Here is a 70,153-nt window from a genome sequence, read left to right on the forward strand (position 1 = left end):
TGCATTAGCACTATCAACGTTCTGGTTTTGCACAACCACAGCCATCAGCTCATGAGGTGCTTTCCTAGAACTTGCAGCAAGGTCTTCTGCAACTGCAAATGACAAAACTGCAATCAGTGTCAAACAAGATAGCACATAAACATAGATGCAGGAGAAGAAAAACATCAATACCTGTAGATTTTGGGTTACTTGGCGCGTCAGGCATGTTACAAGGAAACATAGCCGCCACTGAAGAATGCCTTTTCACGTGCGCCAGGAAGAAATCCAAAGTCTGCTCCAGATCTTTCTGCCTGTTTTCTACGGCCTTCTTCTTGATATCCTCCAGGACACTGTCCCTGATAGTGTCAACCACCTTCACAAATTCAGCCTCGCGTATCTGGTACTGGTAATCCATTGCAGCTTTGAAAGAAGCAAGGATCTTGATGTTCATAACAACAGATCAAAAAAATGGAGTTAGCAATAGCAACTGACCAAGACAGAGGACAACAAACGATTTTTAAAAACTGTGCAAGCAGCTTTCCATCCATGTACCTCATCAGACAAGCCACTTGTCGCAGCGGGAGTGCTTGGGGCATGCGGTGCAGCACCAGCTGATCCACCAGCCGCACTGCTCTCACCACCGATCTTTGTAGCACTGCCAGACCAACCAATGATATTTGCCGACGGAGAACGGGGAACATCTCCTAACTAAATCCGACAGAGAGACACATGGAGTTAATTGGCAATGCATGCAGACAGTCTCGAGAAATATAAACAAGTACACATTTTTACCTCTAGGCCGCACTCTATGCCATGAGCAGCTGCATGCTTCCGGATTTGCTCCTTTAGCTTTACATCAGAGTAATCAGCAAGCCTCGGGATGGATAACAGTAGCCTGCCTTGGCGACCATGCTCGTGGTAATCCAGCCAGATTATCTAGCATTTTTTGCCACGTGAAAAAAAAACAGAACGCATAATATAGTAGGCACGACTGCATTTGAGCTAGATTAGTGGGATCGAACTAACCTGTGGGATGATGAGGCACCCACTTAGGTTAACCAAAGTAGGATCAAAGCTGAGATCATGCCTTAGCTTCCGTGCTGCTTCCCTCAGCCGCTCAACAACGTAATCGCAGAAATCAAACTCCGCTATACTCTCTGGATCGGCCACAACAGGGAGTAGCTCATTTGCAATCTTTGCTGTGGCACCAGAAGGCACAAGGAAAGTCGAGCTGGCTAACAGTGTCACAGCCACCTTCATGGCTGTTCGCTCCTCACCCTCTATGGCACCCCTACTAGCACCCTGAACTATTTTCTTGACTTTGTAAACAGGGATGTTGTTCGACCTTGGCATTCCAGTGCCAAGTAGCCCATGCACATGGCCAAGCAAGCCCTCACGATCTGCAAGGCAACGCCCACCGGCGATGTCTATCTTCCTACCACCCCGTGCCATGCCCCCCACCAGCCGGCCTGCTAGATCTGATTCATCCAAAGCAAAGGAGGGGACGAGGTAGTCATCATGGCAAACTGAACAAAAGGAAACTTACTAGTAGGAATGGAGTTGGACAGAGAGCAAAGAGATGCAAAGAGATTACCTTCTTCTTCAGCAGCCTTCAATGGCGGTGCGTGTGTGGCGGTGCTCCCAAGGGAGAGAGGTGGCGGGGTGGGGTGGAATGGATACTCAGTTGGTCCAGGACGGGGTATATATACAAATGCTCCATCCATTCGGCATGCGTCCTAACAGAGCAGCGTTAGGTGAACCCGGTTAGCACAGGACTACCAGCGTGCCCTTCTACATGGCAGCACTTAGGCACATCAGTCACACAACGCATGCATTGGGCCACACAAGTCAGGCCAGTCTTTAATCATTTTTTTGCAACATCAGCAAATCATTGTCATTCTAATCCATAAGCTTACACTGACGAACTAAGATAATTCAACTCACATGCACTCTCTACATAGCATACTAATTTTCAAACACACGCCACACCATAACTCCCATGGAAGAGGTAAACTAAATCTTCAGGCTTGCTTGGTGGGCTGTCGACGTCATCATCAGCAGCAGCTCGATCAACATTGCCTGTACCCGATTCATTATCACCATCCGCGAGCTCATTAGCACCAGCAGGAGCATTGTAGTCCAATGGATCAAACTCCCCTGTCTCCTCAACCGCGTTATGTATCTGAGGAAGCACGACAGCCTAACAAAACAAGCAAATCAAGTAAGCACAACAAATCATCGAGGAAATTCAAAGGTGTAATAATGCAGGAAATTAAAAGTAGTTCGTTACATTTTCAGCCACTTCCACCATCTCAATCACAGCACGATCAACTGGCCCTTGCCCAAACACGCTGGCCTGTAGACACGCAAATCATCACTAGCGAGAAGAGAAAACAAAATGAAGTTGAGTTTCTAATTTTTCAATCCATAATCTAACCTCGTCTGCTGCGGTGCAAAGAGAGGCCGATGCATGAGACACGATGTCGTTGCCCACACCATGGACGGCGCCACCCTGCTGCACGTTGGAAAATCATAAAAAACTAGGTCAAGCAAATAGCCCAACTTTCCAACATAAGCAAGTATTAGTGGGAATAGTACTAACAATCAGCGAGCTGGGCGCCAGAGTTGTGCCATCCGAGGTAGTTACCGCGGAGTGGATGGGTGCACTATTGGTGGGCGCCATCAAATCCTTGCAAGCATGAATTCCGTGGAATCCCGCCACCTCTATATATAGCGTATCCAAATTTTCATGTTCCCTCCAACTCCATCCATTCAAATTTTGAATCCCAAGCGCTCCAAAGCTACGGGCTGGTGAAATTTTGAATCTTAGCAAGCCAGGTCGACTGAGCGACTCCATAGGCTCATACAGGAGGGGGAAATCACGGGTGAAGCTTGGTAAAGTTGACAATAACAGTACATACGCATTTACTCGCCCATGTGTTCTCCATCTTTGCCTGTGAAACACATCTTGTCATGCCCAGTACACCCCCATCCCACGCCAAACACACCATCATCGCGATTATAAAGTTTTTGGGCAGCGAACCTACACTGTGACATGTCCATGTCCTAGAACACATGGGCGACCTCGCTAGCACAGTGCTTTGCCGCAGCAGGAGACAACCGCGCCGCTCGCTGCACGTCTTTGTCCAGTGTTCCTTTTCGTTGTGTCAACCATCAGCACAACAGGGTTTTTTACACACACCTAACCACGTTTTCTTGACAAACAGGTTGACCAACAAATATCAACCATGAAAAACTAGTTGTTCTGACATCCGGGCACTGATCGCACACACGATACAGCTTGACAAAGGTTTTCTAAAACAGTTTTTTTGCAAGACCATACAATTAGCATGAAGATGAAACAAACTCCCCAGCGCATGTAGATGAAACAAACACCCCAGCCGTATTTGCAGTCAAACCAAATCTACTTTATCATAAATGCAATCCTTTTTACCCGGGAGTGGACAACACACATAACTCCGCCACTGTGCCCAAGGGTTGGCCTTACGGTGGGTAGGTGCAAGCACATCTGCGCCTGCTCGTCAGTCTGTTCCAAAGACCTCACCGGCCATGCCTCATGAAAATTCACGAGACGTGCCCAGTGCTGCGAGTTGTCTAATCAAAATGCTGGGCATGCATCAGCACACGATCACATCAGTTCTCCCACGCCTCTGACTAGTCGAGCACGCGCGGGGTGCCATCGACACATCGCATGTGTCGCATAGCAATGAAAAAAAAGGTTTCATTCCCAACAATGGGAAACGATCCTACCCAGAGATCTCTGCCTCCCCCAAGGCCCATTTTTCCGATCAGACCGCGGCCCAATTGCCCGGCAACTGGGCATTTGGAATGCTTCGCAAATTACCGAGTTTCCCACCCGAAATCAGTCCACAAATATGGCAGTAACATGAGTGAAAATTACCAAAGTCATATAAAAAGATTTAAGCATAACCCAGTCGCACGCTTGAACTCATTGTAAGCCTGGATATCAACAATACATTTCTACCCAAGCTACAAATACAAACACAAAACAAATTTGCTGACGACATAAACTACAGGAAATTAGGCACAAAGGGTTCTGCCCGCTTTCCGCAAGAGTTTCGACGATGTCCGAGCACTCCACATTTCCCACACTTAGGCATCTTCCTTGGAGCTTTCGGAATATCTCCCCTTTCCGGACATGTCGTGCTCTTGTGCCCCTTCACCCGGCATATCGCACAAAACCTTGACCTCTTCATTTTATCTTCATACGGAGCCTTGTCTCTGCTAGTGGTTGGCCTCCCCGGCTGGCCCATCTCTTTTGCAGGAGCAATCCAAGAACAGTTTGACAATGCATCCCCGTCAACAATATTAATACATGCATCAGCATTTTTGTCACCATGGGTACCATCTTTGGCTCTCTGCTCCAAAGCCTCACGCTCTTCGAGTCCCATACCATCCTTGTCATGGCTTAGGGGGAGAAGAGTTGTGTAAACCTCCTTCATCATGGCCATGAAAACATCATAGCACTTCACATTACTATTGCCCAGCCTAACACATTCAAGCGCCTTCATGTACATGGCGCTGTGCCTGTAAGTATCAAAACCATGCGGCCCTCTGTCCTTCTGGTATCGAACAAGGTGCTCCGGCAATATATTGCGGGCATCCCTAGTCCAGCGTTTTAGTATGTGCTTATCTGGGATCTTGCTCAATTTGAGCTCAATCATAACCTGCCACCACAGCAAATGAGACCTCAGACTAGCACAACTTTGTTTGCATGGCAGATGACGTTGTGTAGCATCATACGAAGATGTTTTTACTTACCTTCAACGAATGACAGCAAACCATTCCAGAGTGCTCGAAAATCCCACATTCACAATTAAAGAAACTCTGATCATCATCGACTTCAACCTTGAACTGTACTTTGCTCCATTTCTCTCTTGCCAGAGCATCAACGTGAGTAAGAATGTATATCTTTTTCGGGACAACAACATCCAGTTCATAGGCCCCTGCCTTGTACAAAGCATCTCCAAATTGCTCAAACATTGCCCTTGTGTATATCTTGCTAGCATGCCTCTCAATTGGAAGATTTACTCGCAACAAAACCCCACTCTGAAACATATCAAAACACAAAAAATGAACAGATCAGGCATCGGTGTACACTTCGTCTAATACATCTACCAATCAAGAACATGTCTATGGAGACTGATTTACTAACTAGTAAAGCGACCGGCCGACTCTTTTCTCAGAACATACCAGTGCGGTTCATTTCTCCTGGAAGCTCTCTTCAGACTCTCTGTCAAACTGGAGCTTCTCGTACTGTTTGAGGAACAGATGCATTGGACAGCCCGGGGGGACATAACTTTTAAGCATGTGATTGGCACTTTCACTCCGTTGAGTACTAGTCATCTTTGCGCAAAAAACACCTCTGAAATACGGCTTTGCCCACTTATGCCGCACCTCATAAATTTGAGTAAGGTACGGGTGCTTTCTCAGTGAATATTTATCAAGCATTGCGGACCATCCATCCTCGAACTCTTGCTCCGTGACCATGTGATGAACCAGCTTATGAAATTCACTTTTGAAATCAGTTTTCTTGCTCCACAAAACCCCCATTGATTCCTTTGCTTTCTTCAGCACATGCCATTTACACCACCTATGCGTTGTATTGGGCATCTCTGTTTCTATAGCCAATTCCATTGACCGCGCCTGGTCTGCAACCAGTAAAGTAAATTAGATCCATTAGGAGCTTACATCATGGAAAGTATTGGTTCAAGAAAAATGAGAGATTCACATCTACCCCTAATCTAGCCGTACCTGTTAATATTGTTTGCGGGTGTTTACCCCCGACCATCCTGATGAATTCACGGAAAACCCACTTGAATGTGTCCTCCTTCTCATCCCTCAGCATGACACCTCCGAAAATTATGCTCTGGAAGTGATTGTTCACTCCTACAAACAGACCGAATGGCATGTCATATAGGTTGGTCCTGTATGTGGTATCAAATGTTACAACATCTCCGAAACACCTATACTGGTCCACACTACGCCCGTTAACCCACATAAGTGTCTTAATCCTGCTCTCGTCATCAACCTGGACAGTATAGTTGAATTCTGGATCGTTTGCCTTCATCTCCGCAAGTATGTCCATTGTTTTCCGGGCATCTGAATCAGACTGCTCCTTGTTCAACTTGCAACACAGCGTCTTCAGTGACCGTTTTGTAAATGGCACATTATCAACTGTTCCAAGAAAACTACCAACTATACTAAAAACCTTTCCAAGACTGACATTGTTCTCTCTAAGCTGCCTAACAAGATCCTTAGTATACCGGTCAATGAGCCTGTGCGACGGCCAATGCATCTTCTCACCACAAGTGCTTGACAAAGAGTGGTTGTGTGCCGCCCGGTGCTCTGAAATATACCATCCATTGTCGTCCGACCGAAGCAGCCTGATCCGGGCAGCACAACCGCACCGTGTTGATCTTGTATTCTCCCTCTCCGGTTTACCCTGCCGATGCACATAACATGATTTGTCAGCCTATAACATATTCTTGCAGACTTTTTCTCCCCAAACAGTGATGCACAAAAAGAAAAACAAACGCACCGCACATCCACAGACTATCTCCTGCATGCACTTCACCCGCTCCACATTTAGCCTGCTTTTTGAATACCTTATACCAAATCCAAGCTCCCACGAATATAAATTGTAGAATTGATAGGCTTCATCCAATGAATCAAAAGAGGTCCCGACAGCTGGGTTGACAACATTGCCATCTCTTTTCAATATGAAAGCCCTCATGGACAATTCAAGGGCACTTTTCCGGTTCGGGTTGAGCTCGCGCTCAGCGGGGGCCTTTCTGATCCTTACCCTGTTATTTTTGAGAGACAAATTAAATAATTCGCATAGAAAAGAAAATCAATTCCTCTTCCTCAATGCACCAGATTACACGAAACTGTCAATTATTGCCCCCCCCCCTGATTTCCAATTTTATACAAAGGCAAACCCGACAAAGCAGGACTGCAGATAAAAAACAAGATATGCAAACAAAATCTTTTCCTAGTATCGCACTCCGACACCTCTCGACTTTTTAGTTAAACTAGCTACAAACAGGACAGGATATGCAATTTCAAAGAACAAGAAGACTGTGCAACAGCCCGCACGCAGATAATCCCAGTAATTTCAGAAACGTAATGTAATCAGTCAGACACACAGTGCGGATTTAGTACAGACCTGTACTAAATAACTACATAACATATAGCTAGATGCTAATGAAATCGTTTTTGCATATATGACCAGCACACAAAAGAAATCAGTTCTACGCGCGATTACCTACGTGTCCATCCGCTCGTAGCCTCCGAACAAACTTGCAAGAGCGGGTCCTCGCCAAGAAATCCGGCATCTCCGCCACCGCTACGGAGGCCCCCTGCACGGCGAATGTCAGCCTCGGCGATGCTGATAGAAGCCTGGGACTCTATAGGCCGGGCAGCACCAGTATTGCCCGCATGCCCGCGGCTAATCCTGAGCGGAAAAAATCAAATCAAGGAATTTCAGGGAAAAACGGCAACCAGATCTAATCCTAACTTCATCTTTTGCGTGAGACAAAAACTAGTAGCTCTGCTAAGTGGCATCTGAATTACCTCTGTTCGGAATCGCCCTCCGTTTCCATGGACAGGTCCATGGAGCAGGCTCCAAGGTCTCGATCCAGAGGAGGAAGACGAACTGGAGAAAGGAGCAGCAGGAGGCGTATGGGCCTGTGCCCTGACGGCCAGTGCTTTGAGAAAGGGATAGCTGGCCACGCGATGTGGGCCAACATGCCCTGCGCCTCGACTCGAGACTAGTCACGTGATCTTTGCAACTGTACCAAACCCAGCTGCACCGTGTACCAGCCCACGCACTCCGCGAGTCCAGCTCCACAGCAACGAAACATTTGTTCCACACCGATACGCCTATGAACCTAATACCTATTACTAGGGAACGGACAGGGGGGAGACAGCGAAGTGATGTTTGCCAATCCCCAGGAACGGTTGGACGGCCATGATTAAGTCCACACGAGCCGCCGTCCACCGAAAAGTCGCTTCGCCGGAGGGAGTACATTCTTCTAGTCTTGTGTGGTTCTCTCCACGTCCGAGTACAATCCGAGTTTCTGGTGCAAGCATGAAGATCTCATTTTTTATATATTCCACCCTGCACAGATAATTGGTTAGTACATGCAGAATCATCCCAACTCCTTGGCTAGAAATTTGGTCTGCAGAGTGTTTGTTTGCATCTTGCTTCTGCTACCTGGCACTGTGCTGCTTAGTGTTTTGAGCTATTAACAGAAGCAACTTTTCTCATATTCTTACTGTCCTTGCAGTACTTATTTCAGCTCCATGTAATATTTTGATTCAGGTACTGTCGCTGTGAGATTGGCTATTCTAACCTTGTTGTGGTTGGTTTACATTGTTAGAAGGTCAGTCATGTGTTATTGGGCATTGCTGAAAACAGGATCGGGAAAAACACATGCCTACCTTTTACCTGCCATCGTTCATGTTAATGCTCAGCCTATTTTTAGTGTGAATATGCTGCTTATATTTCTTGATTTACTATCCGGGAAACTTTCTGAATAATAATAATCTGAAAAGCTGATACGTTCTTTGCTATTCAAGCTCCTGGTGATGGTCCGATTGTTCCTTGTGTTCGCCTCTACACGCGAACTTGCTCTTCCTTTTCCTACAACTCGATTTGTCGCATTATATGGTAAATCCTGAATGTACGTGCAAATCGATACTCTGATCTTTTCTCCATCTGATGTGTGCCTTTTTGACTTGCATCTTGTCATTTTTGCTATAAATTTAGTTATTATGATGAGGTTCTCTAATCATTTATCCACCATATAGTTATTTTCAATTACCCACCAATACAAGTATAGGCTTCACTAAAACTCGGTAAGTCTTAAAAAATGATGTCAAGAAGATTATTTCGTGTTTCAGATTTGGCCAGACCGACAAACACTTTATTGGAGTGCTACATGGCCAAAGGAAGTTGAGCTGCTAGCAAGGACTTCCCTTTTTGACCCATACAAGGTGGACACAGTACCCACAATTCGTTGTGCTAGCGGATTTTTACATACTACTACTATACTACTATGTGTGTTGCATTTCTATAAATTTTAATTTGGCATGTGCAGGTTATAATTGGTTCTAAAAAACTGAAAGCTGGTCATGCTATTTTTCAGCATGTAGAGATATTATCTGAGAGTAAGAAGTATAACAAGTAATATGTACTCAAAATGCAAAAACAGCGCCTTAATACTTGATTATTGTGATATAATTAAAGTTGGCCAATCTACTGGAGGATATAATGGATGGAAGCTGAATTTTTATATTTATGGATATCAGATCACGTGTCGAATGGATGGGTGGCCTGCTATGTCTATCCATGGTGACGAGAGCCAAACTGAAAGAGATTGGGTTCTTTCTCAATTTAAGTCGGCGAAAAGCCCTATTATGAAAGCTACTGATGTTGCTGCTCGAGGCTTAGGTATACAGAATTCCCCTCAGATACAAGAAGTTATGAATTATGCAACACAGGGAGATTAATATGTGTTCTGTATATCTTGCAAACAGATGTTAAGGGTGTCAAGTATGTCGTTAACTATAACTTTCCGGGGTTTCTGGAGGATTATGTCCTTCGCATTGGTCGAACTGGCAGAGCTGGAGCAACAGGAACAGCTTACACCCTTTTCACTGCTGCTGACGCCAGATTTGCCAAGGATCTTATTAGCATTCTGTCACACCCCCACCTACTGACAAGGCGGTGTATGACAGGGCAGGCCCATCGGCCGATGACGTGTCTGTAAGCGTGCGTGTGTGAGTCCCGGTAGAGCCCGGCTGTAAGGGTAATGCTTAAGTACTCCTGTAACCTCCCAGCAGGCACTATCGAATTAATGAATGAACTGAGCTGCTCAAGCTCCTTCGTTCTCGGTCAATCCCCTTCCCATTACCTTACTTCGTCCTGTGATTCTCGAGTTGCTGCTCGGGACATCACAACATTCTAGTTGAAGCTGGACAAAAGGTCCGTCCTGAATTAGCTAATATGGCCGTGGAGCACCATCCCCTTCTTTGGGTAGGTTTTCTGTTGGATTACTCCTTTTCAAGATATACACATTTGCCGATTCTTTGTTGTGCATCCATTAATTTGCTTACCCCAAGACATTGTTGAAAGCCATCTTGTTGAGTTGGGTCTGATTATTATTACATTTTGCAGGTTATCGTGATGGATACAGAGGGTGGTCGGTCGTGGAGCTGACTTTAAAATATTCAGTTGTTGAGCGATATTTGACCTTTCTTTATAGATGATTATGTATTTCCGTCTCACTGAATCTTTTGGCTAGTGTCCGGTAAAGGTGGATTTATATACTTCTTGATAACATGCTGTGTTGTTGACTGAAACTTTTTCGCCCATTCTGTCTAGCAACTAGAAATGTTTCACAATCTTGCAATTTCATTAGAAAATAGTTCAGTTGTCCGTTTTGCTGAGGACAATCTTGCAATTTCATTAGAAAATACTGAATACCAATGCAATCCTTCGTTTTGTGCAGTTTTTCTTCTGTTTGTTTTTTTTCTTTTGGGTTACCAGAACCACAAATGACAAAGACCTGTTGTAATTGTCGGTTGGAACCTAGAGTGCCGTCCCTTCCAATTGGGACAGTGTTTTTTCTTTTCATCTTGTGATTGCCATGTCAATGGCGATCAACATGTGACGATAAATGTCGATTGTATTTTATGGTCACAGCTTTCCTAAAATATGATTGTGGTCATAAGCATTATTTGAACTAGACGGCCATGATAGGCATACGTGTACTGATTTGCTAATTGGACGGCATAGGATACTTTTGATACCATAACTGAGTTAAGAGTTCTTCACACAATGCAAGAAACATCTCCTGGAGTTTGAGTTGATTTACTATACTTTTGATACTACATCTGACATTTGGAGTTCTAGTTGCGGCTGCCCAGAGCAGGGGAATCAACCTGGAGGATGCAGCTGTTAAGATGAATGTTTGACTTGCGAATGCTTTCATTCCTTATTTATTTGGTGGGCACAAGTCACATGCGAATAGCGGTTTTAGCAAGTTCAATGGAGAGGTTTGAAGTCGAGCAGAGCTGTGAATCTCACTCAGCTGGGTTGGTGAAGCCTGGAACGCCTATCTTTTTCAGTCTGTAGTCATGTGTTTGTCAAGCAACTTGATTCACTACGTTTTCTGTTTATAAATTGCTAACAGCTGATTCTTTACTGTGCATCCATCTACCAACATGTCTCAACTTCGCTTCATTCAAGACTATAACTACAAGCAAGAGCAAATGTACAGGAAGAATGAAATGTAATACAGAGGTGAAAACCACCAAAGTCAAAACCAAACAATGTGGTTGATCTTTTTCCATTCAAGTGACACGCCAGCCTAAAAACACTTGCTAAACATTAGGGGAGCAAAAGCATCAACTCGTTTATGCCCTGTATGTCCAGTTCATCCAGCACAGTGGCGGTCGCACATCAAAATGGACACATTCATCCAGTTCATCCAGCGCAGGCGGAGTAGCACTCAACTAAAGAGCAAAAGTGGACCTAGCACAAAACTGCAAGTTCGTTGACTCATTACAGTTCATAAGATAAATCCAGAGAAGGCGGAGAAGCACTCAACTAAAGAGCAAAAGTGGACCTGGCACAAAACTGCAAGTTCGTTGACTCATTACAGCAACCGGCAACAAGACAGATGACTCTCCGCACCTAATCCTCCAGGGCGGGGAACTCATTGAAATGCCTGGGCATCTCAAACCCACCTGGAACGAATTGGTTGAAGTCGGCAATCTTCGCCGCAAGCTGTGCCTTCAAGCCACCTGGAACGAATTGGTTGAAGTCGGCAATCTTCGCCACAAGCTGTGCCTTCAAGCCACCTGGAACGAATTGGTTGAAGTCGGCAATCTTCGCCGCAAGCTGTGCCTTCAAGCCATCAACCTCGTTGCGGAGCTTGTTGACGTGGCTGCGGTTCTTCTTCCTTTTAGCCTTGCTTGCAGAAAGCAGAGGCAGCACCTCCCTTCTCTTATTACCAAGTAGATTTGACTTGTTAAAGCACTGCTGCTTCACCAGATCCCACATGTCGTTCCCAGTTGTATCAATCTCCCTATTCCACTTCCAGACGGTCTTTTCCTATAAACAAAGCAATAGTATTTTAATTAACAGGAAGGAATTTTATCAGACCTACAAATATAACAGGCAGATTAAGAGTAGCAGCAGTGCTTTGATGCACGAGGAGCATGATATATCTAAAATGAGTGAATAAACACACTAAAACGTGTCTATATACTCCCTCCGTTTCTTTTGTCTGCATATAAATTTTATATGCAGACTAAAAAGAAACAGGGGGAGTACATCCGATTCAGAAGGAAGTAAAAAAATCTTATATGTTTGAACAGAGGGAGTATTTCAGAACCACAGGCTAGGAAAACTATTGCCACGTAGACTAACCTCATACTCAGCATACAATATGGTGTTAATCATGATCCGACACCCATCATCTACTGAAGGAAAAATGCTAGAAAACAGAGAAAGTGGACTTCAAAATGAACTACTAGAAGCAAGATGAGAGTGACAATCAAGTACTGATGCCAATACAGTAAGATAACAAAATGACCGTTATGACTTATGACACCAAGTATGAAGGCCTGTAAATGTCCTTTGTGTCAACATAGCAACGCTTTGTTCAGGAGGAGCCACGTACCGCAAGTGGCGCTTTCTCTGGGATGTCTAGACCAGTGGGCTCCACCGTCTCAGAAGCCAGGAAGGTGTCCTCGTACATAATTTCCCTAACACGCTTCAAAATACCAAGGCATGCAGAACATTAGAACACAAGAAGAATATTAGAACATTTGACAAGGCATGTAGGTCATCAATATTCACAGATTGAAATAAAAGCACTTCTTGGCATCACTAAACAGGAAACCGCCAAAACCTAGCACTTGGCAAGTTGGCATCACTACTTGGTCACATAGCACTGATGTGGTCCATATATCTTCTATATCTAAATAGCTAGCCCCCACTAACATATTTCTCTCAACATGCAAGCATGCCACATCATCAAGCAACATGCATGGCAAAAGGCCCACCACAACATGTATTCATGCATAAGAAAATGTCCATCTCAACATGCAAACATAAATGAGATATTTAATAAATATTTTACAATACATTAATCAAATACAATAAAGCATCTGAATTTACAATTTTTTAGTTTTCATAGTATTACTATTCACATTCCATACAAATCAAATATCATCGAAATATAATGCAAATATTCCCGCAACAACGTGCGGGGTATCATCTAGTACAAATATAACAAGTGGTAGTAAAAAAATTTTGGCAATGTCTTCCTCTTCTTGTTCTATATGCAAGGTAGAGTAGATCCACCCCCTCAGAAATAAACAAAGGAGGATCAAGGAGATCCCCTGATGAGATCCCCTGATTTCGTCCAGGCAGCAAAATCCCTAGCATAACAAACAAGTAGGGAGTGTGTTCTACCATCAGGGGAACCCCTGATGGAGAGCTCCATCCACGATTTCGTCAAGCAGCAAAACCCTAACATAACATACAACCAGGGAGTGTGTTCTACCGCCAGGAGACCCCTGATGGGAGGAGTTCCGTCCACGATTTCATCCAGGCAGCGAAACCCTAGCATAAGATGTTGGGGATCTCGTGGGGATGGACTTACCGCCGGCGCCGGCGCGGGCAGGGGGGCGGGGACGACGACGGGGACAGGGGCGCGCCTGCGCGGCTGCGGCTGGTTCGCCATCCTTGCTTTGCCTGGCGGTGCCTTTGGATATCTAGGGAGAGGCTGGAGCGGGGCGGCGACGGCGGGTGCTGCTCCTGCTGCTAGGGTTGGCACGAGTGGGAGGAAGAGGGGATTGGGGTTGGCCGGCTGGCCAATTAGTTGGGTTGGAGTGGGTTTGCTGGGCTCACCTGGGCTATGGAAACGTGGGCTAAAATAGAACTACAGTTTGCTAGAGAATGCATCATCCACAGCCTGACTTCTCCAACGCCATCAAAAACAAGTCAGGTATAAAACTTGTTAAAAAAATACAAAAATTTGTGAATGATCTCGGAGTGTAGTTACAAACATTAACTTTGGATATTGATCTGTAACATAACAATTCTAACAAAAAAATATAATCAATGGAAAAAATAGAGCGCTGTAGCGTCACTAATAGCATTGCTATAGCGTTCTGAGAAATGTCTCGCTAAATAAATCAGTGTACAATCTCTCGCTAATAGAACACTATAGCTCATCATAGCACGCTATTTTTTCATGGAATATAATACATACAAAATTAGAAGAAAAAAACAATTAAAGAAAAAAAAAACTATGGTATGTGGCATATACAAATATAACAAGTGGTAGAAAAAACAATTAAAGAACTTTCTAAACAATGCGAGAGGTCAACATGAAACTTTTTAATATTGTTTTTGGGATTTCAGTACATTTAAAAAATCTACAACATTAAGCTCATAATATTACGCAGTCCATCCGTAGTGTTATTAATATTTTATATACATATATAACTAACATGCAATGGTCTGCTGGATTAATAACATCCTCAATTGAAAAAGGAGGAAGGATCAAAATATTTGATAACATGCAATGGTCTGCTCAAAAATGACTAAACCAAAAAGGTTGACTCGAAAATCAGAATAAATCTAGATGAGCGAAGATCATCAACAACAACAACAATAAATACAGAATAGTGTAATATTGCATAAATCTTGTGATCTATTAGAAAGCTTCCATGTTATCTAAGAAAGAAATGTTGTGTGTAGCTAACCGCAACAAGAAAAAAAAAGAAGAAAAGAAGTAGGAGACTCAAGTGACTTTGTCCATTTAAATTTAGATAAACAAGAAAAATACCTTTTTCTATTTTAGTTCTAGGGATTGATTGAAGGCCTCATTGCAAGCAGCTATAGATGAGAATGTAGCTCCATTAACGGATGTCTCGACACATAACTTGACGTCTCATATGATGGTTCGAGTCCAGACATGAGAGACGACATTTGGGGCAGGTAGAGTCCGGTGGTAAATACAACTCATGCTCAGAGTGCATTCCTTAACTTGGAGTCCGGTGATAAATACAACTCATGCTCAGAGTGCATTCCTTAACTTGGAGCCCCACAGGCGTTGCAGAAAGAGCACATTTGTACGAGGGATCGATGTTGCTTATCTTGACCCCTATGATAAAAAAGAACTTTAGATATGAATTTGTGACATATAACAACTGTAAAAGGAATTGTACAAGAAAATTACAATGTTAGACAAAATAATAATTGGAGAAAAAACATAAGGTACATGGCAAACACAAACACAACAAGGGGTAACAAAAAGGGCAGCCCGCGCAGGGTCCGATCACTTTGGGTCTTTAGTACGCAGCCTTTCCTTGCATTTCTGCAAGAGGCTGTTTTTAGGACTTGAACCCGTGACCTCATGGTCACAAGGCAGCCGCTTTACAACAAGGGGTAACAATTAAATATAAATATAAAAATCAAAGAACTTTCTAGGTTTTTATTTCTCCCAAATGTACAACAAATAAACACGAAATTTTATAGTTCACATCTGGTTTGATAAACAAGAAAGCTAATCTCAATCGTACCTCTTTTTAATTAATTTAACATATGCTTTCAATTAAACAACCATGTAAATCCGATAGACGATTCTCAAAGTTACATATATCACATACGTCAAATTTATCTCTTTTCTTAAGGGATAGTACATGAATCGTCGTTTCGATTGGATCTAACATAGCTACTGGATGCACTCATGCACTCACTTGTACAAAATCAGGTGATAACAGAGGACCAATCAAAAGACGAAGAAAAGGCTCTTCGCCGTACCTTTGCATTTAAGCTGTTGAGAATAGAAGGCTTTACACCTATCTTTTCTACTTGTTTTTTGTTTTCCAAAAACAAAAGATCTAGGAAATGAAAGCAAGAAGTAGACTGGAAAATCAGAATAAATCTAGATGAGAGAAGCATCAACAACAACAAAATATAGAGTAGCACACTATTACCTAAATCATGTGTTGTAGTTAATTCCATTTGTCTTAAGTGATCTATTAGAGAGCTTCCATGTGACCACCCAAAAGGGTAAGAAAGAGATTGTGTAGCTAACCAAGGTCTGGTAAGAAAACCTCCTCTTCTTTAGATCCTGAAAAAAAAAGTAAGAAAGAGCAGTTGTGTTAGGAAGACTCAAGTGTCTTCGATCATTTACGTTGAGATAGACGAGTAACTACCTTTTTATATTTTAGTTTCTAGGGATTGATTGAAGGTCTTTTTCCAAGCAGCTGTAGATGAGAACAAAACGCCATTGACACGTGTCTCTCACACACACAACTTGCTGTTTCAGAACCAGACTTGAATCCAGAAATGGGAGACAACATTTGGGGAAGGTGGAGTCCCGATGGACATAACTCATGCTCAGAGTGCACTCCTCAACTTGGATCCCGGGCGGCATTGCAGAAAGAGCACGTTTCTACGAGGGATCGACATGCTTATATCTCGACCCTGTAAAGGGTAAAATGGAACCGTAGATATGAATTTGTGACATAACAACTAACAACTCTAACATAAATTGTACTCCCTCCGTTCCTAAATATTTGTCTTTCTAGAGGTTTCAAATGATGACTACATACGGAGCAAAATGAGTGGATCTACACTCTAAAATATGTCTATATACATCCGTATGTGGTGACCATTTGAAATCTCTAGAAAGACAAATATTTAGGAACGGAGGAAGTATAAGACAATTACAATTTTAGACAAAAGAATAATCAAAGAAAAAGCCAAAGGTATGTGGTACACACAAACATAACAAGGGGTAACAAACAAATATAAATGTAAAACACAATAAACTTTCTATTTTTTTTATTTCTGATAAACGTACAAAAAATAAATACGAAATATTGTAGGTCACGTGAACTACACCGGTTAGATCTTTTGAATTTCAGCCAGGGTATTGACTATGAGTAATTCTGATTCTAGTTTGATAAATAAAATAACGAATCTCGATGCTCCCTCTTTTAAATTAATTAAACATATGTTTTTATATTAAACAGCCAATGTCAATCCAATAGACGATTCTCGAAGTTACATACATAACTTTCGATAGGACATGACTTAGCTGTTTGGATTGGATCTAGCATAACTATTGGATCTAGCGATAGCACTTGCTTTTACAAAATCGGGTGATAATAGAGGATGTCGTACATGTATGGCTAGGGACAAGTGTTGCACCTCGATAGGTGCTGTTGACCTATCGACCATGTACAAGCTGGAACGGCTGCCGGTTCACGGTCCATGGAAGATGAGAGAATCGATTAACCCTCCTGCCCGCATTTAGATACAAAAGAAGTATCAATCTGGTCAGATTAATTACCAATGAATGAAAATACACGCAAGGGGATACCAAAAAGCATACAAATTTGGGATAATCAAATAGGCAGGCAAAAGAAACAGATGAAGCGTGTGGCATGATTGGTTAGTTTTAAGGATGCTTGTGGAAGAAAGGGTGCGTGGAGAGCAGAGGGAGCGGGACAATGCCGTCCGGGGCAGGACCATGGGTTAGTAAATGGAAGGTACAGACAAATAAGAATACATCTAGAGCCGACTATATAACATCCGTTCACCTTTGTCATGATAATGAGGAACCATCGATCCCTTGTATATATGGAGTGAAGGGCCAGTCGAGAGTGGACTAGACTCTCTGATCACGGGTTATATGTTGTGGCCTCCACTTGCTTTGGATTCAAGCTCTATGAAAAAGGGACACCCATCCATCCATGATTACATTTTTATCTGCACTTGCTTGCAACAAGGCCTTCAATCCCTAGATAATACTACTACACAATTATTTTCTTGTTGGTCTTGCTGTTGCTACTAATGTGAAATTTCTGGTGTTAGAATTATAAGACGCACAGTAAATCTCTTATATTCTTAAGGGGGAGTATACATGTCTTGTTATGATTTTGCAAGACAAACGCAAATATAACAAGTGGTGGAAAAAAAAATATAATAACTACTATTTCTTTTATTTCTCCCAAACGATACAACAGATCAACACAAAATTTTACATGCCAACATAATTCTATTAATACACGGCTTATATTTTAAAATTTGGTGAAACAGAATGGCAAATCATAATAAATCAAGATTCTATGCTGGTTAGCAGCAGCAGCAGCAATAACAAGAAAAGAATAGAGTGGTGGAGTGGGCATATATATACCTAGGGACTGAAAACATAAATCATGGGCGGATGTGTCTGGTTGAGATGGAGGCCACGTACGCCATATATATATAACTCTTGCTCCGACTGATAGTCATTCCATAGTCCAGTCCTCACATTGGATCTTCCCCGGTGTTGCGTTGCACGGCGGTAGGGCTCGCATGCATCCATGGAGATGCATGTAGATCCAGAGCAGAGCATGTATATATTACACCTCTGCTCTGCTCCCTTTCCCCTCATCTCTGCATAGGGTAACTAGTAGTAGTAGTAATACCCCACCATATGTGCGTACTGCTACCGCGAGCGAGGTGGTGTCCAATCCTGTCATCGTCACGCAGTCTTGTCCGTCCGTCCACAGTCTTCGCATGCAAGAAAGACATCGAGCAGGTACCGGATCCATAACCTAGAGCAGCAGAGATGCCTGCCTGAGACCGCTGCCTGCTAGCTAGCGGTGCACCGGGCAGGAGACTCTCGCCGGCCGGCAAGAATACCGGCTGTTGGTGGCCAGCGGATCTGAACGGCAGGACTGCATCTGTCGGCGGCGTTCGGCAGATCAGCGCTGCTAGCGGTCAGCGGCCGGTGGGACTGCTCTCGTCTCGTCAGGCAAACGCGGGGGCTGCCTGCATGGCGGGGCGGGGATGAGAGGATGGATCAACCCTCCTGCCTGCATGAAGACGAAGAAGAAGCATACGGTCAGATTAATTAACAACAAATAAAAGAGAAATCCAGGCAAGGGGATACAAGAAAACCTTGAAACGATCGATTGAAACATAAAATTTTGATAATCAACGAGGCGAGGCGAGGCGAGGCAAGGCCGGCCGGAGAAAGAGATGCGGCGCGTGGCCAGTTGCAAGGATGGATGGACGAAAGGGCCGGCGCGTTCGTGGAGAGCAGAGGGAGGGAGGGAGTGAGGCAAGGACGCACGGCGTCCGGGGGAGGACCGGACGTGGCCGGCGCCGGCGGCAGACCAAGGATCCGGCCGGCCGGCCGGACGGCGTGGAGGGCTAGGGTTCGCACCCACGGGTAGGGGACGAGAGGTGCCTCCAGATCTGATATGTTTCTCATCTCGTCTCATCTCAGGAAGGAAAAGGAGGAGGAGTCGGTCTCGGGGTTAAGTTTAGGGTTAGTCGCAGCCGGTCCGTCCATCTGCATGTCGACACCTGTCGACGCGTGTTTTTTGTTTACGTGACGTAAATATTTTTACTACTCCGTACCTGCTTGGCTTTTATATACGTACACAAAAAGAAAGAGAGAAAAAGGAGACCGAGGAGGTAAAAAGCGTCGCGTCAGACGTGACACCACCGGTCACTCTCACTCCTCCTACTATTCTTGTACTACTGACTGGCTCAGCTGCCTCTGCTAGAGCTAGCTGGTGGGTGCGCAGTAAAATGCCTGCCCGTGGAAGCAACAGAGCATGCAGGTACCAGTAATAAATTTCAGAGCAGAGCGGAGCGGCGGGCCAACCTGCTGCCGGCCGCCGGCCACCGGCGACGGGAAGGAGGCTCTCGCCGGACGCCCAGGTCAAACGCACGGCACAGTAGCCGTCGCCGGCGCGACGGGACTGCATGCGATGCGGTTGGCAACCAGCGGATCTGAGCAGCAGGTCGATCGCCCGGCGTCGTTGTCGGCCGCCGGCAGATCAGCGCGCCGGTCACCGGCCGGCGGGAGTGCCCTCGGCTGTAGGCCGATGAGAGCATCCATGCGCAGGGGGCAGCGCATCGTTCACCGGCCGCCGAGGCTACCCTCGGCAAAAGGAGGATGAGAGCAGCCAAACGCAGGGGCGGAGAGAGCGGCGGCCGCCGGCGGGTGTGATGTCCGCGGCCGGCGGTGGCGGTGCGCTGTGCGGTGGAGAAGGCCAGATGCAGCAGCGCCTTTGGAGTTTGTTTTTTTGGATAGAAACAAGACGAGGCAGGGAGGACGGACGGCTGGGAGATGGGTCGGAAAGGGACTGCACGCCAACCCTAAAATGCTTCCTTATATACTCGGCTCCTTCCTGCACGACTCCTCTCTCGATCGGGCTCCTGGACAAGAGAAGGGAACGAGATGGGACGCGCGCTCAGCCCAGTTTGAGTTCTCTCCATCCTCTCAGCCCAAGCATACTAACACTACTGACAACAAGAAGATTAACTAGTGCAACAAGTGTGTTTGGACCTGACCACACCTGAGCTGGCCCATGAAGAGGGGGGCAGGGCTAAATGGGCTGGCCATTTGGCAAAAAAAAACAATTATTTATTTATGTTTTGGATAGATGTTAGTGTCAAAACCATCTTCCTTCATGTAGTGATATGTACCACACAATCAATTGTATAGATCCTGCAAAAAAAACAGTCCACCCTTTTTTGTTACTCGAAACAATACTCAATGACTATGAAACAAAATATTCAAGTTCTTCAGCCAATGCGTTCATCCATGTGTTTGAATATATTCATCAACGTGAAATAATGTCTCTGAGAACTGCCCATGTATTCTCTTTAATAAAAAATTGTAAATAAAAATAATAAGACAAATATGAAACATAAATAAGTAATAAATGACAAATAAAAGTGGAAGAAAAAGAAACGGAGGATGAAAATGAGAAATGAAACAACAAGTGGAAGGAAAGACAAAATGGAACAACAAGGAATAAATAGACTAAACTTGTATGCCAAACCTTTCTAATACAAACCTAAACCGACATAGAAACCAAACAAGTAGTGACACTTTGACCCCTAATCATCAGCTACTTTGATCACCATTAGCCCAATCTAGCATGAACTCCTACTAACCAGTTGATTGACTCTACCACGGTTAAAGGGAAGATCATTTCCAACACGAAACGACCATGGATCCGGAGATACCGAGGTCTATCAGAAATTCAAACGGACCCAAATAGCTACGGCAGAATATGGGGAAAAGATTCCCGTGATTTTCAACGTGGGCTTGTTCGAGTTGGTGGGCGGTGGTGCGGCCTCGGGTAGAGGGGTGGATCGATGGGGACGTAGTTGTTGGACTAGCTGCGGCTGCCCGCTGGCGGGGGGAGGAGGATTGGAGGGGCTGCCCGCTGGCCTTTTGACAAGTCTGGGAGGTCAGATACGTAAACTTTCAATTGAAGTAAAACAAATACCTCTTAAATCTTTTTTGCGGGGATATATGCAAACTTTTGACAAGTCTGGGAGGTCAAATACGTAAACTTTCAACATGAACTTTTATGCGAAACGCAGAAGAGACACACCCGTAATAATGCACTCACATATACTTTACCCCATGAGCATCTTCGATCGACTGAGCCAGTAGTTCTCGAGACTGACAAAGTCATCATAGATGTCTCACTACCGACGGTTATGTCGCTTACCGCTGAAATAATAAAGCCGTCAAATCCTAGAATAAATCCAGCAAGGGGCGAGCACCATGCCACTTTTCAATTGAAATGAAAAATATACTTATTAAAAATAGAGCTACTAGAATAACCGAACCCCACGTAGTCATATCATTTTGAACAGAGGAAAATGAATATGTTCTCTTATTTCTCTTCCACCGGAATACCTCTTCTTCCGTCTCAAACAACTGATTGTTCTACTGGAAAATAATGTAGTTGTGAAAAAAAATCTAGAACAAAAGGCTCCTTCTTAGAAAGTTGACCTCGAGAACAAATTGCATTCATTAGAGTTGTTATTGTTGTTGTTCTTGCTAATGGTAGTGTGTTGTTGTTATTGTTGTTGTTAGAGTGAATTCTACTTCTTTTGTATTTATTTATCCTTGTGACAACAACAACTATACTTGAGAAAAAATTTCTTGAGCTATGTGATTTAAGAAGTATGGAGTGCATTTATTTGATTAGAGATACTGAAGACCCTTAAAAAGTGCTTGGGTTTTGTTTGTTAGATCTTTTTAACCCATTTAACATTGAAGATGTATTCTAAGTTTCTAACAAAGTCGTCCCACATGTGGTCCATTGTGATTGTTGAGTCATATGCTTCAAGGATGTCACATCTCAAGATATTCAAACATTATTAATAGAAATTCTTTTGGAAATCCTAAATGGTACTAGTTCTCCCTCAATTTAAATCCAATCAAGGTTACTCCAAAAAAATGTAAACTATAATGCAAGTTATTCTGTTTTTTTTTCTTTTTTAAGTTGTTTTAGTTACAATTGTGAAATTAAATTTTGATTAAAGGTAATTCATAAATTCTTAGTGGATTAATTTGAGCTTCATGTCTAGTCATTTCTCATACGTAGAACATCTAAACCTATATTTATGTTATTATACAAAAAAGGTAAATTGCAGTTTTCAAAGTTTAAAGTAAACATATTAATAAAAGGAGTCTAATACTATTTGGAACAGTGGGGAGAGTACAGGAATTTAATTTAAATTGAGCTTTTGAAGGATTTTTTAGAATGCATTAAGTTATTATGTTCAAGTTAAACTTCAAATTTTGTGTACCATTATTTATGAATATGCCTCCAAGTATTTTACTTGGAGACAGTAGTAACATAGTAGTTGTTTTGAAATCCAAATTTTAATTGAATTGAGATTAAAGTAATTCAAACATTGTAATGGGTTCGTTTTAACTTCACGTGTAGTCTTTTCTCATATGCAAAACCCCTTAAAACTATATTTATGTCATACTTAGGAAAATTGATTTGTAGTTTTGCATATTAAAAATTAAAATTGTATGTAGGCATGATCAAATATTTTTCCAATTTAATGTATAATATATTTTCTTGAAACAGTGGAAAAAGACTGAACTTAAATAGAGCTTTCGATGGATTTAAGAATATAATATGTTGGAATTGAACCTCATATTTAAAAATCAGGCGAAAATATGTGTGTCGTTATTTAATAATATATGACTAGAAGTTACTGGGGAGGGCAGCAGCACAGTATATAGCAACCATAACACGAGCATTACGTTGGTACAAAACCAAAAAGGAAAACACATCATTCAGGACTGGCTCCAAACCTTTATAGGCAGCACAACAATTAGAGTATGCATTTCTTTTGATAAAGTGCATAGACTAAGGATATCGATTAAGATACTGTCTAATAAACAATAGTTATCAGTATCAAAGTTTCTAAGCCGACTTAAAAGTATGTCATCTTCACAAGATGCAGGATCACAAGCAAAACTACTTTTGTTCACAAGCAAGACGCATCAGTTTTTCAGTTTTTCTATACGTTAGCGGAGAACACACCAGCAGAACGCTGCTACAACGTGTAGACAATATTGTGGCGATGGAACAGGCTCTCGCCGTGCTCTCTGTAATCCGCCAAGGTGAAGGTCTGCTTCCCAAAGTTGCTGGAAGCCGCAAAGGCGGCAGCGCCCCGCCACGCGTCCAGGATGGGGTCAGCAGCTCTCACAAGCTTCAGCGGCGCGAGGTAGGGCCGGAACTGCCGGATCCCGGATTCGAGCCGAGGGATCATCCCGGGGAACAGGGAGCTGCCACCTGTGACGAGGATGGACTGGCAGAGGCGCTCCTTGACGGACTCGTCCTCCAGTAGCCTCCTGAGGGAGATGCTGACCATCTCATCGATGCCAGCCTGGTCGACTCCTATCATGCCGGGCTGGAATAGTACTTCGGGGCAGCGGAACCGCTCGATCCCAATGGCGATTTTGAAATCGTCTGCGGTGAGAGGCCGGACTTTATGAGGATCTGGAGCTGGTTCAACAGCGTCATGTTTGTTCACAAATGTAGGGTCCACCTCCTGCACGGGGAAGCGTCGTGTTATTATGATACAATTAGTTTTAGTGTTTTTTACTTCACCAAAGAAACGTAAATATGAGAAAATGGACATCATGAAGAGGAAAGCTTGAGAGTGGGGCCTTACCTGGATTTTTGATGCGATTCGAGCAAGTTCTGATTCATCATCATCTTTCCCATCATCATCTTCCTCATTCTCTTTGCTCATCTTTTTGTAGACCAACCAATCTTCATCTCTCATTCCAAAAGTGTCCTCGCCTTTCCCTCGGTCAAATGCAGCAGTGGTGAGCAGCCGCATTCTTTCTTTCTGGGCGGCATTTAGACGCTCGCCACGGCCTACGGCACCAGATGAATTATTGTTGCCGTTAACCTTTTGTCGCTTCCTCTGATCAACTTTCTCAGAAAGTTCTAAATATCGGGCACGGAGCTCATCAAAGTATAACTCTGGGTTCTCCCTGTGTAGTTAAGAGTGACAACATATTACAGAAGAAACAATAGAAAACCTCAAGCACAACTACAACAGCTTAGGGAGTACCCTATCCGTATCAACCAGGTTGTAGAACCTATCAGCCCATAACTTTGATCTCTAAGACAGGTTGCAGAAAAGTCATACCAATTTGGAGGAAGAGCATCTTTAACAAAAGACACCACATATTGTCAAGTAAAACCGACAGTACATAGTGAATAGCAGCACCCACTTCCCAGATTCTGCCTTTCTAGTGATGTTCTCTTATAGAAACAAAGGCTTTAAGAAACTTCTAATGCATTAGGCGAATGCAGTTCTGAGCTCAGCGGTATGTGGTTGCTAGGGGGAGCTCTCCTAGAGAAAAATGACATGGTTCGACTCACCCCACCTGGGTTTGAGTCTCCCACCTAGTAGTTAGATGAAAAGTCAGGGGCTTTCTTCTCCCTTAGTCTTTTTTTTAAATGTGGTTACTAGTTTGCTATTATGATAAACACTAGCTTTTCCTTTAAAATTGGTAAAAAAAATGTGTTACAAAATACAGAAATGTACTTTCCTCCTACAGTTTAAAATTTGATGAACATGGAACATCTCGAAAGAACAAAAAAAATGTCAAATGGCTTTAAGGTAGTAACTATTTCATCAACAAGACACAATGGCATGTGACTTCATACAGGAGGACTTTACCATATACTCCTTCCATTCACAAATATAAGATGTTCTAACTTTTTTCTGACTCGGATGTATAGACACATTTTAGTGTGTTTGTTCACTCATTTCAGTCCGCATTTAGTCCATATTGGAATATCCAGAACATCTTGTATTTGTGAACAGAGGGAGTAATAAATTGCAGACTGAGAATGTTGCCACTTACGTGCGCCTCTCTTCTTCTTGCTTCTCCCTCAATGCTGCCTCCTCGGCACGCCTCTGCTTGGCGCGCAGCTTGCCCTCTGTCGTGGTTTTAAGTAGTATCTGTTTCTTCTTTTCCTTTAACTGGATAAGAGCAAAAATGGAACACAGACACAGAGCAATGTTAACCATGGGAGATTACGTTTATCCTAACATTAAGAAGGTGCAAGATGATCCCAAAAGCACATTAATGGAATCTCATTGTTGACTACATAACAAGTCACAGACGATAGCTTAACTAAACACATACCTGCTCTGGTGTCAACATGTCATCAGGGACAGATACAAGTGGGTACTTATCAGCTCCTGAAGCATCTGCGTTCTCCTCATTGCCATTGGACTCCCCCTTCGCTTTTCTTAGAGACTGTGTTGCTTTCAGAATATCAGACTTAATTTCCTGCTGGGAAAGGTATCCAGATCTACCCAGAATAGACGTTGTTTGCGATTCATCAGCTCCATCAAGGTGATCCATCAAATCCTCCAGGCCAGAGAGTTTTTCTTCCAGATCTGCTATCTTCTGAGACCTCTTTGCAGCAGCCATGTCTCGCAAACGTTGACCAGCCTTTTCCTTATAAGCCGCCTTCCTCGCTAGCTCTTCCTCAGATGGCGGTTCATCTCTGGGTGGGGGTACCCATGGTAGCTGCCAGTACCTAGTCTTCTCTTCAGCTTCTTCCTTGTTATTCTGCAAACTGAAGTGATCAATTCATGGTGTTGCAAGAATGTATATAATTGCTATAAACATACTTCTAGAAAGAAATTCTAAGAAAATGATAAGCAACTGGAGTAGAAAGAATGTCCTTTCTATACGAAAAACAGATCGGAAATAGGAATTTGATAATTCTGAAAATTGACAAGCGAACAAAGAAATAGATACAAATATCTTACTTTGAATATCTGCAACTCTGACATATAATCAGCAGCTATATAACAATGTTCCTTCTTCAGCTCTTCAGCCTTTTCCCATGTAAAGTTTGCCCTATGCAAATGTAAAATGATTACTGTTAGACATGCAAATGGTATGGATTAGGGAAAACAAATAATACAAAGTACTTCGGAAAAATGTGCTCATACATACACGTGATAGGGATATTTAAGAGAGAGGAGCTGCCTCAGGAAATCAGTAATGTGAGATCCACCAACATTTGTTCGGCAGCATGCCCCCAGCACAGGCTGCCCTTTTAAGAACTGAAAACAGATCCAACATGGCTTTTAGTCCATAGGTCAACAACTTAATTTGAAATATACAGATAGATAAACACAAGTGCTGAGACTTTTTCTTGAACATGGTCTCTGAAACAGTCAACAAGCCAAACTAATATACAGCACATTCCGTCCAAACGAAGAATTTGTTGTGCATTCATTTTGTTAGTATTTCAGGGGGGGGGGGGCAAGGAACAGAATCTCACTGTGATGATTACTGCATCAAAGTATGGTGCCTAACATGGAGGAGTATATAAGAAGATCCTCATGGAGAGAGTGACAGAATAATATTGTTCACTCAAGCTCTCCACAGTAACCCAATAGGTGAAGGCATCTTTTTGACTGAAGTTGTGGAGCTGGGAGCAGAAAAGGGGACAGAGCATGCCTGGACAGCAACACATAATCTACGGTAGCATCTGTTTCTTTTTATTCATTTTATTCAACATATGATCTACTATAAAATGTCCCTGTTTATCCAGTTAGAAACTTAAAATTCAAACACAGTCAATGGAATTTCCTCCTAAACAGATGTAATTGTACTCATTTCATGGTATCTGACAAAAGGAGACATATGAAATGACTTGTATGTTGCACACAGTTGGAGAAAGCCGTATCTTGAAGAAACAAACTTACTGGAACAACGTGGCATGTTCCAAATTCACACGAAATAGCCAACCCATCTTCTCCACAGTTTCCAAGCTTCTGATTGTACTTGTAGCTAAATACATCATCAATACCGAAAGCTGAAATGCAAATAGTAAGAGAAAACATTAGTACTTATGCTTCTATCGACTGTGCTACTGCACTACTATACTAACAGATGCGGTTCATAAGTCATAACAAAAGCACATAAAGATCACAAAAGACATTACCAACGGATGGCACACCATATGTCTCGAAAAGAAGTTCAGACATTCGTGCTCGAGAAAAGGATGGATTGCACTCACACTCTGTCATAAGAATGGGATGGCCCACCTGACCGGTATTAAAACAAATAATAGTTAGATTTCAACAGTATGAAACAATTATTTGTTTATATGAAAAAACTTTAAGTTGTGAAATAATTGTTTATAGAGAAAAAACTAAGTTGTGAAGTTTAAAGATACACGTAAAATATAAGTTACTCATCTTTCAAGTCAATAACTATCAGATTTAGAACTATGAGACTAAATGAACTGATGTGTAGGGTTTTCAGTTTTCACTTTACAGATTCATTGCATGAGAATAGCAAACTACTAGCTTCGGAATACCAACTCTTCCTGCGTTATTCCTTAGCATTCATTGCTAAGTGGAAAAACTGGTGAAATGAGATAATCGTCCATGCTTGTCATTTACCGAAAATTGAGTTGCATACTTCACTGTTTCTGTTCACCTTGCTTATGCTCAGAGGCTAAGACTAAAGTTCTTTCCCAAAGCCCTTAAGACGTTGTTTGACTTCCACTCACTAGAAAAATATTTCCTACTCCCTAGTCCCCACTACTCATACTACACTGGTAACTAGAATTGTAAATTGACATGCATAACCAACCCCTGGTTCTTCTTTTCTTATTCAACAGGACTAACTACGTAAAAGTTACTTATTTATCAGGTGCAAAGTAAAAGACAAGCCACCAAACCAAGGAAGAAAAGAAAAATAAGACTAAAGGAAATTATTCAAGAGACATGTGTTGACACAGGTAAATTTACCTCTGATGTGGCACCTAATCGGTCAAAAGCATAATCGAGAATCTGCAACATGCAAATAATACCAGATCAAAAAGGTTAAATAAGTACAGTGACTTGTCTGTTACAAAAGTACATTTTGAAGTTCTTTATCAACTCAAAATCACAAGGGGCACACATTGAATTTTTCCTTAAGCATTGAATATGCATCTTTCTGATATTTTTACGCTCATAGGAACTCTTTACAGTATGATCAGTATCAAGCATATAGTCAAGCCCTAAGGGTTGCAGATTCCTAAAAAATGCAAAGATGACAGGCCACATTGACTGCCCAGTTCATCCATTTGAAGCCTAAAAACACATAATAAACCATTTGCTGATCTCGCTGACAAATAAAAAAACAGGAAGATAATGACGTAGGAGTGACCCACATATTCCATGTACTCAAACTGATAGACGACATCATCATCGAACGCTGAGCGAATTGATGTCCGTGTGCAGTCAAAGTACTTCATTAGAGCTGGATCAGTGTCTCCTACAACTGTCACAGTTTCACCTGTTGAATCAGAAAGAAACTGCAATCAGTTAAAATATGAGAATTCGCTCCAATCCTCTTACAAGTCCATCAACTGACATTCAAAATAAAGTGATGCCCATTTTGTACATTCAGAAAACCATGAACATTGCAGCGCAGTCGCACAACTGCAAAAATATTTCTACAGACATCTGACTTGAAAAACGCTTTCAGAATCACTGACAGTAAGTAAACCAAAGTACCATTAAAAAAACACTAAACGTATATCATCAATCTAAAAGGATACGCCCAATTTCGGTGCATCACGACAAAACCAAGTCGCATGAACAGCACCCAATCACCAACGGAATGCCACGACGAACTTCTGAACCCGCGAGCGCCATTGCACAAATGAACCACAACGACGCAAAATCCAAACGCATTCGCATCAGGCAACCGCATAGGCCGAGATTTCTAAGCGTCCCGCGCGTCACGTACCTGAGCTGCGGTGGCGGGGCCTCTGCACGATGTTACGGAAGGAGACGCGCGGCTCCGCCTCGCCAGCCCACCTGCACGCAACGGAGCAAACCAGGCGGCGCGTTAGGGTTAGGGTTTCGGGGAGTTCCGGGGGCGGCGGCGGAGGGGAGAGGGGGCTTCTACCCGATGCGGAAGGTGGAGGCGCCGTTGTCGATGACGATGGGGGCGGAGTCCGGGAAGCGCGCGAAGTCGGTCTCCCGCCGCGCGCGGCAGAGCGACGACATCTCGCCGGGCGGCGGCGGGAGGGGTGTCGCCGGAGGCGGAGGGGATTGGGGGTTTGGTAACTTGGGCTGCGTCGTCCTCTCCGCGAGCTCGCGCTGTGCTGTGGAAGCAGAGAGGCAAAAGGGTTATTCACGGAAAACCCCCTCTACTCTCACGTAATTATTCGTTCTGAACTTATGAGACGTTTTGACTAACGGCTTTGTAAACGTCACGTGCCTGAATTTTTTTGTGGTGTCGGCCACTTTTAGCGAAGCGCAGCGCGAGGCCGAACAGTGGCGGAGCCAGGATTCGAGTATAGGAGGGGCCGAGTACGTATATTAATCAAATCTTGTTGATAATTACTAGTTGCTTCTACTAAAATTGTTGATCGTTTGGGGGGGGGGGGGGGGGGGCCCCCTCGTCCCCCTCTGGCTCCGCCCCTGAGGCCGAAAAGGACATGTCGAGCGCCGGCTACAGCGAGGCCGAGCCGTGTACGAGCGGAGTCGGCGATAGCCGGCGGGAGCGAGTCCCAAACTTAACCAGGTGTGTCGGGAGGAGGGAGGGTCGCCGGAGCTGTTCATCAGAGCGGGGCTTAGGGGGTTGCCGGGGCGGTGGGGGTCGAGGGGGGGGGGGGGGGGGGGGGGGGGGGGGGGGGGGGGGGGGGGGGGGGGGGGGGGGGGGGTGATTAGGCCCGTGAGTGGTGGAGGCCTGCGGTTAGAGTTGGGTTAGATGGCGTTTGCGTGAGGACTGCTGGATTGGATCTTGTGTAAAGGAAAATTGTGGGAGGAGGAAGACGACCTTGAGCTGTTGGATGCAGATATGACGAATATGATTGAATGTGACTGATGATGTGAATCGGTTTTCCAGGCACCTAAAGTATACGCTCTCTCTAACGAAACAAATCATTCCTTTTCTTTCTTCTGAAAATGCCAAATGATGTATGTCAAAGTCAACCGACTCTTACAAGGTCGTCTTTAAAGATATTAAAAATTACACAATATTCATTGAAAAATTGATGTCGTGAACGAAGCTCGATGCCGCATCTGGGCCTCCGAAATACCAATGGAGCTAGGGAAACGTGTTTGACGAAGCGAGAAGTAGCCGGTCGAAGCCACAAGGTGTGAGGGGCAATGATCTGGGAAACAGATCATCGTCCTAGAGAAAAAGATGATGAAGAGGCATGGACGGCCACCCTATATCCGTGGAGACATAAATTCACAAGCTCCACGACCATGTCGAAAAATGGTCGAATGTCGCCGGTTAGAGAAGGAGTCAGAGGACCAAGACACGAAGGGGCGCTATCCACTCAACCGAAATACACCTTCAAAGATCCCCTACATAACATGAAGACACGACTAGATCCACTACTCTAGAAGGGCGGCAACGAGATGATCAGCCACCCTCCTCTATGCCATTGATGAGGGACCAGGAGTCGAAGAAACCTTAGTCCTAATATGCATGACATCATCCTTGAGGAACAGAACTATAATCCTAAAAGGCCTAACTACAAATCAACAATGCAAATCCGGGTCTCCACCCCTTCCATCACCGAAGAGGAAGTGGAGGAGGAGGGACTGTGGCCTAACTAGTGGAGAGTGGTGGCAGCTAGAGTTTCTGGACATGGGTGTGAATTAAAAAAGAACAACCCCGTGCCTCATGTACAAAATCAAGCTTTTTCATATGCACCTTTTCCTAGCGTTACCGAGCCAAGATTTCAAATTTTAAACCATGCAATGAAGTTGTTAACACCAAATTCTATCTTTTGACTGAGCCCGCTAAGGATTTTTTTGGCATCGGGGTGAATTCTGCCAATCCCTTTGTGTTTAAGAACTTTAAAAAACAGTTTTGCTAAAGCACATCTAGATGTGCCATAAATATTGCACATCTAAGTCCTATGTTATTGATCTTTAAAAAATTATCCACTTAATTTATGAATAGACATACATTTTCCCAAAACTACCCACTTTCATTGCAATTTATGAACATGAGTTCTTTTTTTAATTCTTATCCCTATGTTCCTCCATGTTCCTTATATAAACAACTATGTCGTCTTAGTATCTTTCTGGTGACATCACCAACCACGGGTTAGTGAAACACAAGCTATTTTGACATTTAGGATTCCCAAACAAACACTGAGATTACAGGTATAGTTTGAATTTTCAACAGAGCTATGCATCTTTTACTCATGAAAAGCTCAACATCAAACTTGATGTATGTAGTGTTATTTGAATAACGAGGTTCACTTTTCGTACACGTAATTTTTGATCTAATGGTTTAATTACATGCCAAGCAGGGAATTGCACAATATAAATGTTTTTCCGGTCACAACAAAAAAAATCAGCAAAAAAGATATGAGTCACCGTTTCGTCACCAAAAGCCTTGAGAAAGTAGAATACAATTTTTTTATGTTCAAAAAATGTTGAAACAATATACACTTTTTTTTAACGCTTGAAACAATATACCCATACATATGGGTGTATACTACGTATTCATTTTTTATGGACTAGAGAAACTGTAATTTGATAGTGAATAGTGCATGTGCTAGAAATGTATGATGCTTTCGTGCAGCTCACATAAAAACGCATTTCGTCATGAAACTAAAATATGCATTATACATCCATATTTACATGTGTGTTGTTTCAAAATTCTTTGAAACTACAAAAATCTGATTTTTCAAAATTCAGGCTCCATGTTGCCCAGGAGCCACAAGCAATTTCTGGCAAAAGCTGCATTACAAAAAAGCTTGAGCTTTCGTCAATCATGCACAAAACATAGCTCTGCTCAACCAGCCTGCCACGGGTTGGTACCCCAAAATTCTCTTACAATGATCGCTATCAGTACGCAGGCAGCAAAACAGATCGGGTGCAACTCCGGCCGGTCATCCAGAAACTGCACAAGCTGCAGCAGGGGATGATGCTTCTGCTCCTGCTCCTGCTCCTGCTTCTTGCTCCTCCTCCTGTTATCCTTCTTCTTTCTCCTCCTCATCTTCTTCTTCTCCTTCCGCCAGTTCGCTCGAGGGTCGAGGTCGGGATCAGATACGTATTGCGGCAATTCTCCAAATACATCAGCATTGTCCATTGGATTGCCCATGTCTCCTCCTCCTCCTTCTTCGTCTTCTTCACAGTAGCCATAGCGGGCTTCGCCGTAGTAGGACTGGGCGCACCAAGTTCCGATGCCATTTCCTGATTCCAACAAGAGCTCAGTTAAAACGGATCTTGCCGGGCCGACGGCCGGGAAGGGAAGATCAAATGGTTGAGATGTATTCGCAAAAGCACTATGCTAGTAAAGCAGGTTACCTTGGTCACTCCCCTCTTCATCAGAAAAGACTTGCCCTCCTTCTCCAAAGAAGGGCAAGGCATACCCCTCAAGGGACTCGGCGCACCAATAATCTGAGAACCGATCTCCTGATTCCAACAGGAGCTGAATTAGGACGAATCTTGCTGGACCAACAGCCCGGGAGAGAAGATCGAATGATCCGGTGCGACCAATCAATTTGCTAAAAGCACTATGCTAGTAAAAACAAGTTTACCGTGCATGTAGTACTCACCATCTTCTTCATCGGAGAAGTTTTGATTACTAGTGCTACTATCTTTGTCGGCAGTATTATCAGCAGCTGTTTCAGCCTCCATGCTTGCACCTGATCAACCACAAAATGGAAAACAAACTCATTGGACTGCTTGTACTAGTTCTTATCGCCGGGTAGTAAGTCAATCACGTGTGGAGAAATTATGTAACTAGTGCCATGATGATGTCGCCGTCGAGGTACTTGGGGAAGGCGCACGGGAAGTAGGTACACCGTGACGGTGTAGCCCATCTCGGTAGAAACCGGGACCAACGCCTCCATCACCGCGCGTCTCATGTCAACGGCGATGATCCAGGCCGTGCTGTCGCCAGTTCCACCACCACCCCTGGCCAACATGTAAAGAATGTCGTCGTCGTGCACACCCAGCGTAGGGATGAGGAACTCCAGGTTCCTCAGCTCCAGCTCATGGGTCTCCTCGTCCAGCAGCTCCGGCAGCAGAGCGGAGTAGCTCTGGTCGACTGAGACGTGGTCGACGTCGACGGTGCATCGCCTGCGCCAGTTGTCCCAACACACCCTCCTGCACCACGTGGTGGCTCTCCAGCCCTTGCCCTTGGTCCTCAAGTTGGGGACGGCGAAGTCGATCTCGACGAACTTGATCAGGTCGCCGGAGCAGACGACGTCGCAGAAGTACTCCGGGGAGCAGTAAGGGTTGTTGTACTCGTCGGTGATGCGGGCCCTCGACGCCGGGAACGGGATGAATTTGACGATGGGACGCTTGTCGAACAGGTTGCAGGCAAGGAGGATGCCACACGCGAGGTCGACCCAGCCCACCGAGCTCCTTCCCACGGCGACCTGCTTGGAGCTGCCATAGCCGTGACGGTCGAACAGCGCCTGGTCGGACTCGGACAGGTGGAGCGGCGCCGCCTTGCGTCGCGTCCACGCGTTCTTCTCCGACGAGAAGACGAACACGTAGTACTGCCGGGTCCGCCCGTGGGATTCGTCCGGCTTGTGGTGGAGCAAGGCCACAGCGTAGCCCCCGCCGTCGCCGCAGGGCAGGAGACCGAGCTGCTGGGCCTTGCCCTCGAAGTCCTGCACCGGGGGGTGGCCGCCAATGTCGTCGACCTCGGGGTCCGGGCACGGGAGCAGGTGCAACGACGGCCTCTTATCCCCGTTCCCGGCGGCGGAGTAGACGAAGAGGTGGGGAGACCTCCACTCGGGGAAGTTGAGGGTGACCTGCAGGAGCACGAGGGGCCCCTCGGCGCAGAGGACGACGGGCGGGGTGTCCTCGTAGAAGTCGGAGGCGTCGAGGCCGGGGCAATGGACGGTGAGGTGGGAGAGGCCCGGCGGGTCCGCCGGCCAGAAGGACACCGCCACGGGCTGGCCCTCCGGCGTGTGGCACTCGGCAGTGGACGCGTTCCGGTGGTCCGACAGCCGAGCCGTCCTGCTGAGCAACGTCCAGTCGGGTGAGGCGGCGGCGTCGGTGGCGACGTGTGGTGGTGGGCCGATCAGGTCGGAGGTGCGGAACGGGACGGTGGAGGGCGACGTCATGGTGGTTCTGGAGATTGTGGCGATGAGGTCGGCGCGGCAGGCCAAGGGTATATGGCACGGTTTGGGAGTTCGAATCTGATTGCTCTACGACTTCGGTTCATCCTGGATCGCTGTGCTTCGAGAAATCTCATGGCGCGCGGATCTGATTCAGTATTTGGATAGGTCCTGACTATATCTCATCTACTACTAGATGTGAGATACTGCTTGTGGCCTCTTTTGTTTGTTTTTTTTTGACGGGAAAACCTACAAAAATGCTAGACACACGGGCAAAACCAACGGACCTTTACGGATGAGCTGACTTGTCATTTTCTAATTAGGCTACGGAATCAATAAATACCGAACGCACCGTATTCTGGCGTTTTGGCCCGAACGCCTCCTGAGCCGTTTGATTTCTAGCACAAATCTTATAGCATGGATATCAGCCACGTCACGTTCTTTTTCGTTCGGTAGAACAACGACTCGTCCCGAACGCCTGTCGCTATCTTATCCTCTCCCAGTCCCTTCTCCACCGCTCACTCGCATCCCACACACTCGCCTCGCGGAGAACTGTCTTGCGCCGGCGACGAGGCAGGCGACATCAGAAAGGAGCCAGGGGGCGACGGAGACGAGGAGCTGGAAGAACGCCGTCTAGCAGCTCCACCGTACCCAACATCGGGGGTGTCCCGCGGCGGAGACAAGGCGGGCTGCGCCGTCCTCGAGGCGTTGCGGCTTGCGGCCATGGGGGAGGAGGCTGAGGAGGCCCCTTGGTTGTGCTCCGACGGATCCCGGATGGAGAGCCCGACCGCTAGCGTGGGGAGGATCCGCTGGTTGCAGCGGTGGCGGCAGAGAGGAGGCCCGGCGAATGAGCTGTGATGGAGACGGCCGCGCTTAGGTGCGGCGGGGGCGACGGAGAGGAGGCGCGACGAAGGAGCTGCGCTGGAGATTGCCGCATTTAGAGCATCTCCAACAGCCGCGCTAAACTAGCGCCGCGCCGCAAATTAGGCCGTTTTAGCGCGCGCGCAACGCGGCGGGTCGCTCCAGCGGGCGCGCAAAAACGGCGCGCGCGCTTTAACGGGTTGGGCGCGCGGTTGAAAACACTTACCCGCGCGGCGTATTTCGGGCGCCAGCTACAGCGCGCGGCATACTCGAGCGCTCGCGCCGCACTCTCTCCTCTCCTCGTCCTACGCCCCGCGCCCGCCGGCGCCGGCGCCCTGCCACCCACCCATGGACGCGCACACCGGCGCCCCGCTCACCCCGCTGTACAACTGCGACCTCCCCGCCGCCGCTGCCGGAAACCCTAGCGTGGGAAGCGCTGGCGTCACCACCGCCGGAGCTCCGCCGAGCGTCGGCCTCGCGCGCAGCCTCTTCTTGCCGCCGCGGATGACCACGGCGCCGAGTGGCGTCGCGCCGGCGCCGTCCCGTGCCGCCGCCGCACCGTCGAAGAAGGTCCCCAATGCGGCGCGGACGAAGAAGGGAAAAACATCCGCGAAGAAAAACAAGGTGGCGGGCGGCTCCGGCACCACGAAGGCGAGGGGAAAGAAGCTTGCAGGGCGTTCGACGGCCGCGGCGGCTACCGAAGCGCCGGCAAGCTCACTCGTTGAGCCGGCCGCCGACGCGCACCACGTGTTCGACGAAATGCCCCCAAGGTGAAAAAATTTCCAACTTTTCTTTTCTTCTTATTTTTTCAATGCATCATCATCACATATAGATAGCTTATTTGCATTGTTCAAAAAACTTTGTAGTCTCAACGATGATGCATACATGTCCACTATGGGTGTTGGGTCCAACAATTCGCATTGGTCTCAAACCAATGACATCCATTTCGAAGACCATGAGTTTGAGGTGGACGAGGAGGGTGAGGGAATTGTCGAGGCGCCGAAAGGAAGAGCGGGCAATTACTCAACCAACGATGACAAGTTACTATGCCATACTTATTTGCAAGTGTCGAGGGATCCATCCATTGAAGGTGATCAAAGTAGAGACGCGTATTGGGGGCGAATGAAAGAACACTTTGATGCTCACAACTTGAGTGGAATTGACCGCTCCGAGAGATCACTTCGGTCCCGATGGTCGACAATCAACTCGGGTTGTCAAAAGTGGGCGGCCGTACAAAAGGCAGTTGACAAGATTAACCCAAGTGGCACAAATGAGGATGATCGAGTAAGTGGCATCTCATATATGTTCATCATACTTGTTTTTGGTGACCGAAGTGCTAACTTGTTTTGTTTTTCTTGTAGTACAACATTGCACAAAACTTGTTCAAAGAAGAGACAAGGACAACCAAGAAGGGGAAGATCAAGAAAGGCAGGGTCTTTACCTTGCCTTATTGCTATGAAGTGTTAAAGGATGATGAGAAATGGAAGAAGCGTGATGGTTTGGAGGATTTGCATTTGAGCAACAAACGGAAGCGAGCAATTGAGATGAATGATGATGAGGAGAAGGATGATGCATCAAGTGATGACGGCAAGAGAAGCCCCACACCCAACTCGGTTTCATACTCGAAGCCAAAACGACCGGATGGGTGCAAAAAAGACAAAACCGAAAAGAAGAAGAGGAAAGGAGATGATGAGCTCAAAAATGCTATGGAAGCTATTATGAAGGCAAGGGTCGAAGCCAATGAGGTGAGGAAAATGGCAAGGAACCATGATGCCGTGGCCGAGGAGAGGAGGTTAGCGGCCGAGGAGAGAAGGGTGGCGGCCGAGGAGAGAAAGGTGGCTTTGGAGGAGAGGAAAGTGAGCAACGAGGAGTGAGCTAAGTTGTTGGAATGGGAGAAGCACTTGTTCTTCTTGGATACATCTAACCTCAATGCGACGCAAAAAGAGTATGTCAATCTTGCCCAACAAGAAGTCTTGATCCAAAAAGAGCCTTGGTTCGTGCAATGGGTGGCGGTGGCCTCGGCGCCATGGGTGGCGGTGACTTCGGCGCCATGGGTGGCGGTGGCCTCGGCGCCATGGGAGGCATGGGTGGCTTCGGAGCCATGGGAGGCATGGGTGCACATCCGGCCGCCATGGGAGGCATGGGTGGCTTTGGAGCACCCTCCGACGCTATGGCCGCCATGGGAGGCATGAGTTTTGCTTCTCTCATGGGAGGCATGAGTGCACCTCGGGCCGCCATGGGTGCAATGTCTTTCGATGTGCCTTCTCACACACATTCCCATGAAGATACCGTTGAAGATCTTGCCAACACCGTCGGAGCTTCACATGATGCGGTGCGTGATGCGATGCGTGATGAGGAGAGGGAGGAAGATTCATCTTCGGAGGCGGAAGAGTTGTCTTCGGAAGATGAGGACGAAGACGAAGACGAAGAAGATGAAGATTGATGTGTCTTTCATGTCTTGAACTTTAGTTTGCATTTGAACTTGGTTGGATGAACTTGTGGGCATGATTTTGAACTTGTGGGCATGAACTTTTATTCATCAACTTGTTTGTGTCAAATTTCACATGTTCATTTTTGTCCAAAATATTATATATGCAAAATGCCCGGCGAGTCGCGCGCGCTGTATTTTTGCGCTCTGCTGGAGCGGCGCGCGCGCGCTGCGTTATAGCGCGGCTGCTGAAGCCAGCGCAGGCGGGCGCGCAAAACCAGCCGCAGCACGCGCGATAAACAGGTTTTTTGCGCGCGGCGCTTAGCGCGGCTGTTGGAGATACTCTTAGGTGCGGCAGGTGTCGAGATGCAGCCGGAGACCTACGCTGCGTGGTGGCACTGCTTCCGTCGGCGCTGGCCGCGCACTTCCTGGTGGCCACCACGGAGCTCCAACTTGGCGTTCACGAGTTTGAACTGCGCAAGGACGGGGCGGCTCGCTGGACTAGCCATGCCATGTCTACTACCAATGGCGCCCGAGCCGGCTGTCAACGAAGAGATGGTGTCCTGAGGTATGCCATGTTTCTCAATTGTTTTCATACGAATTGTGCATAGCTCTTGACCACGGAGATTACAAGCTCGCACATCTACTGAGCGTGTGAGAAGCTCATCTGGTTCTGGTAGAGTGTGGAGTTAAGGGCTTTCGATCAAGTTCATGGCAAAATGTTGGCAACACGTTCTATATTTCAATGGCAAATATCAGATGGCAAGATTTAGAAATTGTTTGCCTTGCATTTTTGAAATATAACCAATTTGAATCAAAATCCATGGCAAATTTGCATAGTTTGGCAGTGAAATGTAAAGTTAACAATTCTAGGATTTTGTACATTATGCTATATTACAACAATAAAAAAACAAAAAATGTACAAAAATGATAGTAAAATGGTTTATAGTCGTGGCAATTGCTAGACATTAGTTAGTATTGGTATGATGGCAGGTTAAAAATTTGTTCTTGTAACAATTTTTCAAGTCTTGCCACTCTACTGACTGAATCATTTGTTTTGTGTGATCTGAACAAAACAGAGATACATACTAGTCTTCCAGGACAGAATGGTATTTTTGTGTCCCTAGATTTTGTTGTGGTGGTGATAGGCTATGAGTTTCGAGAAGAAAATAAATGATTTGTGGCTGGATTGATCAGGCTATGTGCGCTGAATCTGTAGTGGGGAAAGGGATTTTTAGAGTTTGTGGTCATCTTCGTTGAACAACATCAGCTAATTAAACTGAAAAGGGATATGGAGTAATCAAAGCTGCTTTTCATTTAGACAGAATGATTCAGAACTAAACATGTACTGTATGATACATTTTTTCTTAAATTTGCCGCCTCACTGTACAATTTTTTTTAAATTTTCATGGAAGATGGGAAATATAGTTATCAAATGATGGTAAATTCAGTTCTCGGAAAAATCATTGCTTTCTTGCCATGGCAACTTCCGATTTTGGATCATAGCGCAAATTTACTGTTTTCAACCATGGCAACTAATCTTATACTTTTTGCCATGTAAACATTAAAAAAATATTTGATTGATCGTGGCAAAATTTAGTTTACGCATCATACCAAACTTGATTCCTGTAAGATGGCAAACATAGTTATCGAATCATGGCAAATTTAGTTCTCGAATCATGGCGAGTTCATTGCTTTCTTGCCATGGCAGCTTTTGATTTTTTAAATTTCCGCGGCAATTCTTTAAATTGTCGAAAATAACACAAAATGGCAAATATTGCCATGGCAAGTTTTACTAATTATTTCACCTTCATTAACATGGCAAAATTACCTACATCCCCATGGCAATTTTAACACTTGATTGCCATGGCAAGTTTTACTATTTATTTTCCATGGCAACTTTACCTTTATTAACATGGCAAATTCACCTAAGTCCCGATGGCAATTTTAACTTTTATTGCCATGGCAAGTTTTACTATTTCTTGGACTTTTATTAACATGGCAAATTTACCTAAATCGCTATGGCAATATTGAACTTTTATTGCCATGGCAAGTTTTACTATTTATTTGCCATAGATAAATATACGTTGGTTCAGGATGTTGTGTAGTTGATACTTGCAAAGTTCATGGCAATTTTATCTCTGTCCTTGTTCATAAACAATAGCAAATTTATACTGTATAAGGCTCTATATGACAAAATTCATGTGATTTGCGGTGGCACCTTTTTATTTGAAAACATGGAAAATTTACCATGGCAAGATATGATTTTCAGAAACATGGCAAAGTTTATAGATGTTCAAAAACATGCCAAACTTGCCATGTCAACTTAATATGTTCAAAAACATGGCAAACTTGCCATGGCAAATTAATATGTACAAAAACATGGCAGTTTTTGGGCCTACAAATATTGTAATTTGTTTTTAATTCTTGAAGGCAATTGTGTTTCTGGGCTGGGCTGGTCCATTGGAGGGGAGGGAGGGAGGTCGTTTGGGAAGGAGAGCTCTTTCGATCGGACAAAAACGTTCGTCGCGAGGGAGCTGATTTACAGAACAAAAGGTTCGGTTTGGGATGTCCCCAGACCGAATGGTCGGTGGTTATCAGGGTCCAATTTTTCTATACATGCACAATGGCAATTTTTGTACAAATCTTTTTTGTTCTATCTTATATGGCCATTTTTTTCTGTTTTTTGTGTGTTTTCATAATATCATGGCAAAATTTCCACACTCATTTGCCATGAAGTGTGCATGAACATCATGGCAAATCATTTCTGTAATATACCTTTTTTTCATAATCGTATGGTAGTTTTGTTCATTAAAGGATGGCAACTTTTTGTTTCTGGATTTTTTTCAGGCATTGTTTTCTTCATCCAGTGCATTTTTAGGCCTTTTCGTGTATTCACTTTTTTTAGGACAGAAGCAGTTTTGGGCCTTCAATATTATAATTCTTTGTTTTTTTTTAATTCTTGAAGGCAATGACGTTTCTGGGCTTGTCCCATTTTGGGCTGGTTCGCTGGAGGGGAGGAGCCAAATCGCTAGCGACAAGGTTGTGCGATGTGGGATCGTTCGGGCTGGAGGGGTACTTTCTACCGAACGAGTTTGCTCGTTCCAGCGACCCTTCCAGCACGAACGATTCGTTCGGGCTGGGGTGCCTCCGCGCCGAACGTTCGGGGGTTATCGGTGTCCTTAGGCTAAATAACTCCCTCCTCCTAATTAATCGGCACCCCCTGATTTTAACTGGTGGGGGTGGGCGCCAAGGCCTGTAAAACCCCGTAATCCTTCGTTGATGTAGCAAAGCCGGAAAACCTATTGGCACTTTATTTCAAAGTCAAAAAGTTTACATCTTTGATTACATGCGGTAAAATGAAATTCGGGGGTTCATCCACCCACAACAAAACTACCTGGGAATCATATGCATGTCTAGCTACCAAATGTGCCAAAGTGTTTGCTTCCCGAGGGCAATGCTGAAACTTCAAATCTGATATTTCATGTGCAACCTGAAAACAATCAGCCAGGATAGCAGAGTAAGGTGCCCGGATATCCTTCTCTCCATTGCAAGCTTCAATTATCAGCCAGGATAGCTACCAAATGTGCCAAAGTGTTTGTTTTTCTTTTGTTTGTCTTGTGTCTGTTTGTTTGTTTCAGGTTTTTTGTTGGGTTGAGCAGCTGCCGGGTGTTGTGTCTGACTGTCACGCGCCGCACAGTGAGCCCCCGACTGGGCTGGCTTATTAGCAAGCGTGGCGCGATTTGTGAATACTGCAATCGCTTAGAATCAAACACAAGAACTCTTAGGGATGAGAGAAAGAGGCGACTTCGCATCCGGCGACCGGTGTGCTAGCACTGTCCGTTGGCGGCACCTCTCCCCCGTCGACCTTCGTGGTCAAGGCTGTCCCACAGATATATGGGGCCCCGGGGTAAGACAAAAACAAGGGGCCCTTCTTGAAACACAAAAGCTCAGTTTTTCTTTTCAAAATTAATGTAAATATCCAGTACATAGCATAGATTGATTATCATTGTACTCTTAGACTGGCAGTATCACTATTTATCGATCAATAGAAGTGCATCGGGATAGTAATGAAACAATATAGCTCCACAAAAGATTAATTTCCTAGTTATCAATACAGACATCAATTTTTCTGCACACCAAATGTCCTTGTAAAAACTGGTTGCTACTTAAATATTTGTGTTACCATGATATATAAAATTAATTGGATAACTTACAGTTGTTCTGGATCCTCCCCCAATATGCAATGTTTCTTTACTCCAAAAATTCTTCACCCAAATAATAATTCACCTCTTCCAAACTATCCTGCATAAGGCATAGCAAAGCAAACTGAGTACTCTAGAAGAGTTCTAGTTTTGAAAAAGTTAACAGTAATTGATCCCTTTTGAGATTCCACTACTAGACAAATAATTTCTTGAAGACATGTCACTGAACAAGCTGCATAAAACCGGTTAATAAAGGGATCAAAAGCACCTGGATTTTGATTGATGTGGATGTAGATGGCTTGATCCGTACGCCGCAGTAGTTAGCAGGAACAAAGAAGACGACACGATGAAGTGGATAAAATCTCTCCCTTCCCCTAGTCTCCTACCTGAGCACTCTCACATTTGGATCCAATGAAGAACAGAAGAAGATCCATGCAGATGTAGCGGATGTGCGACGTTGAATCGTGCGCAGAGCTACTAATCAACGAATGTTGGAATTGAAGAACGAAATTACAGGAAAGAAGAACATGTAAGTACCTTCCCGGTCTCTCAAAAGTCTAGGAAACGGGCAGGGCGTTGAGAAAGGAAGGGGAGCTGATTGGGGAATGATTTGCGCCGTAGCTATCCTTTAATGGCCGGCCATGACTTCAGAATCGGAGAGGCATCGGAGGGGCGGCGCTAAGTCTGGGATTTGGCAAAGCAGAGGAATAGCCGGTCTGGGGTCCCGTGCTAACAGACTGATTCCTTTGTGAGGTTTGCCTAGTGGGCTTTTCCTTGCACGGTTCGACGTTTTGTTTTTCGTGTATTTTTTTGGGGCTCTATGAAGGTATACTACCTGGGCCGGGGCCCCTGCCTCCTCGGGGCCCAGGGCGGGCGGCCCGTTTGCCCGGTCTATGGGTCGGGCCTGTTCGTGGTCGCCGGTGGGAGGGGGGTCGCCGGAATCGGCGTGTGTGCTTGTACAACAGTAGCCTAGGTGTTTAGGGTTTCCTCCGGTGCTCTTCTCATACTTGGTGGCGATGGCAGCGGTTATAAATAAATTTGTACCAGATCCTTCCCTAGCGGGCTGGTTTCTCTTCCTTCTGCTGTGGCATATGGTGTCCCGGACAGGGTCGTTCTGGCAGATTTGGGTGGCTTTGTCCGGCAAGAGGGGTCGGTGGTCTCTGCGATTCCGGCCATGTGTGGCGTCGACGATTTTCGTGCTCTGGTGGCTCCCTGTTGCTGCAATGGTGTCGTGCTCTCTGGCTTCTACTTTGTGGTGGTGGTTTTCTCTCCGGCGTCGCCGTCAAGCTAGTGAGTGTGTGTTGGACGTGGGCTTCTTCAGATTTGTTTAAAGCTTCTTCGACGACGGCTTCGGTTTCGGCGCGTTGGTCCTCCTAGACTGTAGTACGGCGATTTCCCGTCCGCACGATCAGACAAGGTTTGGCCGGCCAAGGTTGTGGAGCAGTGATGGCGACGGCGGAGGCGCGCCTGCGACTCGCGTTGGAGCTTCGAGTTGTTGAGCATCTCATGGACTTGTTTGTAATTTTCTCTCTATGTGGGGTGCTTTGTACTGTTGGAGATCCTCTATAATAGATCCGGGGGCTTATTTGAAAAAACAACTCTTACGGAGTTTACGAAGGCGCGCCCGTAGCTAGTCACTAGAACTGTTGGGCGTTAGTGACTTCTTGTCACCGCGAAACACTAAAGACTACTAGTAGAACGCCCGTGCGTTGCTATGGGCTATAACACATATAAATGAATCAAATAAATGATTAAGATAATCTTCAAGGTCGAAGCTCATTTCTCTCGCATACGTTCAGACGTGTTTGGATATCAAACGGGAGGGGGGGGGGATATGGTTGTGCGGACTATCCGCGATGTGATCCCCAACACACGGCCCCAACCAAAAAAACCACCCTACGAAGCACCCTTTCCTTTTCATGCTCGAACCCTCCCTTCCATCTCGGTCTTCCGCCGTAGCGGGACATTTCTCACTGGACCCCTCTTCTTTAAAACAAGATGACACCCGCCTCACCATCATCATGGACCCTCCCTCATTCACACTATACTTCCCCACGGACCGTCAATAAGGAGTCCCCCGCCAATCGCCCCGCTCTCTGCCTCCTCCCCACGTGTTTGTGCCGATCCACCACCGCCATCAAGGGGGAGGAGGCATGCGCTGCCCGTGCCGCCCCTCTGAGCCTAAAGGGCAGATCCAATGTCTTCTGAAACATTACCACGTTGTAACATATAGTGGAATGTCGTGCATGTCCAAAAAACATAAATATGATACTCGTTGTTGGGCATGCAACTGATATGACATCTTATCCGTTATTAACTCTTGAAGCAAACAACCAATGCATTTACCCTTCTATCCTACAAAAATATTCTACGACTTATAGAAAAAAATGAACCATTTGCTCATCAATTTGCTATGAAACCATCTCCAGTGAAATATAATTTGCCACATTTTCTAAAGTAGGGAAATTATTGCACTCAAACAACAATACTGAATAGACCAACCCCCATCCCACTTACTCTCAATCCTCACTCTTATTACAAAATCTACTAACTCGGGTTCTAAGTGAGCCAGTGATAGATGCTGTCGTGACAGGACAACAACAAGAAACAAGGGCGGCAACCGCCTTCCCATCTTAGTATTATACCTCCTGGTTCTATATTGGACCCACTCATGATCCCGGGTCCTACCACGACTGAGCCACACTCATGTGTCGCCAAGCAAAAAAGAAAGCTATGAATAGAAATGATCATCCAAAGCATGAAAAATGTCGATGTTTCTCTCTTATTCCCTCCCTCGTGCGTATGCCTGACTCATGGTACAAATCTATGTATTCATTAGAGAAGAGCAAAAACAAAAGATTACCGTCTCCTATACCTAAAACTGCTTTTAGGTCAACAATTTTAAAAATTATATGCTCTAATAAACCAAATGAAAGGGAGGGCATATCAAGTTGGAACCATGAGTTTCCCTTCAAGAGAAGTTGGAGCCGTGAGCTAAATATGATAACCTAAAGAGATAACATTCAAAATGTTACGAGGTATTTTGGATTTTAAAAGTTCTGAGACAAAATAAAAAAATGTAGCTCAAATGTAGATATTTGATTAATATTGCATGATACAACAATCAAGAAAATATAATGAACAAAGAGAAAATTATGAACACCAAAGTTTTCATTTATTTTGGATTTTTAAGCTTTTCTATTATTTATTTATGTGTGTTTCTCTTTCATAGAAAATTGATTACTAATCTCACTTCCGCTTGAAACTTCACATATAATTGCCAACTGCTTAACTTTCTAAATTGGAGTGCCAAAATTGATAATCTGAAGTAATACACATGGATAGGTCAATAGACGTCCTAATTCCACATGGATAGGTCAATAGATATCTTAATGCCCAAGCTTGATGTAGTGGGCCACCAAATTACAGATTATGGACACGATCTTAATGCACAATTGGCCAGTTGCCTACACGGGCGTTATGCTTACATTGTCAAAGACACCAGAGTACCAGACACACATCTCTGATGTCTGGTTAATTGAACTTTCATATCAGTTGAACCCTACACGCGAGCTAAACTTGCTGATTGAAAGTTCATGCAAATCCAACCTAGTGGAACGTTTACAGAGTAATTAGAATTACCTCAAGAGAAAGTACATTCAGCTTCGAAGTTATATCCGACTTCGTAGCAGCAGACCCCGACAGAGATAGCACTATAGGAGCCATCGACACAACTGCTAAGTGCTAACCTCTACTCTTCAGTCCTCTTCAAACTCGACGATGGAATGCATCAAATGGGGCAAGAATGGCGGAGGAGTGACTCTGCTGCTGTTTATTTAAAAACAACCTCTATTTCTCCTGCTCTTGTCATTTGAAATTCGAACTTTGGGTGGGCAACCTCACACAGGCACACACTTGTCACAACTGTACCCCTGACTGCCATGTCCCCAACATTCAATTCCATGGCCCATCGAACAAGAAAAGATAACCAACTTATGTTTAGTTTAAAATTCAACACACAGAAACCATGGTGGCAATACAGTTTTCAGAATTACACACACAGATCAATACACTTTTATAGAAAACTCCTCCTGCTCTAGCAGACCAAACCAAAAACACAGGAACAACGCATCAAACTGGAAGCACCATATCAGATCGACCATTCATGCAAAGGATGAATTTTCTTTTTATTACTCATCAAGACACACTTGGTATTAACATGTTTATAACAATTCGCACAGTGCAAAAACAGTCGCTAAAGTTCATTATTCAAGATAAACCTGAAAACCACGGGCACAGCCGCCAACTGAATAATTGTCGCACATATTTAGTTTCATAATGACAACACTATGAAGAAATCATTCAAACACACGGCATAGCAAAGCCTCGTCATCAATTAGACCTAGAAAAGGGTTTCTTTCTAGAAGATCCTCTGTACCAGTTTCTTCATAAATTAGACCTAGAAAAGGGAATAATATCATGCCATGTAGAGAAAACCAAAATTTCCTACTTGATGGACAATCAATTTATGTTTGAAACAACGTGAGATAAATGTCAACCCAACTATATGAGGAGGGTGTGAAGGAGCAGCTCCTGCTTCTCCTTCACGAGGGATGCTGCATGCTTATGCATCATCCCAAACTTGGTCGCGTCGATGAGGGAGGCCGTGTCGGAGGCACAAGCTACGAGGATCAGTATGTCGGGGCCAGGGACCGGCACCACAATAACAACATACTGGATCGATCAAGCTATTCGAGCAAAGATCCAGTTTAGGAATAATTGTACTATAACAACAAACTGGATCGAACAATCGAGAGATTCTAGTGAAGATTCAGATTACAAAACATGGGAGAATTCATCACCTTGCTCTGCTACATTTGTTTGAGGCTGTCATTCGCGCTCTGTGCGTTCTCCAACCATCTACAGGGTGAATGATAATGTTGACTTGTTTGAGAAGTTGCCGGAATCATCTGCATAGTAAATGGCATTACAACCTTTGGAGCAAGTCTTCCTTTCATAGTACACCTCTCGGCTATCAAAAAGGAAGCGTAGAACGTTTGATGTTGAGATCAACCAGGGAACAAGATAAGCATCAGTCAACAAATAACCTATTACAATACCGAAACCGTATAACTTTCATTAAACAATGGACCTACTTAGCATTATCAGTAATGATAGACGTGTACGTGCTACTAATAATTATTCAAAGTCAGCTATATCTAACAATTACAGTATTTCACAAAGAACTTAAATGTAAGTAGGTAGCTAATTGGTATAATTACTGAAGAAAACTACTCAGTTCTACATTTTTTAAAGGTCCACAAACGTATCAATCAGCTCTGTCTCACAAGTTCGTATTCTACTTATGGTTGAAATGACGCATTTGGCCAAAAAATCCTGGTGCCAAAACTGCCAAATCCTTTGAAGACACATAACACATAAACTGAATTTTGCATCATGGCGCTGGATCATCACCTGCATAAATTGCCAAATACTCCCTCCGTTCAGAATTACTTGTCGCAGAAATGGATGATACGTCTAGATACATCCATTTCTGCGACAAGTAATTCCGAACGGAGGGAGTACAGGCATAGAGATATGTGCACATTACCTGCATCTGCAAATGATTCATACATGAGAGGACAAGCACATGGCAGCATGAGATTTTCACCTTCGAGCAACGAGGAACGGCAACCAGTAGCAGCCCAGCCTGATCTAATGATCTTGCTTTGGCCTCGTGGCCATGCCACACGATGTCCACCCCTGCAGCCATACCATGGCGCTGAGCGTAGCCCACGGCGCCGCTGGCTCGCCACGCTTACGCTCACCCTTGGAGAAGCCACCAACTGCAGGCAACACCACTCCCCCGCATCGGGTCACCTGCGGGAGGAGCTTGGTGGCGGCAAGGGTCGTCCGCCTCGGGTGGGTGACATCAATTAACATGGCCACCTCCTGCGTCGATCAAACTGCTGCCGCTCATGAGATCAGGACACACAACCCCGAGCGGCGAGATCGAAGATGACTTCCTCAACTCGATCGTGTGGAGGAGAAAACCTTGCAAGCTCCGGAGGAGCGGTACTCGTTGGCGAGGACCAGATGGCTTGGCCACGTCTGGTGGGTGGTTTCGACGGCGGGATTGATGGCGGCCCTCATGTCGGCTACGTCTGCAATGGCAGGCCCGGGTGCATCATGCCGAGATTAGAGACCCGAACCATAGAGAGAGAGAGGAGAGGGATTTACGGGGAAAACAGAGATCAGAGGTATCCTACCATTGCATGTTTGCGATGCATCATCAGCGGCACGACTCATGCTTGAGAAATCCATAGATAACACGGAGGGTTAGAACTTAGAACAATATACTAAGATAATCTACCGCTGGAGCAGCATGAGATGGAAAAGATGTTGGCTCACAAGCTGGTGCCCTTCATGTTCCAAGAGACCAAGACTACCAGCAGCGATCTGGAAGGATTTTTTTTCTGGGCATACGTACGCGACGTACTCCTGATTTACTCTATTGATTGAGATAATTTTATTCGTTTGAGATATGTTCGGGAAGGAACATGAGGGAATCCGTGGCATGAAAGTCTTTGATTCTGTTGTGATTTGGGAAAGGTTTGATTCTATTGAGATTTGTGGGAAGGAAAAGGATAGCTCGTCTCCACGCAAAAAAAAAAGAGGATACCTCGTCGGTCAATGATCGATCAGGGTGAGCGTACCGGGAGGGCTGAGACGTGGGATACATGATGAAGAAAAAACCAGAAAAGATCGGTGAGGTTTGGTTCAAAAGAAAATCGGTGGAAGGGGTAACGAGGTGGGATTATACGAGGCTTATCGATCCAGAGGTGGGATGGGAGGACGAACATTACCCCACCTGTCGTACAATCGAGAGGTGGGATGGCAAGATATCTACGTGGTTCGTTCGTACGTCGTGCGTTGATCGCTACCCCTTCCATCGTTCGCCCCTCCCCTTCACCCTTTTCTCCACGGTAAAAAAAGAAACAAATCATGCAAACGCACGCACACGGAAACCCGAAAAACCAGCCACCTCTCCTGGCCTTTCCTTATTGTTGGGCCAGCCTCTAATCCACTCAACAATCCTGAACTTATTTGATTGGCGTCGTATATAGAAGGGAAGGATGGAAGGATTGGTGTTTTATATGCGATGGAGGGTGGGAAACGAACGACTTATGTACCGAGACATTAGGAGTAGAGATATTCAGCGGTAAATACAATAATTCAGAATTTTTTGAACATTTCCTGAAATTATGATTTTTTTATTGAGATGAACAAATTTTAAAATTGAGATGTTTTTGCCAAAATGTAATAATTTTAGAATTGAGAAATGTCCTTTTAGGCAAGACAAATATTTTTACAAACTTCCAAACATTTACGGGAAACGTGAATTTTTTTCTGAAAAAGCCCACATTTTTTAAAAAAGGTTGAACATTTTTTGAATTTTTTTGGAAATGTGAACAGTGCTTCAAACATTTGAACTTGCTTAAAAAACATGAAAAAAATTATATCTTGCGAACAAATTTTGAAAAAATGAATATATTTTGAAATTTTCATTTTTCATAAACACAAACAATTTTGGAAAAATGATTAAATTTATGAATTTTTGAACATTTTTTAAAAACTTGTGAATTTACGAAAAAATAATAAAAATGAAAATGAAATAAACTTTTGAAAATTAGAAAAATTAAAAGGAGAGGTGAAAAGAAAAAATGGTAAAAGAAAGAAAATAAAAAACATGAAGAAAAAAAGTATCCTAGCTTGTTGGGCCGTGTCATCCGTGGTTTGCACGCTGTTGACGGTAGACCTGCAACTAAGATAAAAAAAAGGTTGGGCCTTAGTTGCGTGTTGAGGGTGGACTTCCAACTGGGACCAACAAAAGGTCGAGCCCCAATTGCAAGTCGAGGATGGACTTGCAACTGGGACAAAATAAGGTTAGGCCCGAGTTGTGAGTCAAGGATGGATTTGCAACTAAGACAGAAAAGGTTGGATCCCAGTTGCAAGTCAAGGGTGAACTTGCAACTGTGACACAAATAATGTTGGGACCGAGTTGGTAGTCGAGGGTGAACTTGCAACTGGGATTAAAAAAATGGGTCCAATTCTATGGTGGACTTGCAACTAGGACTACACAAAATTACGATATCGGTTGTGAATCGACGATGGACTGGCAATTGAGACAACTATAAACTATGAGCCCTAGTTGCGAGTCAAGGTGAAGTTGCAACTAGAATGAAAAACAAACTATAGTCCCAGTAGAACTTCGATGACTTCTTGACTCTGCTTTGAAGAAGCTTTTCAAGAAAATAAACTAAAGATAAAAACCTACATAGGTCTAAAGACAAAATAAACTATACAGGAATGGGTCCGCATGGAAAGGGAAATAGAACAAAGAGACTAAAAATACACATAGATGTGCTCCGCAAAAAAAAAGAGACAAGTCTAAGAAAAAAAATGGAAAGTTGCACATGGTGAGCCACTTGGCCTCTCTCACAACACCATGCTTTCGACAAAAAAAATCTGTTCTGATCGCTTCGGCTATGCTCGCGCCTCGCTCTGGCATTCTGCGCGTTAAAGAAAATATGAATCCCGACGTTACTCCGATGGCTGGAGAAGTAGATGTGAGGTAACTATTTCTGGTCTAGATGAGAAATAGCAAAACTTATTTGGATATGTATTTGGGCCATGCAAAATTAAACAGAATTGATAAAAATCTTAGAATGTCTTATGGAGAGTTGATTTCAAAACACAAAACTTAAAGCTAGGAGATTAGCCAAGTCAGCCTTTCCTTCTTGTTCGGAATACCCCATGATGTGTTTAGTTTAAGGGACATGCTACTGTAGTTGAGTGTACTCCAACCAGCTAGCAAGGGATGACCCTTTTTCTGTTTGGTTGATGGGTGGCTTATCCCATGATTTGATTGGTTCAAAGGATGAAATATGGTTGAGGACAACCATCGAAGTGTTTGGGTCGAGTAATGAATGAAGGATAGGGTTGTGGTAACATTTTTGACTTGAGGTGGTGAGATTACGCTCATAATTTGCGCTTTTTTGATGGAAGGAAGGACAATAAGATATGTATAGTCACAATTTAAAAAAAATATTTATTTCATAACAGACCAAAGCAAACACAAGCTTTGAACTTCATCGCATACAAATAGTTCAACGTTCCATATATAGTAGGCCAACCCCCACACCTGAAAGGGGGGACAATGCGACTGCAGCTTGGGGGAACGGATGTCGGCTAGTTGCATGTCTACCACTAAATCTTCAACTGCACATGGTACAACAGGTACTGCACTGTTAATTTGTTTCCTATATTTTTTTGTTGTTTTCTCATTTTTTATCCCCAGTTTTCTTTTTTTTTCCATTTTTATTTTCCTTCTCCTATTTTATCATTTTTATTTCTTCCATTGTTTATCTAGTTAATTTGTTCCTTTTTCCTTTGTAATCATAATCATTTTTAGAAATATATTTTCTTGTGTGTATGTTAGAAAAAATACATGTTTAAGTTCTTTCCAAAATACATAATGAACATTTTTTCAATACTCAATGAACAATTTTTAGAAATGTTCATGCAATTTTTAATAAAATATTCTCGCATTTTAAAAAGTGTTTATGTATTTATAAAATATTCCTTTTTTAAAGTGTTCATGTAATTTATAAATATTCACGCATTCTTAAAAAGTATTCATGTAATTTTAGAAAAGAGGTTACAAACTTCTTCACAAGATGTCCGTGGAATTAAAAATGGTGTAGACATTATAATGCCTCTATGTGGGTGTTTGTTAATAAAAATGGTGTGCACTCCAACACATGGGGAAGTAAGTTCATGTACTAACTCATGAGCAAGGAATTGCAAGCACAAAGTCCATCCGAAATCCCGTTTAACTACAACCGATGAGCACACAACAACATAACTCAGACCCGGAGACAAGGCAAAGCCAACACGCCAAGATCGTCGGAGAAGGAGGAAAATAGGCTAGAGCACATATGGATGACATCAGTCAACTGAGACTTAATCAAGATGTGTCCTAGCCAGATCCTGTTTTCGTATTGTAGACATTGATAATTTTTTCTGTAAATTTAATGAAATATAGAAAATTTTAACTCGTAAATATTTATATGCGTGAAACAATACATAGACAATGACACTACATATAGATCCCTTAATCAGGACACACTGAAATTTTGCCAAAATTTTCACCAACATCTAGGTAGACAGCCACAAAACATTTGTGTCTCAAAAATGAAAAAAGCCACATATTTTCCGTGGCAAACTTAAACTTCTGCGACACTAACAACAAACCATCAACTACAGACTGCTTCAGTCGTTACAAGGGTTAGCTTCTATTGATTCCTCTGTTCACTTCTTTTTTTCGAGGAGAGGTTCTCATGTTCCCTCAAAGATGCCTTATGTTCTTCTCAAAGAAGCCTTATGTCCAATAAATAATTACTTACGTTTGAGTGGGAGTAATGTACAAAATTTGAAAATTTTCATTTGAAACTTTTTCCTCGGACGAGAATTGGGTGGTTGGTATTCATCTGTTTTTAATATATGCCTACAATGTTTTTTCTGCATATCTTTGTTTTCATATGATTAACTGTTTGTTTACATAAAGAAAAAAGTTTGTGATTCTTTGAGCCAGCTTTAAAGCATTTCTTTCCTTAGCACCACTTTGTAAAGCATAGTGTACCACTGACCAGTATGCGTGCAAAATAGCACCACAACACGAAATCGCCATCTTCTACCCGAAAAATAGAGACAAATACAATGCACTTTTTTGTTGCCTCCACGAAAATATGGCATTGTTATATTGCACGTGCATGATTACTCAAATTCTCTTTTAACAACAACCAACGAGCACATGACAACATACTCCATTCGCCTTTGAAATTTTTTAAGCTGCTTTAGCTTAAAAAATGTTCTTACATTATAGGACGAAGGAAGTAACTCAGACCGGGAGACAAGGCAAAGCCAACACGTCCTTGACGGAGAAGGAGAAAAATAGGCGATCCTGATTTCATATTATAGACATTGATAATTTTTCTGTAAATTTATTGAATTTTTTTATAACTCGTAAATATTTATATGCGTGAAACAATACATAGACGACGACACTACATAGATCCCTTAATCAGTACATACTGAAAAGATGGCCAAATTTTCACCAACATCTAGGTAGAGAGCCACAATACATTGTGTCAAAAATTAAAAAAAAAAGCCACATATTTTCCGGGGAGAACTTTAAACTTGTGTGTCACTAACAACAAAACATCAACTGCAGACATATTGTTTCAGTCGTTGCTTGGGTCTTCTAGAGGGTATACTTCTGGCCGGTGAACCATTTGGCCTCCTTGTCCTCCTTGCCGTCCACTTTCTTCTTCGCCATCTTGGGGCCGGGAGGTGGCACCGCCACCGAGCCGCGGCCGCCGAAGAACCGAAGCACATGCTCACTAGCACTCTTCCCCTTACCCCCCGAAGAACCGGCCTCCGGCGCAGGCGCAGCGGCCGGCGTATGCTCCGCGGGCTTGCCGTCCATCCTTATCCCGACGCCGACGAACCGCCGCTCGCTGCCGTGGGCGCAGTCTTGGCATGGGGCGGCGGCGACTTTCGCTGGCACCGGAGCAGGAGGCTGCACGTAGTCGAGCGGCGTCGCGAAGTCGACCTCGCAGTCGGTGTCGAGGGTGGACACGGCGTCGGCAGGCTTGGCCTCGACGACGTCCAGGAGGTACCGCCGGTCCCCCTCGGCGACGGCGATCGTGTCGCCGACCGTCACGCACGGCGTGTTCAGTCTGACGTTGAACTCGAGCAGCTGCTTGAGGTCCTTGGCTCCCAGAAAATCCATGGTGTGCGGCCGCAGCTTGACGGAGGTGGCCTTGGGGAGCGACGTGCTGGTCATGAGCACCAGGTCGTCCTCCTCCAGCGCCCGAGCCGCACCATGGTGAGTGCGGGCACGTACACGAACCCCTCCTCGGCGCCGAACTCGAGCATGCCGCAGTTGGTGGCGTCGAGGGTGGCGGCGTTCTGGACCCGGAACATGAGCGGGTAGTCCACCAGCGCCGAGCTGATCCCGTCCAGCGCCGACGCCGGCATCACGACCCGGTTGCCGTCGTCCGCGCCCGCCTTGCCGAGAAGGGCCATGGGCCGGCACCGGAGGTACTGCGCCCACCCGATCCGCGACCGCTGCTGCCGCAGGTACGCCTGCCACGCCTCCTCCGCCTGCCACTGCAGCGACGATGATCCAGCCATCGCTGCCTCCATGAGAAAAGATTTAAAGATCGATCTGAACTTTAGAACGAACTCGATCGATAGCTCAATCCGCCGAGTCGAGCCGTGGATTTGTTGGCCGGGAAGAGGGAGAAGGGGCTCGCTTTTATTTAGGAAGTTCGGTCCGAGTAGAACCGGGGCTTCCGACTACCAGTGTAGGTCGGCAAAACGAAGCAGAAAATTGCGCGGTTAAGCCCGTTTTTCCTCTCGCGTCCTGGCGGCTAGAACCCTAGCGGCCGCCAGGAGGCCAACCTTCTAGCGCCGTCCTCCGGCGGCTCCCCTCTACCGGCGACTTCGGTTGTCGGTGGTAAGGCGTTGCCGGATCCACGCGCGTGGATCGTTTTTACTTATCTTGATTTCGGCGGCGATGATGACAGTGCTGAATAAAGATTCTTCGGATCTATCCCTGGTGAGGCCATCCATCCTATGGTTGGGGATGAATTTAGAAACCAGTCTGTTCAAGTAAGGATGGCGTGGCGGCGGTGGCATCCTCGTGGTGGACCTGTGTCCTCGGGGTCCGCCGTTGCGACGGCGTTTGCTCCAGCACCGGCGTGGAGCTTGGGAGGTAGTCCAGGAGCGGATGCAGATTGTGGTCTGCATCAAAACTATCATTTTTTTTTACAGAAAATTCGAAAACTATAGCACCCAATGTAAAAATATTAAAACTATGACCCTGTCGGCCTCGTGTTCGCCGAAGAGGGTGTATTCGGCCAGGGTTAGACTGAAAAGGGCTTTTCGTCCAGGGTTTGACCAAAGCAGGCCTCATCTGGGCCGAAGAGGTGGCGTCGGTGACGGGCCGGCCGAAAATCGTAGCTTCGGCCTACGCGCGACCGAACTGGGCTCTTTTCGGCCAGCCAGCGGCCGAAGAGCTTTTCGGCCAGGCCTTGACCGAAAAGGTCTGGATAAGGCCGACGCGGTCGTCTCCTTCCTCTCGACTGCTCGCACTCTGTTTCCTCCTCCTCCCCCCTCTCTCTCTCTCTCTCTCTCTCTCTCTCATTCTTCTCTATAACCTCACAAACCCGCGCCGATCTCCTCCAGTTTGCACCCATTTTCACATCCAAGACACACAATACATAGATTGTCCCATTCCCCAACGGCCCACTACTAGGAAAAAGCCTATACACAGAATCTTACTAGCAGCATGTTTTAAAATAAGGCGCTGCTGCTACATAGCAGCAGCGCACTCCAACAGAACACGCTGCTGAAATAGAATTAGCAGTAGCGCGGCCCCTCAAAGCCGCGCTACTGCTATAATTCCCCCGACCCCGTCGCAAAGCTAGTTTTAGCAGCAGCGCGAAGAGCGCTACTGCTACAGATCATAGCACTAGTGCATTCCTATAATACCCGCTACTGCTAATTTTACTAAAAAAATTAGTCCCACCTCGCTCCGCGAAGAGGGTTTCTACCACCTTAAATATGTTTCTTCTCAAACTATCACAAGCACTTGGTGCCGGTGTCAAAACCGGCGGATCTCGGGTAGGGGGTCCCGAACTATGCGTCTAAGGTCGATGGTAACAGGAGACTGGGACACAATGTTTACCCAGGTTCGGGCCCTCTCTATGGAGGTAATACCCTACTTCCTGCTTTATTGATCTTGATGAATATGAGTGTTACAAGAGTTGATCTACCACGAGATCGTAATGGCTAAAACCCTAGAAGTCTAGCCTGTATGACTATGATTATGATTGTCCCCTCTACATACCTAGCCCTCCGGTTTATATAGACACCGGAGGGAACTAGAGGTACATAAGGTCGGTTATAGAGAAAGGAATCTTCATATTTGGTCGCCAGCCTTGCCTTCCACGCCAAGGAGAGTCCCACCCGGACAGGGGTAGAGTCTTCGGTCTTTGTATCTTCACAGCCTATCAGGCCGGCCCATGGCTAACAGGCCGGACGCGCGAGGACCCCTTAGTCCAGGACTCCCTCAATAGCCCCCGAACCAGACTTCAATGACGAGGTGTCCGACGCGCAGATTGTCTTCGGCATTGCAAGACGGGTTCCTCCTCCGATGACTTCAAAGTGATGTATTCGTCTTTTCATTTAATGTCATTCCCCTCGGCTTCTGCGCATCAACAACTTCAGCTTCCATGTGTCTAGCGAATGCGAAAGGTCAGGGTGTTTTTACACATAACACCCCGGCCATGCAAGGAGAAATGTCTATTTAAAGAGATTGGATCTCAGATCCATTCAGCACCACGCGAAAAAAATCCTTAGAGCTTTCTAGGAAAGACCATTCCCACATGGCTTGCGCTCCGAGCTCTTCCTCCTGTCCCTGCATCCCAGAAAAAGGCGATTGGGAGAAATGTTCCGTATCCCATGGTCAGCTAGTGAAGCTGCAAACACGGGGATTCCTTCCCCCCGCGGATCTGGTCCCTGTTCGGGCAGGGTTGACCTCCTTCAATGACGAGGCCCAGGCGGAGAATTTCCCCAACCCATCTAGAGGGGAGCGAGTGTGCTTCATCCCTTATCTGCTAAGAGGTGTCGGATTTCCAATTCATCCGTTCCTCCGAGGGCTTCTGGAGTATTATGGCCTCCAACTGCACAACTTTACTCCCACCTCCATCCTATACATCGTGGGTTACGTGGCTCTTTGTGAGCTGTTCCTGGGTTGTGAGGCCCATTTTGAATTGTGGAGAAAGCTGTTCTGTCTCGTCCCGCGTAACCACGAGGGATCCATATTTGAAGTGGGCGGAGCCGAGGTATGGCGCATCGCCGAGACCGGATACCTGTCCGGCACTCCGAAGAAAGCATCCGAAGAATGGCCTATTGAATGGTTCTATATCGAGGACGTCGCACTTCCTGACCCAGTTCGGAGGGGTCTTCCCGAGTTCACAAGCGTTCCTTTGAAGAAATGCCACAGTTGGCGCCCTCGAAGCCTCGAGGAGGAAGATAGTGCGGAAATTCGTCAACTCATGAGCAAGATAAAGACGCTCGCCCAGTTCGGATTATCAATAGTCGAGGTAATGGCGACTTCCATAGTACGGGGGGTTCAGCCACTCCAATACAGAGGGCTTCCCATGTGGCACTACAATGGGGAGGATGACACCTCCCGCTGCGGCCGAAAGGGTCCGGACACCCCCGCCGCATTGGCCAAAATATTGGTCGAACTGTTCAAAGGGGAGGAAGAGGAATTTCTTCATATCAAGCACAGAGATGGATTTTCCATGTACAATCCTCCTAGCTGGGTAAGTCCCAACCCCTCTTCTCTACTCACTCCACTCCCTGAGCCACTTTCAATGAATATTAATCCGTCCATTTATAACAGCAATGGCGAAAGATCTCCGAGGGGCTTCACAGGCCCGCCCCGCAGCAGAGGGCCACGAACGGGACCTTGAACACGGATTTGAAGAGGATCCGGATATATTCGTGGTGCTCGAGGATGGGGTGTTTTACCAGGCGAGCTATGACGACACGGAAGTGGCCATCACCGCCGACTATCCCGGTCTTCTCCCTGCTTCGCATGTAAGTAATCAGGAGACATGTCCTCCAAAAGAGTTCCCTCATTCTGCCTCACCCACCGCACGGTTTTGCGCTCAAAAGGGGAGGCGTTTGGCGAGCCATGCTACCCCAGGGGCTACTCCAAAGAGAGGGGCTGTCGGTGTCAAAACCGGCGGATCTCGGGTAGGGGGTCCCGAACTGTGCGTCTAGGCCGGATGGTAACAGGAGGCAAGGGACACGAAGTTTTACCCAGGTTCGGGCCCTCTCGATGGAGGTAAAACCCTACGTCCTGCTTGATTAATATTGATGATATGGGTAGTACAAGAATAGATCTACCACGAGATCAGAGAGGCTAAACCCTAGAAGCTAGCCTATGGTATGATTGTTGTTCTGTATGTTGTCCTACGGACTAAAACCCTCCGGTTTATATAGACACAGGAGAGGGTTAGGGTTACACAAAGTCGGTTACAATGGTAGGAGATCTGCATATCCGTATCGCCAAGCTTGCCTTCCACGCCAAGGAAAGTCCCTTCCGGACACGGGACGAAGTCTTCAATCTTGTATCTTCATAGTCCAGGAGTCCGGCTGAAGGTATAGTCCGGCTATCCGAACACCCCCTAATCCAGGACTCCCTCAGTAGCCCCCGAACCAGGCTTCAATGACGATGAGTCCGGCGCGCAGATTGTCTTCGGCATTACAAGGCGGGTTCTCTTCCGAATTCCGTGTACCTATCGAATAAAGTCCAATTTCTTGTAAATGTTGCGCTCCTTGGCTTCTACGCCCAATAATGGCCGTCTCCCACGTGTCAAACGAATATGAACAGTCGGAGTGTTTTTACATCCACACCCCTAGCCGCGTAAATGAGCCGCCCATTTAAGGGGACGAGGATTTAGATCCATACCACACCTTCTTCCCTTCGCGAGTGTTCATCAGAGCGCATCCGACAAAGGTCCATTCCACCATGGCCAGCCGTCGCAACTCCTCCCTTCGCCCTTCCAGCCCTAAGCCTGGATATTGGGAGAGATGCTCCATCCCGCATAGCGAGCTAGTGACGCTCCAGACCAAGGGATTTCTCCCCCCGGCCTATATGGTCCCGGTTCGAGCCGGTCTTGCCATCTGTAATGGCGGAGAGCAAGTGGACAGTGACCCTAATCCCTCCAAAGGAGAGCGGGTATGCCTTGTCCCTTATTTAATAAGAGGGCTTGGATTTCCAATCCATCTGTTTCTCCAGGGGCTCCTGGAGTTCTATGGCCTCCAGCTACACAATCTTACGCCTGCCTCCGTATTGCATATCGCGGGCTTCGTAGCCCTCTGCGAGCTATTTTTGGGTGTTGAGGCTCATTTCGGGCTGTGGAAAGAGCTGTTCTGCCTCGTGCCCCGTTCTAAGAAGGGGTCAATATATCAAGTGGGCGGAGCCGAAGTGTGGCGCATCGCCGGGACCGGATATCTATCCGGAACCCCAAAGAAGGCGTCCGAGGACTGGCCTTCGGAATGGTTTTACATAGAGGACGTCCCGCTGCCGGATCCTGTCCGGATCGGCCTCCCTGAGTTCGACAGTGCCCCACTGAGGGAGTCCTGGATTAGGGGGTGTTCGGATAGCCGAACTATACCTTCAGCCGGACTCCTGGATTATGAAGATACAAGATTGAAGACTCCGTCCCGTGTCCGGAAGGGACTTTCCTTGGCGTGGAAGGCAAGCTTGGCGATACAGATGTTCAAATCTCCTACCATTGTAACCGACTCTATGTAACCCTAACCCTATCCGGTGTCTATATAAACCGGAGGGTTTTAGTCCGTAGGATAACATACACATCAACAATCATACCATAGGCTAGCTTCTAGGGTTTAGCCTCTCTGATCTCGTGGTATATCTACTCTTGTACTACCCATATCATCAATATTAATTAAGCAGGACGTAGGGTTTTACCTCCATCGAGAGGGCCCGAACCTGGGTAAAACTTCGTGTTCCTTGCCTCCTGTCACCATCCGGCCTAGACGCACAGTTCGGGACCCCCTACCCGAGATCCGCCGGTTTTGACACCGACATTGGTGCTTTCATTGAGAGTTCCTCTGTGCCGTCGCCGTCAGGCCCGATGGCTCCTACGATCATCAATGGCGATGCAGTCCAGGGTGAGACCTTCCTCCCCGGACAGATCTTCGTCTTTGGCGGCTTCGCACTATGGGCCAATTCACTTGGCCATCTAGAGCAGATCGAAAGCTACGCCCCTGGCCGTCAGGTCAGGTTTGGAAGTTTAAACTACACGGCTGACATCCGCGGGGACTTGATCCTCGATGGATTCGAACCACTGCCGAGCGCGCCGCACTGTCATGACGAGCATGATATAGCTCTGCCGCCGAACAGTGCCCTGGAGGCCGCACCCGCATCGGCTCCGACCGTTAGTTCGGAGCCGACCGCGCCGATCGAGGATGGGCGGTTGGATGCCACCTCGGGGGCTGCGATCCAAACGGCGATTGAGCCGAACACCAGCCCCGTACTCTGCGAGGCTCGTGACTCCAAGGAGCCGGACTCCTCTCCGGACTCCGAACCCTCCGCGCCCCTGCCAGTCGAATCCGATTGGGCGCCGATCATGGAGTTCACTGCCGCAGACATCTTTCAGCACTCACCTTTCGGCGATATCCTAAAGTCACTGAAGTCTCTCTCTTTATCAGGAGAGCCCTGGCCGGAATACGGTCAGCAAGGTTGAGGTACGGACGATGAAGAAATTCAAAACCCACCCACCACCCACTTTGTGGCCACTGTCGACGACTTAACCGACATGCTCGACTTCGACTCCGAAGATATCGACGGTATGGACGCCGATGAAGGAGATGATGAAGAACCAGCGCCTACTAGGCCCTAGAAAGCCACCTCGTGATATGACATTTACATGGTGGACACCCCAAAAGAGGGAGAGGGCGATGGAACAGCGGAGGATGACCCCTCCAAGAAACAGCCCAAGCGCCGGCGTCAGCGGCGCCGCTCAAAATCCCGCCAACACAAAAACGGTGATTCCAGCACGGGAGATAATAATACTCCGGAGAGTGCCGAAGAAAACCCCCTCCAGCAAGGTTTAGCACAGGAGGATGGAGAAACCAGCCCTCATGAGAAAGCGGCAGACAGAGAGGTCGAGGACGATAACTATATGCCTCCCTCCGAAGACGAGGCAAGCCTCGACGACGATGAATTCGTCGTGCCAGAGGATCCCGTTGAGCAAAAGCGTTTCCAACGCAGGCTTATGGCCACGGCAAGAAGCCTCAAGAAAAAACAACAACAACTCTGAGCTGATCAAGATTGGTTGACAGATGGACCGAAGTCCTTGCGGCCGAAGAGCATAAACTCGAATGCCCCTCCAAGAGTTACCCAAAGCGCAGGTTGCTACCCCAATTAGAGGAGGAAGCACTTGATGCGGCCGAATGGCCACCTCGTGGCCGCGACAGAGAGGCCTCCCGGCCCTCTACTCAAGCCGCACCCCGTACCAAGGCACGAGAATATGTGCCGGACTTACGAGACATGTTGGAGGACAGGGCAAGGCAAACACGTTCGATCTACGGATCGCGTGGGCACCCCACGGCTCGAGACGGTAAACATCACGCCGGCCACAAATTCGGCAGGGCCGAACACAGTAGACAAAGCTCATTGGAGCTACGTCATGATATCGCCCAGTACAGAGGCGCCGCACACCCACTGTGCTTTATAGACGAAATAATGGATCATCAAATCCCCGAGGGTTTCAAACCCATAAACATCGAATCATATGATGGCACAACAGACCCTGCGGTATGGATCGAGGATTATCTCCTTCATATCCACATGGCCCGCGGCGACGATTTTCACGCCATCAAATACCTCCCACTCAAGCTTAAAGGACCAGCTCGGCATTGGCTCAACAGCTTGCCAACAGGGTCAATCAGTTGTTGGGAGGACCTGGAAGCCGCATTCCTCGACAATTTTCAGGGCACTTATGTGCGACCCCCAGACGCCGATGACCTAAGTCACGTAATCCAGCAGCCAGAGGAATCGGCCAGACAATTCTGGACACGGTTCCTAACAAAGAAAAATCAAATAGTCAACTGTCCGGACGCTGAGGCCCTAGCAGCCTTCAAGCACAATATCCGCGACAAGTGGCTGGCCCGGCACCTCGGACAGGAAAAGCCGAAATCTATGGCAGCACTCACAACACTCATGACCCGCTTTTGCGCGGGAGAAGACAGCTGGCTTGCTCATAGCAACAATATGACCAAGAACCCTGGCAGTTCAGACACCAGGGACATTAGTGGCAGGACGCGTCGCAACAAGCAGAAGCGCCGCATTAACGGCGACAATGCTGAGGATACGACAGTTAATGCCGGATTCAGAGGCTCTAAATCCGGTCAGCGGAAAAAGCCATTCAAAAGGAATCCTAGGGGCCCGTCCAGCTTGGGCCGAATACTCGACCGCTTGTGCCAAATACATGGCACCCCCGAAAAGCCGGCCAATCACACCAACAGGGATTGTTGGGTGTTCAAGCAGGCAGGCAAGTTAAGCACCTACAATGAAGACAAGGGGCTGCATAGCGATGACGACGAGGAGCCCCGGCCGCCGAACAATAGTGGACAGAAGGGTTTTCCCCGACATGTGCGGATGATGAACATGATATACGTGTTGGGGAACGTAGCAGAAATTCAAAAAATTTCCTACGTGTCACCAAGATCTATCTATGGAGAAACCAACAACGAGGGGAAGGAGAGTGCATCTACATACCCTTGTAGATCGCTAAGCGGAAGCGTTCAAGAGAACGGGGTTGAAGGAGTCGTACTCGTCGTGATCCAAATCACCGGAGATCCTAGTGCCGAACGGACGGCACCTCCGCATTCAACACACGTACAGCCCGGTGACGTCTCCCATGCCTTGATCCAGCAAGGAGAGAGGGAGAGGTTGACGAAGACTCCATCCAGCAGCAGCACAACGGCGTGGTGGTGGTGGAGGAGCATGGTGATCCAGCATGGCTTCGCCAAGCACCGCGAGATATGAGGAGGGAGAGAGGTAGGGCTGCGCCAAGGAGAGGTCAAGAACTTCTGTGTTATGGGCAACCCATACCTCAAATATATATAGGGGAAGGGGAGGGGCTGTGCCCCCACCTAGGGTTCCCTCCCTAGGGGTGGCGGCAGCCCCCTAGATCCCATCTAGGGGCGGCCAAGGGGAGGGGAGAGGGGGAGGCGCACCAGGGTGGGCCTTAGGGCCCATCTGCCCTAGGGTTTGCCCTCTTCTCCTCTCCCTTGCGCCTTGGGCCCTTGTGGGGGGGGCGCACCAGCCCACCTGGGGCTGGTCCCCCTTCACACTTGGCCCATGCAGCCCTCCGGGGCTGGTGGCCCCACTTGGTGGACCCCCGGGACCCTCTCGGTGGTCCCAGTACGTTACCGATAAACCCCGAAACTTTTCCGGTGACCAAAACAGGACTTCCCATATATAAATATTTACCTCCGGACCATTTCGGAACTCCTCGTGACGTCCGGGATCTCATCCGAGACTCCGAACAACATTCGGTAACCACATACAAACTTCCTTTATAACCCTAGCGTCATCGAACCTTAAGTGTGTAGACCCTACGGGTTCGGGAACCATGCAGACATGACCGAGACGTTCTCCGGTCAATAACCAACAGTGGGATCTGGATACCCATGTTGGTTCCCACATGTTCCATGATGATCTCATCGGATGAACCACGATGTCGAGGATTTGATCAATCCCGTATACAATTCCCTTTGTCTAGCGGTATTGTACTTGCCCGAGATTCGATCGTCGGTATCCCGATACCTTGTTCAATCTCGTTACCGGCAAGTCTCTTTACTCATTCCGTAACACATCATCCCGTGATCAACTCCTTGATCACATTGTGCACATTATGATGATGTCCTACCGAGTGGGCCCAGAGATACCTCTCCATCACACGGAGTGCCAAATCCCAGTCTCGATTCATGCCAACCCAACAGACACTTTCGGAGATACCCGTAGTGCACCTTTATAGCCACCCAGTTACGTTGTGACGTTTGGCACACCCAAAGCATTCCTACGGTATCCGGGAGTTGCACAATCTCATGGTCTAAGGAAATGATACTTGACATTAGAAAAGCTTTAGCATACGAACTACATGATCTTGTGCTAGGCTTAGGATTGGGTCTTGTCCATCACATCATTCTCCTAATGATGTGATCCCGTTATCAACGACATCCAATGTCCATGGTTAGGAAACCGTAACCATCTATTGATCAACGAGCTAGTCAACTAGAGGCTTACTAGGGACATGGTGTTGTCTATGTATCCACACATGTATCTGAGTTTCCTATCAATACAATTCTAGCATGGATAATAAACGATTATCATGAACAAGGAAATATAATAATAATCAATTTATTATTGCCTCTAGGGCATATTTCCAACAATACGCAACCCATGTCCCCAAAAGGGAGCGGAAGCGTGCGTTAAGGGACGTATACGCGGTAGAGCCAGTCGCCCCAAAGTTCAACCCATGGTCCACCTGCCCGATCACCTTTGATCGAAGGGACCATCCCACTAGCATCCGTCATGGCGGATTCGTCGCATTGGTTCTAGACCCAATTATTGACGGATTTCATCTCACTAGAGTCCTTATGGACGGCGGCAGCAGCCTGAACTTGTTTTACCAGGATACAGTGCGGAAAATGGGCATAGATCCCTCGAGGATTAAGCCCACCAAAACGACCTTTAAAGGCGTAATACCAGGTGTAGAGGCCAACTGCACAGGCTCAGTCACACTTGAAGTGGTCTTCGGATCTCCGGATAATTTCCGAAGCGAGGAGTTAATCTTCGACATAGTCCCGTTTCGCAGTGGCTATCACGCACTGCTCGGGCGAACCGCATTCGCCAAATTCAATGCGGTACCGCACTACGCATACCTTAAGCTCAAGATGCCAGGCCCTCGTGGAGTAATTACGGTCAATGGAAACACCGAACGCTCCCTCCGAATGGAGGAGCACACGGCGGCCCTTGCAGCGGAAGTACAAAGCAGCCCCTCCAGGCAGTTCTCCAGTCCGGCCATTAAACGTCCGGACACTGTCAAGCGCGCCCGGAGTAACCTACAACAAGACCGCCTGGCACGTTCCAAGCAGGCGTAGCAATGCGGCCCCAACCCCAACCCTCGCAAAAAGGCGACGCCAGTACTTCGCGTCCATAACTACGCTCTGGAAATACCATGGGCATAGGGGGAGGGGCACCATCCCGGCACGCCCAAAACACGGCTTAAACCGCACCATGGGCTGCCGATTTTTTACCTTTCTCTTACTTCCAGGACTCTACTCTTTGGAAGGCTTGTTCGGCAGTTCAATTGCCGCACAAACGATGCAAGGACCAGGGAAGCAGACAAGCCATGCCGCATCACGGAAATACCAGGTGGACTCTATCACGAGCAGTATACCTGTTTCGCATACTATTCCGCAGCTTGCCCCTGGAGCAGACATGTTAAATACTCCAACTTTTCGTTTATCGCATTAGTTGTATCGTTCTGCTTTGATCGCAGCTATTTTAATAAATAATGCATAGCTTTTGTCTATTTTTTGCATTACCTTTTTTTATATATGTTCCTTAACGACATGTTGCACCCGTACACGTTGGTACGGCCAAAATACGCCAGGGGCTTTAGTACCCCTCAATATGGTGTGAGAAGTCCGAACACTTTCACAAGTGCGGCACCCCGAACTTATAGCACTATATGCATCGGCTCCGAATCATGTCTTGGGTCAATAGTTGGGTTTGCCCGGCTCCTATGTTTTGGTGCCTTACGTTCCGCTATATCGGCTAAGGTAGCACTAGGAGAACCACTACGATTGTGCCCCAGTTGAGCTGGGCCGAGCACCTTAGTGGAGAAAGCTAAAACTTACTGTCATGATGAAGCGAGAGCTGGTCGCTGTTCGAGAGGTTTTTTCGAGTCCCTAAAGACTTATGCCGCTTAGGGCGAGGAGTCGGCTCTGTCCGGCCAAGGCATGGATAGCGCCCCGAACTCGGTTTTCCGAATACTAGGGGCCTCGCCGAAATTTAAAATTATAGAATTCTATGGCTAAGTGAGAGTGTTCATGCATTATAGTCCGACTGCCTCGTTCGTTGGGCTGAGCGCCTCCCTCGAAGGACCCAAATATGGGAAAAAGAGCGCCCAGGTTTACCCCCGAACACCCCAGCACTAGCGGCAAGGGGGCAGAAGCCGACGACTCGCCATCTCTCAGTATTGATAAACAGCCGCACAGAAGGTAATATTTTAAATTCAAGCAGCATTGCTTAGCGCATATGAACAAGTTTTCAGCGCATAGGATAACACGAGCGGGTTTTACTCAAAAAATACATCTTTGGTACATTCATCTGCAACAAGGCGTGCACCCTTCATAACATCCTTATAATAATTCTTGGGCTTGCGATGCTCTTTCCCCGGCGGTGGCCCGTCCTTCACAAGCTTCTCCGCATCCAGCTTGCCCCAGTGCACCTTAGCACGGGCAAGGGCCCTACGGGCACCCTCAATGCAGACGGAGCGCTTGATGTCTTCAAGCCTCGGACAGGCCTCCACCAGCCGCCGCACCAGCCGAAATAGCTCCCAGGCAGAGCCTCTCCATGCCATAGCCGAACTAGGAGGCCCTTCATGGCCTATTCGGCTGCCTTGTGGAGCTCGACCAGTTGCTTCAGCTGGTCTCTCAGGGGCATGGGGTGTCCGGCCTCAGCGTACTGAGACCAGAACACCTTCTCCGTCGAGCTGGCCTCCTCGGCTCGATAGAATGCGGCGGCATCGGATACACTCCGGGGAAGATCTGCGAACGCTCCTGGAGAGATCTGGATTCGGGTAAGTAACAGGTAACTCACGTTTATGTGTTTGCTTTGCATAAAGAATGCCTTACCCACCGCAATCTTCTTCACCTCATCCAACTCCTGGAGGGTCTTCTGGGATTCGGCCTTGGCAGATTTGGCATTTTCAATAGCCACCGCAAGCTCGGACGCTTGCGTCTTCGAGTCACGCTCCAAACTCTCATGTTTTTCCATGAGAGCCTGAAGCTCTTGCCGTACCTTGCCAACCTCGGCCTCATACTTCTCCCGCTCGGTGCGCTCCGAGGCCGAATTCTTCTCGGCCTCGTCCAGCGCTTTCTTAAGGGTCGCCACCTCAGACGTGGCCCCTACAATAGCCACAATAATCCTGTCATTTTTCGCAATTGCACCTTTTATATATATATATAACAAGGTATTTCTTACCTTCATTGTCCTCGAGCTGCTTCTTGGCACGCTCGAGCTCTTGCTCGGACCTTTCGAGGTCCTGCTTCAGCGTGTCCACTTCCGCAGTCAGAGCGGCGAACGCAAGTAGGGTAGCCTGCACATGCATATTGACTCATTTTTTGTTAGACTCCTACGAATTCTATTTGATCCTCTATTCGGCTTTTCTTCCCAAACGCCAAACAGAGCATCAGGGGCTACTATCTATGCGGTACTATTATTTACACTTTCTTTACTTACCTCGAAGCCTGTCAAAAGGCTAGTACAAGCTTCAGTCAGTCCATTTTTTGCGGACTGAACCTTCTGGACCACCGCACTCATAATAGTGCGGTGCTCCTCGTCGATGGAGGCGCCTTGGAGCACCTCCAACATATTGTCCGGCGCCTCCGGTTGGACAGAGGCCGCCATCACGGTGGACTTGCTCCTCTTGGAAGGAGGTCCCCCGCCGGACTCTGGAACCTTTGAAGGTTCCGGAGCGGTGTCCGGCCTAGAGCCGGACTTGGAGCCCTGGGGGGTTTCATCCCCTTTACTCCTGGAGTCCGGGAGGTCGCCTTGCGGCGCCTCCAGGACCACCTCCTCCCGGATTGGAACCTGTTGGGACAACACTTCGGTGTCGTCCGTAGGGCGGGGGAGGGAGCCGTCGGAAGTGAGTTCATGTCCGACGAGTTCAGTGAGCCGCTCGACGACGCGTCGAGCCGGTCTTTGGGTGGGCTGCATAAACACATCCGACATAAGGGAAAGCTACGCAATAAACGAATACTATGAATTACTTTGGTATCCGGATACTTACGATTTCGCCAGGGGCTTGGCCCTGGGCGCCCACTCCTCTCTGCCGTCGTCGACGTCGGTGGAGTAGTCCGGAGAAAGGGTTTTCCCCTTCTTGGACCCTTCGGCCTCCCCAATTGGGCGGCCTTCCTTTTCTTACCTTCCCCCGCTGGAGGGGGAGGGGCCTCTTCTTCCTCCTCCTCGTCTTCATGGGAGGAGTGCGCCTCGAATTCGTCGGATGGTGAATCCGACACCTCCGGGCGTCAGGCACTCTTTCGAGTCCCCGTGGCCTTCTTCTTGGCCCTCTTCTCCGGCACCACATAAGGTGCCGGAACCAGCAGCTTCGCCAATTGAGCGTCCGCTGGGCCTTCGGGCAAAGGCGCCGGACAGTCGATACGTCCAGACTTCGCCTGCCAATCCTGTCAAAGGTAAGGGAGTTTAGATCCCGCATAGAGTCAAACTATGGAAAACTGATACCCTGTAAAAGGAAAAAACAGCTTACCGCGAGCGCATGACGCTGCGCGCTGAATCCGCGATCCTCGGTAGCGGATGCGGGAGCCTCGACGCCCTTGAAAAGCATCCTCCAGGCATCTTCGTACGTCGTGTCAAAGAGCCTGTTTAGAGTTTGATGCTGCGCCGGGTCGAACTCCCACAGATTGAAGGCCCAGCATTGACACGGGAGGATCAGGCGGATGAGCATAACCTGGACTACGTTGACAAGCCTAAGATGCTTGTTTACCAGGGATTGGATGCATGTTTGTAGTCCGGTCACCTCCTTTTGGTTACCCCACGACAGGCCCGTCTCCTTCCAGGACGTGAGCCGCATAGGGGGGCCGGATCGAAACTCAGGGGGTGCGACCCATTCGGCGTCGCGCGGCTCGGTGACGTAAAACCACCATGATTGCCACCCCTTCAGGGTCTCCACAAAGGAGCCCTCGAGCCACATGACGTTGGCCATCTTGCCAACCATGGCACCGCCGCACTCCGCCTGGCTGCCACGCACCACCTTTGGCTTGACGTTGAAAGTCTTAAGCCATAGGCCGAAATGGGGGCGGATGCGGAGGAATGCCTCGCACACGATGATGAACGCCGAGATGTTGAGGACGAAGTTCGGGGCCAGGTCATGGAAATCTAGGCCGTAGTAGAACATGAGCCCCCGGACAAATGGATGCAGAGGGAAACCCAGTCCGCAGAGGAAATGGGGGAGGAATACCATCCTCTCATGGGGCCTAGGAGTGGGGATGAGCTGCCCCTTTTCGGGAAGCCGGTGCGCGATATCGCTAGCCAGATATCCGGCCTTCCTCAGCTTTTTGATGTGTCCCTCCGTGACGGAGGAGACCATCCACTTGCCTCCCACTCCGGACATGACTGGAGAAGGTTGAGGTGGTAGTGCGGACTTGGGCGCTGGAGCTCGAGTTCGCAAGAATGGATAGGCAAAGGAGGAAGAAGGCGTGGGTGAAAAGGTGGATCCTTATCCCCTTATATGGATGGATGCAACTACGTGTCCCCACCAGCCTAGTAAAACTTGCTTATCTCCAAGCGTCGTAATCTATGGCGTGGTTGGGTTACCCACGCCCGTATTGATGAGAATCCCGGAATAAGGGCACACGATCTCTGCTTTAACAAGATGTGCCAAGGAAACCGCCTCGCGTAACACGCTAAGATGGGATAGTAAAACGGTTCGAATAAAAGCTTGGCCTTGGTGTGATGTCACACTACGGAATACGTCAGCAGATTAGATTTGTGTAAATATAATTCTCTCTATGGCAATATGTGGAAACTTATTTTGCAGAGCCGGACACTATCTTTGTGTTCAAAATCTTCTATGAAGTATTTGGAGGAGGAACCCGCCTTGCAATGCCGAAGACAATTTGCGCGCCGGACTCGTCGTCATTGAAGCCTAGTTCAGGGGCTACTGAGGGAGTCCTGGATTAGGGGGTGTTCGGATAGCCGAACTATACCTTCAGCCGGACTCCTGGATTATGAAGATACAAGATTGAAGACTCCGTCCCGTGTCCGGAAGGGACTTTCCTTGGCGTGGAAGGCAAGCTTGGCGATACGGATGTTCAATCTCCTACCATTGTAACCGACTCTATGTAACCCTAACCCTCTCCGGTGTCTATATAAACCGGAGGGTTTTAGTCCGTAGGACAACATACACATCAACAATCATACCATAGGCTAGCTTCTAGGGTTTAGCCTCTCTGATCTCGTGGTAGATCTACTCTTGTACTACCCATATCATCAATATTAATCAAGCAGGACGTAGGGTTTTACCTCCATCGAGAGGGCCCGAACCTGGGTAAAACTTCGTGTTCCTTGCCTCCTGTTACCATCCGGCCTAGACGCACAGTTCGGGACCCCCTACCCGAGATCCGCCGGTTTTGACACCGACACCCACTAAAGAAGCGCCTAAGTTGGCATCCACGG

At 46.5% G+C, this 70,153-nt stretch overlaps 5 protein-coding genes and 2 long non-coding RNA genes across 14 annotated transcripts; 1 reads left to right on the forward strand and 6 right to left on the reverse strand.

Moving 5' to 3' along the window:
- Positions 1 to 2,014: 2,014 nt before the first annotated feature.
- Positions 2,015 to 2,474, reverse strand: LOC125547827. Its single transcript, XR_007300796.1, has 3 exons — positions 2,417 to 2,474; positions 2,270 to 2,335; positions 2,015 to 2,179 (listed from the first exon to the last, which is right to left on the reverse strand). It is a non-coding gene; the product is annotated as an uncharacterized LOC125547827 (long non-coding RNA).
- A 2,749-nt stretch (positions 2,475 to 5,223) lies between these two features.
- Positions 5,224 to 6,895, reverse strand: LOC125546580 (protein FAR1-RELATED SEQUENCE 5-like). Its single transcript, XM_048710790.1, has 3 exons — positions 6,563 to 6,895; positions 5,776 to 6,466; positions 5,224 to 5,672 (listed from the first exon to the last, which is right to left on the reverse strand). The coding sequence occupies exons 1-3, from the start codon at positions 6,755 to 6,757 to the stop codon at positions 5,224 to 5,226; spliced, it is 1,335 nt and encodes a 444-aa protein (XP_048566747.1). The 5' UTR covers positions 6,758 to 6,895.
- Positions 6,896 to 11,333: 4,438 nt separating this feature from the next.
- Positions 11,334 to 20,208, reverse strand: LOC125542615. Of its 8 annotated transcripts, none has more exons than XM_048705704.1 (10): positions 19,007 to 19,356; positions 18,258 to 18,921; positions 17,243 to 17,361; positions 16,270 to 16,540; positions 16,048 to 16,184; positions 14,895 to 15,212; positions 13,704 to 14,019; positions 12,717 to 12,809; positions 11,882 to 12,145; positions 11,334 to 11,824 (listed from the first exon to the last, which is right to left on the reverse strand). In XM_048705704.1, exons 7-10 carry the CDS (start codon positions 13,782 to 13,784, stop codon positions 11,726 to 11,728), a joined length of 537 nt encoding a protein of 178 aa, XP_048561661.1. In that variant the 5' UTR covers positions 13,785 to 14,019; positions 14,895 to 15,212; positions 16,048 to 16,184; positions 16,270 to 16,540; positions 17,243 to 17,361; positions 18,258 to 18,921; positions 19,007 to 19,356; the 3' UTR covers positions 11,334 to 11,725. The 8 variants fall into 8 exon arrangements, 7 of the variants coding, with proteins under 7 accessions (XP_048561661.1, XP_048561659.1, XP_048561657.1 ...); XM_048705702.1 differs by adding an exon at positions 17,662 to 17,861 and having other exon boundaries at positions 11,334 to 12,145; positions 19,007 to 19,355; XM_048705700.1 differs by lacking the exon at positions 19,007 to 19,356 and adding an exon at positions 19,722 to 20,208 and having other exon boundaries at positions 11,334 to 12,145.
- Positions 20,209 to 23,179: 2,971 nt separating this feature from the next.
- LOC125542616 (actin-related protein 5) lies at positions 23,180 to 29,581 on the reverse strand. Its single transcript, XM_048705705.1, has 12 exons — positions 29,346 to 29,581; positions 29,184 to 29,254; positions 28,603 to 28,727; positions 28,196 to 28,237; positions 27,382 to 27,484; positions 27,143 to 27,252; positions 26,385 to 26,494; positions 26,195 to 26,285; positions 25,560 to 25,991; positions 25,275 to 25,393; positions 24,065 to 24,392; positions 23,180 to 23,941 (listed from the first exon to the last, which is right to left on the reverse strand). The coding sequence occupies exons 1-12, from the start codon at positions 29,444 to 29,446 to the stop codon at positions 23,444 to 23,446; spliced, it is 2,130 nt and encodes a 709-aa protein (XP_048561662.1). The 5' UTR covers positions 29,447 to 29,581; the 3' UTR covers positions 23,180 to 23,443.
- Positions 29,582 to 32,976: 3,395 nt separating this feature from the next.
- LOC125547828 lies at positions 32,977 to 34,601 on the reverse strand. Its single transcript, XM_048711588.1, has one exon. The coding sequence runs from the start codon at positions 34,492 to 34,494 to the stop codon at positions 33,106 to 33,108; it is 1,389 nt and encodes a 462-aa protein (XP_048567545.1). The 5' UTR covers positions 34,495 to 34,601; the 3' UTR covers positions 32,977 to 33,105.
- Positions 34,602 to 38,128: 3,527 nt separating this feature from the next.
- LOC125547829 lies at positions 38,129 to 39,149 on the forward strand. The gene is made up of 2 exons (XR_007300798.1): positions 38,129 to 38,345; positions 38,857 to 39,149. It is a non-coding gene; the product is annotated as an uncharacterized LOC125547829 (long non-coding RNA).
- A 14,159-nt stretch (positions 39,150 to 53,308) lies between these two features.
- LOC125546581 (ubiquitin recognition factor in ER-associated degradation protein 1-like) lies at positions 53,309 to 54,243 on the reverse strand. The gene is made up of 2 exons (XM_048710791.1): positions 53,956 to 54,243; positions 53,309 to 53,911 (listed from the first exon to the last, which is right to left on the reverse strand). Exons 1-2 carry the CDS (start codon positions 54,241 to 54,243, stop codon positions 53,309 to 53,311), a joined length of 891 nt encoding a protein of 296 aa, XP_048566748.1.
- Between the last annotated feature and the right edge of the window lie 15,910 nt (positions 54,244 to 70,153).

Source organism: Triticum urartu, chromosome 3 (assembly GCF_003073215.2).
Source record: "Triticum urartu cultivar G1812 chromosome 3, Tu2.1, whole genome shotgun sequence".
NCBI classification, from domain to species: Eukaryota; Viridiplantae; Streptophyta; class Magnoliopsida; order Poales; family Poaceae; genus Triticum; species Triticum urartu.

Excerpts from the sequence above, each read along its gene's own strand:
- LOC125546580 (XM_048710790.1), bottom strand. The coding sequence starts at position 6,757 with ATGAGGGCTTTCATATTGAAAAGAGATGGCAATGTTGTCAACCCAGCT. Across the intron at positions 6,467-6,562 it reads AGATAGTCTGTGGATGTGCG|GGTAAACCGGAGAGGGAGAA; the intron begins GTGCGTTTGTTT and ends GTGCATCGGCAG. Across the intron at positions 5,673-5,775 it reads CCCGCAAACAATATTAACAG|ACCAGGCGCGGTCAATGGAA; the intron begins GTACGGCTAGAT and ends TACTGGTTGCAG.
- LOC125542615 (XM_048705700.1), bottom strand. The coding sequence starts at position 13,784 with ATGGCGAACCAGCCGCAGCCGCGCAGGCGCGCCCCTGTCCCCGTCGTC. Across the intron at positions 12,810-13,703 it reads TGCCCGCGCCGGCGCCGGCG|CGTGTTAGGGAAATTATGTA; the intron begins GTAAGTCCATCC and ends GGTATTTTGAAG. Across the intron at positions 12,146-12,716 it reads CAGAGAAAGCGCCACTTGCG|GAAAAGACCGTCTGGAAGTG; the intron begins GTACGTGGCTCC and ends CTTTGTTTATAG.
- LOC125542616 (XM_048705705.1), bottom strand. The coding sequence starts at position 29,446 with ATGTCGTCGCTCTGCCGCGCGCGGCGGGAGACCGACTTCGCGCGCTTC. Across the intron at positions 27,253-27,381 it reads ATATGGTGTGCCATCCGTTG|CTTTCGGTATTGATGATGTA; the intron begins GTAATGTCTTTT and ends TTTGCATTTCAG. Across the intron at positions 23,942-24,064 it reads GAATCGCATCAAAAATCCAG|GAGGTGGACCCTACATTTGT; the intron begins GTAAGGCCCCAC and ends TTCCCCGTGCAG.
- LOC125547828 (XM_048711588.1), bottom strand. The coding sequence starts at position 34,494 with ATGACGTCGCCCTCCACCGTCCCGTTCCGCACCTCCGACCTGATCGGC.
- LOC125546581 (XM_048710791.1), bottom strand. The coding sequence starts at position 54,243 with ATGGCTGGATCATCGTCGCTGCAGTGGCAGGCGGAGGAGGCGTGGCAG. Across the intron at positions 53,912-53,955 it reads TCGGCGCCGAGGAGGGGTTC|GAGGACGACCTGGTGCTCAT; the intron begins GTGTACGTGCCC and ends CGGGCGCTGGAG.